At 52.2% G+C, this 70,348-nt stretch overlaps 2 protein-coding genes across 10 annotated transcripts in view; both read right to left on the bottom strand.

The window, feature by feature from the left end:
* The window catches only part of VPS13D (vacuolar protein sorting 13 homolog D), a 284,007-nt gene extending 275,868 nt beyond the window's left edge, over positions 1–8,139 (bottom strand). For 7 of the 8 annotated variants that reach the window (XM_032758968.2, XM_032758969.2, XM_032758970.2 and 4 more), the window contains exons 1-2: positions 8,041–8,139; positions 3,898–4,070 (exon numbers count right to left, since the gene is read on the bottom strand). In XM_032758968.2, coding sequence (XP_032614859.1) covers positions 3,898–3,994 — 97 coding nt within the window. In that variant the 5' untranslated portion in view covers positions 3,995–4,070; positions 8,041–8,139. The remainder of the gene's footprint in view (positions 1–3,897; positions 4,071–8,040) is intronic. The other variant, XM_032758973.2, reaches the window with a different exon arrangement.
* A 20,476-nt stretch (positions 8,140–28,615) lies between these two features.
* TNFRSF1B (TNF receptor superfamily member 1B) lies at positions 28,616–69,508 on the bottom strand. 2 transcript variants are annotated; one of them, XM_058444379.1, is made up of 10 exons: positions 69,296–69,508; positions 49,149–49,248; positions 46,963–47,091; positions 45,941–46,090; positions 45,358–45,451; positions 44,794–45,029; positions 43,829–43,906; positions 43,247–43,281; positions 35,693–35,900; positions 28,616–31,134 (listed from the first exon to the last, which is right to left on the bottom strand). In XM_058444379.1, the coding sequence occupies exons 1-10, from the start codon at positions 69,371–69,373 to the stop codon at positions 30,851–30,853; spliced, it is 1,392 nt and encodes a 463-aa protein (XP_058300362.1). In that variant the 5' UTR covers positions 69,374–69,508; the 3' UTR covers positions 28,616–30,850. The 2 variants fall into 2 exon arrangements, with proteins under 2 accessions (XP_058300362.1, XP_032614858.1); XM_032758967.2 differs by having other exon boundaries at positions 28,616–31,131.
* Positions 69,509–70,348: the final 840 nt, after the last annotated feature.

Below are 70,348 nucleotides of genomic sequence, written 5' to 3'. Positions count from 1 at the left end.
TGTATGTATGCATTTTGGGAGATTACAAATATATATATATTTTTGGGGGGATTTTTTTGGGATTATTATATATATTTTTTTGGGGGGGAGATATATTTTTTTTCTTTTTTTTTTTTTTTTTTGAGACAGGGTCCCACTGTCGCCCAGGCTGGAGTACAGTGGCGACACTGCAGCTCACTGCAGCCTCCACAGCACACTGCAAGTGATTCTCATGCCTCAGCCTCCCAAGTAGCTGGGACTACAGGCACATGCCACCACCCCCGCTAACTTTTATATTTTTAGTAGAGACGGGGTTTCACCATGTTGCCCAGGCTGGTCTCGAACTCCTGGCTTCAAGTGATCTGCCCACCTTAGCCTCCCAAAGTGCTGGAATTACAGGCATGAGCCACCACGCGCAGCCTCAATAAATGTTTTTGAATGACTGAACAATGACCTTTTTTTTTTTTTGAAACAGGGTCTTGCTCTGTTGCCCAGGCTGGAGTGCAGTGGCAAGAACATAGCTCAATGCAGCCTCGACCTCCTGGGCTCAAGCAATCCTCCCACTTGAGCCTCCCAAGTAGCTGGAACCACAGGCGTGCACCACAACACCCAGTTAATTTTTTTTTTTTTTTAGAGAAGGGATCTCACCATGTTGCCCAGGCTAGTCTTGAACTTCTGGCCTCAGGTGATCCTCTGGCCTTGGCCTCCCGATGTGCTAGGATTACAGGCGTGAGCCACCACACCCGACTTCAAGAAATGTTTTTGAATGACTGAACAAGTGAAAATTTTGGGGGAGAAGGGTCTTGCTCTGTCGCCCAGGCTAGAGTACAGTGGAGGGAACACAACTCAATGCAACCTCAACCTCTCCAGCTCAAGTGATCCTCCCACCTCAGCCTCCCAAGTAGCTGGGACCACAGGTATGCACCACCATACCCAGTTAATTTTTTTTTTTTTTTTTTTTTGTAGAAAAGGGACCTCACCATATTGCCCAGGCTAGTCTTGAACTCCTGGCTTCAGGTAATCCTGCCATGTTACTTTGTATTTTATTTATTTGTCTTTAAGTGCTATCTCCATTCTTAAACGACTCATGTTACTTTGCATTTTGTAACTTTTCATATGTGGATACAATCTATATATATACACATACACACACACATATATATATACACACATATATATATACACATATATATAGACACATATATATACACATATACACACACACACACACACACAATCTCTTTGAAGTCCAATCCATCAGCCAATCCAATCATACACTTATGATCATGAGGATGGATGATGATAACTAAAATTGACTGAGAGCTTACAATATGCCAAGAACAGCTCTAAGCTCTCTGACCCACATTAATTTCTTAGTCCTCAGAACCTTACGAGATAATTAATATTATCTCCAATTTACAAAAAGGGAGAGTGAAGCATGAAGAAATTGAGTAACCTACCCAGGTTACTGGTAAATGGAAGAACTGGGATTCAAACACATAGCTTAGCTAAAAAAATCAATACCCTTGACCACTATTTCAGTCCTCTTTGTATCTCCCAAAGCATCTAGAACAGTAAATATCAGTAGATGGACTGAAATGACATTCTCGGCCGGGTGCAGCGGATCATGCCTGTAATCCCAGCACTTTGGGAGGCCCAGGTGGGAGGATCGCTTGAGCTCAGGAGTTCAAGAGCTGCCTGAGCAACATGGCGAAACCCCATCTCTACCAAAAAAATACAAAAATTAGCCGGGCATGGTGGTGCATGCCTGTGGTCCCAGCTACTTGGGAGGCTGAGGCAGGAGGACTGCTTGAGCCCAGAAGGTCAAGGTGGCAGTGAGGTGAAATCACACCACTGTACTCCAGCCTGGGCGACAGAAAGAAACCTGGCTCAAAAAAAAAGAAAGAACATTCTCATTCCGATCTAGTACGCCCTCTATCCCCAAACACTGCTTAACTGTGTCAGAGATGAACATGCAGCACCAACTTCTTTACGAAGCCATTCCCTCAGTACACTTCCATGCTCCCAAGATTGTTCTGGCCATGCTCTGTGATGTGCTTTGGATCCATAAGCATTGGGTACCATACTAACACCAGTTATGAAAGAAAAAGCATTTTTCTATCCTGCGGAGAAGCATGCTTCAAGTTCCACAGATTCATTAAAAGCCATAAAGAATAATGTTTTTAGAAAGGAAATAAGGGCAGAAAAGCAGTTTAAGGTACCAGATAAACACAGTTGTTACAAGATATATTCTAAAACTGCTGAGAAATGTTAGTACGGCTCTGTAACACATCAGATATCATCCATTTCTATTTACTCATTTCTTTGGCAAATGCTGTTGCCACATCATTCCCAACAGAACCAGCTCTTTGATTAGCAGGGTCGCGGTCTGCGGCTTTCTTTCTAGGCCCTGTTACCTATACCTCATACAATGTAGTTAGCTTCACAGTGGGTCTGAGAACTTCAGTAAGAGACCGGAGAGGTGAACTTGACACTACTATTGCACTCTGAACGCATCCTCTTCCCTGACAGACTGCTCACTCTCACTTTCCACTTAGCTCCCATTTCAGGACAAGAGGAAAACCAGGAGAACAGGAAAGGAAAGGAAGAGAGTGGGGAGGCGTGACCATGACAGCTCTGCCCATGGCCTATTGCTGCCACAATCATTTGGTCAGAAAAGCATGAAAAGCATCACTTTTTTTTTTTTTTTTTGCGATGGAGTTTCACTCTTGCTGTCCAGGCTGGAGTGCAGTGGTGTGATCTTGGCTCACTGCAACCTCCGCCTTCTGGTTTCAAGCGATTCTCCTGCCTCAGCCTCCCGAGTAGTGGGATTACAGGCACCCGCCATCACGCCCAGCTAATTTTTGTATTTTTAGTAGAGACAGGTTTCACCACGTTGGCCAGGCTGGTCTCAAACTCCTGACCTCGTGATCCGCCTGCCTTGGCTTCCCAAAGTACTGGGCTTACAGGCGTGAGCCACCGCGCCTGGCTGGAAAGCAACACATTTAATGGAACATGTGAACCACTGGTACTCTATTCTCAGACTATGCAAACAGCTGTGTCACTGTTCTCTCTAACCAGTTCTGGTCCACTTACCAAAACTCACATCCACAAAGGTGAGGTTTCACTGTATTTGAAGTCTCCTTCCCATTTCCTGTGATTTTACATACTTGCAAACTGACTTTCTTCTCTTCCCTACATATGTTAAAAAGCTCCATTTTGAGTTGAGCAAAGAGAATTTAAATTAAAACAAGGAAAGGGTGAAAATGCAGTTATCGAATTCCCATGCCAAATCAGGGACTGCATTTACCAAGTCTAGGCCTATAGAGGGTAAAATGTCTCAAGCTTCAGGTACTTTACTATTAAGCAAGTCAAAACCTCAGAAATTCTGTTGAACACCTCACAGTAATCAATTTTAAAACTTTTATTGAGTGCCTACTATATGCCAGCAGGCTAGGGGCTTTAAATGTTATTCCAGTTGATCCTTATAGCAACCCTCTGGAGGTATATCATCTCTGTCTAAAGAAACTGAGGCTCGGAATTTCGATATGAGCTATTGTTCACATAAATGACAAAACAAGATTTGAAGCCAAAGTCAATGTCACTGTCAGTACATCGTGGCTGCCTCCATAAAGCTTCATAAAGCTGAAAATTAACTGGGACTAAGCACAGTCACCAGTAGTATAGCTTATTTTGTTTTTGTTTTTTAATATTTAATAGTTCCTTAAAATCTACAACAATACAGCTATAAACTTAAGTTACTCTGGAATAATCACCAGGGTGATATGGGACCTTTTTACACACATTTAGTACAAAGCCATCTGGGCATTAGGTTTTATGATTCTCAGGACAACAAAAAAACATACAAAAATAGAAATGCCACCTATAAAGCTGTATCTCACCCAGAGAAATACTCACCTTTGAGAAGTGCAACTGAGAGCTGGTCAGTGTTCAGGTTATTGACATATTTCCCCAAATAGGTATTGAGAACCCAGGCTACAAGGCCTTCCAACATGACTATATCCTCAGGAAAAGGTGTTTAGAAATCATGCATCATTCTTTATTTCTCTCTTTCATGGTCACAGAGAAATCTATGAAAGGAAAATAATGAAAATTGACATAAAAACGGGATGATTTTCTAAGCCAATTTCCTCCTCTACCTGCCGGAAGGTAGATGAATGCAAAGCACAGATGTGCAAAGCCACTCTCTTCCTTTCCTTTCCTTTTGTTTTTGCTTTTGTTTTCAGACAGTTTCGCTCTTGTCACCCAGGTTGGAGTGCAGTGGCACGACCTTGGCTCACTGCAATCTCTGCCTCCCGGGTTCAAGCGATTCTCCTGCCTCAGCCTCCTGAGCAGCTGGGATGACAACTGCCCACCACCACACCCAGCTGATTTTTTGTATTTTTAGTAGAGATGGGGTTTCACCATGTTGACCAGCCTGTCCCAAACTCCTGACCTCAGGTGATCTACCCGCCTCAGCCTCCCAAAGTGCTGGGATTACAGGCAAAAGCCACTGTGCCCGGCCGCAGATGTTTTAAAAGATGAGGCAAGAAGCTCTGTAAGATGTCCCCATCAGTAACTGGAGGGCCAAACCAAAACATCTACATTCTGGTGCTGCTTCAGGGTATAGTCACTCTTAAATTTACCAAAAATTACCTACAATTCAAAGCTGTCTATCTTTTCAGTGTAACTGTCCACTGCTTGCTTATGGTGATTTACCTTGGGATTAGACCGCCCTGATCAGAAGCTCTCATATGGGCATAATTTAGTAATGTCTGGAGGCATTTTTGATCATGACTTAGGGGCTGCTACTGGCATCTTGTGAATAAAGACCATGGAAGCTGCTAAACCTACAATGCACAAGACAGCTCCCACAGCAATGAATTATCTAACCCAAATGTCAACAGAGCCAACGTTAAGAAACCTTATCCTAGATTAAGACAGAAAATGCCCTAAGAGACTGTCTGAATGAAATTCATGAAAGAGGCCAGGGGTGGTGGCTCACGCCTGGAATCCCAGCACTATGGGTGGCCGAGGCAGGTGGATCACCTGAGGTCAGGAGCCCAAAACCAGCCTGGCCAACATGGTGAAACCCTGTCTCTACCAAAAATACAAAACTTAGCCAGGCATGGTGGCAGGCACCTGTAATCCCAGCTACTTGGGAGGCTGAGGCAGGAGAATCCCTTGAACCTGGGAGGCAGAGGTTGCAGCGAGCCAAGATCACACCACCGCACTCCAGCCTGGGTGACAGAGTGAGACTCCATCTCAAAAAAAAAAAAGAAAAAGAAACTCATGAAAGAAACCTGAATAAAGTCGGGGGTGGGGGAGAATTCACATTCTTTAATGATCCTCATTTAGGCCGCCCAAATTAAATGTGTCACATTTGTTCATGAAGACCACTTATAAAATAATATACATGGGAGAGAGATGGCAGTGCTTTATCACTGCTCTTAAATGTCCTGGAACTGCATTACTGGTACCTGGGCACCAGATGACGCTGATACAATGAACAATCTTAGTTGATTATTACAAACCCCAAACTCCAGAAATCCTCTGGCTCCAGCTACGGTATTTAGATTTTGTAGGTACTACTGCCTGTTATAATAACAGGTGTTTACCAGTATTACCAAAAAAAAAGATTAAGTTTAGTATTATGAAAAGTCAACATGAGGGAAATTGAGACACAAAAGTTTAACTGGGTTCTCAGATTGCTCAACTAGAAGATCCCAGTGGAAACTGTGAGCCTCAAATCTTGCTCTGATCCACCATGTCAGTCATCAGCCACCCTGCCAGGCACTACAGACTTGACATGGCACGCATCCCACTGGAACCAGCCTACTTTCAGGATCCTTTCCAAGCACGCTGCCCCACCTCTAGTGATTCATCTTAGTGCCAGAAGATACACCCATCCCAATTGAGAGGCTGCCATCCAACAACTACCTGAAGCACAAGGCCTCCAGAAGAATGAATTCAATCTCCTGGAAAAACTGGCATTTGTTTGTCAACAATATCTTGTACTTCCAGAGAAGATTAACTTTTATTGGTCAACAGTGACAGTAAAAAGAAAAAAACAGCATTTGGTAAAATATTTGCCCAATTTCTTTCCAAAGATTTTTTTTTCTGCAAATGGAATATAAAGATATTTTTTAAGGGTAGAGTTACATAAAATTAATTATTAGCTACATTTGTTTAAAGAAGATGTTATAAGAACAATTTTTTAAAAAAATAAATGCTCAACAGTCTGAATAGAAGAAACATTTCTCTATTGTAACTTTTTTTTTCCGGAGACAGTGTTGTTCCGTCGCCCAGACTGAAATGCAGTGACGGGATCTCGGCTCACTGTAACCGCCATCTCCTGGGTTCAAGCGATTCTCCTACCTCAGCCTCTTGAGTAGCTGGGATTACAGGCACCTGCCACCATCCCCGGCTAATTTTTGTATTTTTGGTAGAGACAGGGTTTCATTATGTTGGCCAGGCTGGTCTGAACTCCTGACCTTAAGATCTGCCCACTTTGGTCTCCCAAAGTGCTGGGATTACAGGCGTGAGCCACCGTGCCCGGCCACTATTGTAACTTTAAAGGAGTAAATCTGTGAAAACCAAATGTGAAACTGACTAATCTTACTATGGGGACTCCAAACAAACTCGAGCAAGAAGCCAAGGTCAGAGTACTCTTTATTTTTGTAGTTATTGCCACTAATTTCGGCCCTAAATGCCAACTCTCTCTGAGTGCCAACTACCAATTATCTCCAAATCAAGGGAAACAACTGTCAGTTTGTAAACAAGTTCAGGCCCTACCCTACTTGCCCTAAATGGAAAAGAATGCAAAGCACAGATTTTAAAAGCATGAGTGATTAGCATTGTAAGGCACCCTGGTCAGTAAAATTGAGGCCCAAACCAGAAAGCACCCATTATTTGCTCTGCTAAGCATCTAGACCGTGCTTGAGGCCACTTCAAGGATTCCCTTAAGGAATTCAGTGTCAGCAAGGGCCGCCAGACTGGCCAGAGTCCCAAAGTGTTTACACTCCGGTCCATCGGGACTTCTAGGCAGCTGCCTGGCACTAACCCCCACCTGGGCTCCGCTACCCAGTGGGGCGGGTGACAGTAGGGATCAGTGCTGAGCCCAGGGGCGGGCAGACAGCCGGGCATGACCTTGAGCCAGGCCCCTCCCCTGAGGAGCGGCCAGACCGGGAATAGGAAGGACTGGCAACCGGACCTGGGCGTCCCTCCCCGAGGCGGCCAGGGCTGAACGCTGCCGGTGCCAGGGAGCTCCAAAACTGGGGCGGGGACGGCTGTGCGACCGGTGGCCCCACAGGAACGGCACTACCCGGAAGGAGACGCTCCCACAACCCTCCCGCCCCCAGCTCTCGGAACCCTCAGCCCCCTCCAGGGGACAGAGACGCCACCACCCAGGTAAAACCTAGAGGGAACGGCGCCGGGATCCCACACCTAGGAGGAGTGGCTGGGCCAGGGCGTGACCCTGGAGGGCAAAAGGTAAAGAGAGGTTTTAGGCCTGATGTCTCCACCCGAGAGTGTGACCTCGGGTGGCTGATTAAGGGAGGTGGCTAAGGCATTCTAGAGAACTGACACCCCACTCTTGGGAGTAATGAGGGGGGCTCGCACACTGGAGTCTTGCATTGAGACCAAGGCTCAGGCGGACAGGCGCGGACTGACACCCCCCAATTCCAGGGCGCCAGGCTGCTGGGACCCCGGAAAGTGTGCCAGGGTCCAGCGGGGGCTCGGGCTCCCCGGGACACGGACGTCGGGGTTCCCAGAGGTTCAGCCAGCCCGAGCCTGTGCTTGGGGTGCTCGCGGGGACTCGGACGCAGGGGTCCCCGGAGGTGGCGGGCTTGGGGCCCTCAGGGGAGCAGACGCCCACGGTTACCCCGAGGGGCTCAGACCGAGGCCGGACGACGGGGCCCCCAGGCTCCCAGCATCGCTCTCCCCACGGTGGGCCCGGGCCCCCCAGGTCTAGGCGGAGCCCTAGCGGCGGCTCGCAGGTCCGCGCCACCCCTGCAGTTCCCGGCCCTGGCCCCGCCCGGCGCGGCGCCGCTCGGCCCCTACCTGTCGGTGTCCGGGCCGCCAGCCCTAGCCCGGCGCTGCGCGGCGCTTCCTCCCCGCGGCTCCTCAATGGCGCAGGCCCGCGGCGCTCAGGCCGGCCCCGACCCGACCAATCGAGCAGCCGACGCGCCGATGCCTGGCCAGCCGAGCGCCGAGTTATCGAGGAGGCGCCCCCTGGCGTCGGCGGCCGCTCCTGCAGGGCTGCGGGCCCCTCCAGGGTTCGCAGACACTGGGGCCTATTTTATAGGTGGGGAAACTGAGTCCCAGGGGAGGGCAGGGCCACAAATGACTCTGGTTCAGACAGCATGGGAACCCAGGATTCTTCCCACCTACAACTACCCTGCCTTCCATCCAAGCGAAAGGTGCAATTGGCCGTCTGTCTGGCCCACTCACCCACAGTCCATTCCCCACTTCGCAGCCACAGGGGCCTGTTAATTCAGACCCTGCCCTTCCCTGCTTAAAACGGCGTCCCCACCGTACTTCAGTTAAAACCCACCTCCTTACAGAGCTGCCACCAAGGTCCCACTGGATCAGGTCCCTTCCCATTTCAGCCACTTTTTCCCCGGCCGACTCTGCCTCAGCATCCTTCAGTTTCTGCCCCAGGAACTGTATATTTGCCGTTCTCTCTACCTAGGACCCTTCTCCCCAGACCAATAGAAATACAATGCCAGCCACATAGGCAATTCACATTTACTAGTTGGTACATTTTTTTAAAACGAAAAAGAAGAAAATGAACTTCATTTTAATATATTTAATCCAATATGTTCAAAATATGATCATCTCAACAATGTAGTCAAAAGAAAAAATTACGAATACAATATATTAACTTTTTTATAGTAAGTTTTTGAAATTCGGGTATATTTTACATTTACTGCACATCTCAGTACAAACTAGCCACAATTCCAGTGCTCAATAGCCTCTTGTGTCCAATCCAGAGCTACAGAATAGCTCTGGATATTCATATAGCTGACTCCCTCTGGCTTCAAATGTTCCACTCAGAGAGGACTTGTGCCTATCTATGGTTCCATTATGAGCTGGGCACGGTGGCTCATGCCTGTAATCCCAGCACTTCAAGAGGCTGAGGCGGGCAGATCACTGAAGTCAGGAGTTTGAGACCAGCCTGGCCAACATAGTGAAACCCCATCTCTACTAAAACTACAAAAATTAGCCAGGCGTGGTAGTGCACACCTGTAGTCCCAGCTACTGGGGAAGCTGAGGCAGGAGAATCACTTGAACCCAGGGGGCGGAGGTTGCAGTGAGCCGAGATTGGCCCTCTGCACTCCAGACAGAATGAGACTCCCTCTCAAAAATAAAAATAAAGTTCCATTATCCATTACCCTGTTGTATTTTTTTCATGGAACCTAATACTCCCTGAGATTATCTTATTTGTTTATACATAGGTTGTTCTTTCCCCAGTACCTTGAAAACAGAGATTTTGTCCCTTTCACAGTGTTTCTTCAACACCTAGACATTGCCTAGCACAGAAAAGACTCAATAAGTGTGTATGAATGAACAACTGAATACTTCCTCCTTGCATTATCACAAGAAGTGCAAGAGGGAGACCTCAGGCTCATATAAAGTCAGAAGATGCAGGAAGCAGAACAGCAAGGTTACAATCATGTATTTACCATAATTACCAACTCTCATGATGCTAAGCTAATGAGGGTGCATGTGGGCTGACTCACTCCTGAGCAAGACCGGGGTTCCTGTATGGTGGGATCAACCTCTCAGGATCTGGATGCTGGGTCTCCTCTGAGGCTGAGGTTTGGGAGTAAAACCTGGAACTCCACAGACAGAAGGAGGAAGGAAGGCAGTCCTTCAGAGGTGAAGGACCTCGAAGTCCAGATCACCTAGCACAGACACCTGGCTGTACCTGGGAAGCTTGTTAGAAATGCACATGGCCCAGGCCAGGCGCAGTGGCTCATGCCTGTAATCTCAGCACTTTGGGAGGCAGATGTGGGGGATCACCTGAGGTCAGGAGTTCAAGAGCAGCCTGACCAACTTGGCAAAACCCCATCTCTACTAAAAATACAAAAATTAGCCGGGCATGGTCTCAGGTGCCTGTAATCCCAGCTACTCAGGAGGCTAAGGCAGGAGAATTGCTTGAACCCAGGAGGCAGAGGTTGCAGTGAGCCAAGATCTCACCATTGCACTCCAGCCTGGGCAACAGAGCAAGACTCCATCTCAAAAAAAATCCAAAAAAAAAGAAAACTGCACATGGCCCGGCACCATGGCTCACACCTGTAATCCTAACACTTTGGGAGGCCGAAGCAGTGGGGGGATTTTTTGAGGCCAGGAATTCAAGACCAGCCTGTGCAACATAAGGAGACCCCAATCTCTACAAAAAATTAAAAATGAAAAAATTAGCTGGGCATGGTGGCGCATGTCTGTACTCCCAACTACTGGGAGCAGAAGGCAGGAGGATTGCTTGAGCCCATGAGTTTAAGGTTACAGTGAGCAATGATCATGCCTGTGCACGCCAGCCTGGGCAACAGAGACCCTGTCTCAAAAAACACAAGTTTCTGGGCACCATTCATTCAACCAGTATTACTGAAAGTCTTCGTGCCCTCAGTTTCCTATAAATGTTTAAATATACATTTACCATACAGCAATCCCACTGCTAGATATTAGCCAAGAGAAATTAAAACATATGCCCACACCAAGACTTATACATGAATGCTCATAGCAGCTTTATTCATAAAAGCCAGAAACAAAAAAAAAATCAAAATGTCCATCAACAGGAGAGTAGATAAACAATTGCAATATACTCATGCAATGGAGCACTACTCACCGACAAAAAGGTGAGTAGTTCTGACGCAGGCACGATCTGGAGGAACCTCAAAAGTATTAGCTATGTGGAAAAAGCCCACAAAGACCACATACCATAATGATTTCATTTCTATGAAATTCCAGAAAAGACAAAACTGTCAGAGGGACTACAGGCTACAGGTGCACTACCATACCCAGCTGATTTTTGGCTGTTTTTTTGTTTGTTTGAGACAATCTTACTCTGTTGCCCAGGCTGGAGTGCAGTGGCACGATCTCGGCTCACTGCAGCCTCTGTCTCCCAGGTTCAAGCAATTCTCATGCCTCAGCCTCCCAAGTAGCTGGGATTCCTGATGTGCACCACCACGCCCGGCTAATTTTTGTATTTTTAGTAGAGACGGGGTTTTGCCATGTTGTCCAGGCTGGTCTTGAGCCCCTGAGCTCAAGCATTCCTCCCACCTTGGCCTCCCGAAGTGCTGGGATTACAGGCAGGAGACACTGCTCACAGCTTTTTTAAAAAATTTAATTGACAAATAATTGTATATATTTATGGGCTACAGTGCACTGTTTTGATATCTATTTACAATGTGGAATGATTAATTCACACTAATGAACAAATCCATCAGCTAACATATTTTTTTGGATGAAAACACTTTTTTTTTTTTTTTTTGAGACAGAGTCTTGCTCTGTCTCCCAGGCCGGACTGCAGTGGCACTATCTTGGCTCGCTGCAAGCTCCGCCTCCCAGGTTCACGCCATTCTCCTGCCTCAGCCTCCCGAGTAGCTGGGACTACAGGCACCCGCTACCACTCCCGGCTAATTTTTTTTGTATTTTTAGTAGAGACGAGGTTTCACCGTGTTAGCCAGGATGGTCTCAATCTCCTGACCTCGTGATCCGCCCGCCTCGGCCTCCCAAAGTGCTGGGATTACAGGTGTGAGCCACCACGCCCGGCCGAATGAAAACATTTAAAACCTACTCTTTTAGCAATTCTGAAATATGCAATGTATTATTTTTTATAGTCACCATTCTGAGCAGTAGATCACTATAGCTTCTTTCTCTTAACTGAAACTTTATAATCTTTGTTTTGTTTCTTTTTTTTTTTTTTTTTTAAAAGGAGTCTCTCACTGTCACCCAGTTGCCCAGGCTGGAGTGCAGCAGCGCAATCTCAGCTCACTGCAACCTCTGCCTCCCAGGTTCAAGCGATTATCCTGCCTCAGCCTCCCAAGTAGTTGAGATTACAGATATGTACCACCAAGCCTGGCTAATTTTTGTATTTTTAGTAGAGACGGTGTTTCATCATGTTGGCCAGGCTGGTCTCAAACTCCTAGCCTCATGTAATCCACCCACCTCGGCCTCCCAAAGTGCTGGGATGACAGGCGTGAGCCACCGTACCTGGCCCAAACTTTATACTCTTTGGTCAACATTCCCAAGTTCCCAACCCAAGAGTTCCTGGGACCCCCAGTATCTCCAGAGAGATAAGAGTGTCTTTTCATAGGTTCCTGAGATGACTGGTGGCTGAAAGCCCCTAGATAGCTTCAGAATGGGGCTGGTTGCCAGAGGGAGCAACCATGTTATTAGAGAGAGGGTGGGCCTATCTCACACAAAAACACACACACTCTTCGACCGCCTCCGACCTGCGGGGAGGATTGGAGATTGAGTTCTATCACCAATGGCCAAAGATTCAGTCAATCATGCCCACGTAAAAACCCTAAAGGTGGTCGGGTGGGCGCGGTGGCTCACGCCTGTAATCCCAGCACTTTGGGAGGCCGAGGTGGGTGGATCACAAGGTCAGGAGATCAAGACCATCCTGGCCAACATGGTGAAACCCTGTCTCTACTAAAAATACAAAAAAAATTAGCCGAGCATGGTGGCGGGCGCCTGTAGTCCCAGCTACTTGGGAGGCTGAGGCAGGAGAATGGTGTGAACCTGGGAGGCGGAGCTTGCAGTGAGCCGAGATCAGGCCACTGTACTCCGGCCTGGGCAACAGAGAGACTCCATCTCAGAAAAAAAAAGAAAAAATCCCTAAAGGTTCAGAGTGTTTCCAAGCCCCACCCCGTCTCTAATACCTTGGCCTATGCATTTTTCCACTAGTTGCATCCTTTATAATAAACTGTAGATGAAAGTAAAGTGGCCGGAGTGGTGGCTCATGCCTGTAATCCCAGCACTTTGGGAGGCCAAAGTGAGTGGATCTCGAAGTCAGGAGTTCGAGACCAGCCTGACCAACATGGTGAAACCCCATCTCTACTAAAAATACAAAAATTAGCCAGGCATGGTGGCAGGTACCTGTAATCCCAGCTACTCAGGATGTTGAGGCAGGAGAATTGCTTGAACCCAGGACGCAGAGGTTGCAGTGAGCTGAGGTCACGCCATTGCACTCCAGCCTGCAACAGAGCAAGACTCCGCCTAAAAAAGAAAAAAGAAAAAGAAAGAAAGTAAAGTGTTTCCCTAAGTTCTGTGTGCCATTATTGAAAATAATCAAACCTAAGGGAGGGGTCATGGGAAACCCCAATTTATAGCTGATCAGTCAGAAGTACAGAAGGCCTGGACTAGTGATTGGCATCTGAAGTGGGGCAGTCTTGTGGGGCTGAGCCCTTTACTTGTGGGATCTTCTGCTAATTCCAGGTAGGTAGTGTCAGAATTGAATTGAATCTCAGGACACACAATTGGTGTTCAGAGAATTAGAGAATTGCTTGGGGTGTGGAAAACCCACAATTTGGAGTCAGAAGTGTTGTAAGAAAAGCAGTTTAGGCTGCACACAGTGGCTCATGCCTGTAATCCTAGCACTTTGGGAGGCCAAGGCGGGAGGATCTCTTGAGCCCAGGAGTTCAAGACCAGCCTGGGCAACAAAATAAGACCCTGATATGGTTTGGCTGTGTCCTCACCCAAAACTCATCTTGAAATGTAGCTCCCATAATCCCCACGTGTTGTGGGAGGGACCTGATGGGAGATAATTGAATCATGGGGGCGGGTTTTTCCCATGCTCTTTTGCTGATAGTGAATAAATCTCATGAGATCTGATGGTTTTATAAAGGGGAGTTTCCCTGCACATGTTCTCTTGCCTGCCACCATGTAAGATGTACCTTTGCTCTTCTTTTGCCTTCTGCCATGATTGTGAGGCCTCCCCAGCCATGTGGAACTGTGAGTCCATTCAACCTCTTTTTCTTTTTCTTTTTCTTTTTCTTTTTTTTGAGATGGAGTCTCGCTGTGTTGCCAGGCTGGAGTTCAGTGGCACAATCTCGGCTCACTGAAACCTCCAACTCCCTGGTTCAAGCGATTCTCCTGCTTCAGCCTCCCAGGTAGCTGGAACTACAGGCATGTGCCACGCCCAGCTAATTTTTGTATTTTTAGTAGAGATGGGGTTTCACCATGTTGGCTAGGAGGGTCTTGATCTCCTGACCTTGTGATCCACCTGCCTTATCCTCCCAAAGTGCTGGGATTACAGACATGAGCGACTGTGCCCAGCCTAAACCTCTTTTTCTTTATAAGTTACCCAGTCTTGGGTATTTCTTTATAGCAGTATGAAAATGGACTAATACAGTAAATTGGCACCAGTAGAGTGGGGTACTGCTATCAAGATACCAGAAAATGTGGAAGAGACTTTGGAACTGGGTAACAGGCAGAGCTTGGAACAGTTTGGAGGCTCAGAAGAAGACAGGAAGATGTGGGAGAGTTCAGAGCTTCCTAGAGACTTGTTGAATGGTTTTGACCAAAATGCTTATAGTGATATGGACAATGAAGTCCAGGCTGAGGTGGTCTCAGATGGAGACAAAGAATTTATTGGAAATTGAAGCAAAGGTGATTCTTGCTATGCTGTAGCAAAGACACTCACAGCATTTCACCCCTGGCCTAGAAATCTGTGGAACTTTGAACATGAGAGAGATGATTTAGGGTATCTGAGGGAAGAAATGTCTAAGTAGCAAAGCATTCAAGAGATGACTTGAGCACCCTTAAAAGCATTCAGTTGGCCGGATGCAGTGGCTCACGCCTGTAATCCCAGCACTTTGGGAGGCTGAGGTGGGTGGATCACAAAGGTCAGGAGATCAAGACCATCCTGGCTAACACGGTGAAACCCCATCTCTACTAAAAATACAAAAAAAAATTAGCCAGGCGTGGTGGCAGGTGCCTATAGTCCCAGCTACTTGGGAGGCTGAGGCAGGAGAATGGCATGAACCCAGGAGGCGGAGCTTGCAGTGAGCCAAGATCACGCCACTGCACTCCAGCCTGGGTGACAGACCAAGACTCTGTCTCAAAAAAAAAAAAAAAAAAAAAAAAGCATAAAAGTTTGGAAAATTTGCAGACTGACAATGTGATAGAAAAAAAAACATTTTATGGGGAGAAATTAAACCCAGCTGCAGAAATTTGCAGAAGTAATAAGGAGCCAAGCATTAATCACCATGACAATGGGGAAAATGTCTAGAGGGCATGTCAGAGGTCTTCATGGCAGTCCCTCCCATCACAGACCTGGAGGCCTAGGAGGAAAAAATGGTTTTGTGGGCCAGGCCCAGGGCCTTGCTGCTTTGTGCAGTCTTGGGACTTGGTCCCTGTGTCCCAGCCATGGCTAAAAGGGGCCAACATACACCTCAGGCCATTGCTTCAGAGGGTGCAAGCCCTAAGCCTTGGCAGCTTACACATAGTGTTAGGTCTGCAGGTACACAGAATTCAGGAATTGAGGTTTGGGAACCTCTCTGCCTAGATTTCAGAGGATATATGGAAACACTAGGTAGAGGTGTGCTGCAAGGTGGAGCCCTCACAGAGAATTTCTGCTAGGGCAGTACAGAAAGGAAATGTAGGATGGGAGCCCCCACACAGAGTCCCCACTGGGGCACTGGCTAGTGGAGCTGTGAGAAGAGGGCCACCATCCTCCAGACCCTAGAATGGTAAGACAGCTTGCACTGTGCACCTAGAAAAGCTGCAGACACTCAATGCCAGCCAATGAAAGTGGCCAGGACGGGGACTGTACCCTGCAAAGACACAGGATGGAAAGCTGCCGAAGACCATGGGAACCCACCTCTTGACCTGGATGTGAGACATGGAATCAAAGGAGATCATTTTGGAGCTTTAAGATTTGCCCCACTGGATTTCAGACTTGCATGGGGCCTACTGCCCATTTGTTTTGGCCAATTTCTCCCATTTGGAACAAGTGTATTTACCCAATGCCCCATTGTATCTAAGAAGTAACTAACTTGCTTTTGATTTTACAAACTCATAGGCGGAAGTGACTTGCCTTAGTCTCAGATGAGACTTTGGACTGTAGACTTTTGAGTTAATGCCAAAAGGAGTTAAGACTTTGGAGGACTGTTGAAAAGGCATGATTGGTTTTGAAATGTGAGGACATGAGATTTTGGAGGGGCCAAGGACAAAATGATATGGTTTGGCTGTGGCCCCACCCAAATCTCATCTTGAATTATAGCTCCCATAATCCCCACATGTTGTGGAAGGGACCTAGTGGGAGGTAATTAAATCATGGAGGTGGGTTTTTTCCCATACTGTTCTCATGATAGTGAATAAGTCTCATGAGATCTGGTGGTTTTATAAAGCGCAGTTCCCCTGCATACACTCTCTAGCCTGCTACCATGTAAGATATGCCTTTGCTCCTCCTTCGCCTTTTGCCAAGAATGTGAGGCCTGCCTGGCCATGTGGAACTGTGAGTCCATTAAACCTCTTTTTCCTTATAAATTACCCAGTCTCGGGTATTTCTTCATAGCAGTATGAAAATGGACTAATACAGACCCTCTTTTTTTTTTTTTTTTAAAAAAAAAAGCACCTTGCCTTTTTTTAGTTGTAGACATACCAGAGGAAGGGCTGCAGGAGATGGGGGTCATTCCTTAATTACCACCCACTTAGATGCATGTTGGCCCAGAAGGGGTAAGTTTTCTGGGACAGGCAGATTTGCAGAGCCCAGCTCCACATTCTCCCCACATCAGGTTCCTCCCCACCTGTCCTCCTATATCAGTTTATGGAATCATCTGGACCACAGGGGATGCAGACAGGTAGCCAAAACTCCTGCAGAAATGTTTGTTTCTGTTGGCACACACAATGCTTTAAGGTCATTTGAATTACTGAAAACATAGAAAAATCTGGAGATTACACATGAAAATCTGTATTTAGGACATCTCTAGAAAAATTAAAGATTTGGCCACTCTGGAAACTGCTGAGGGCCCCATGTGTAATGGCTGCAAACAGCTTCCCTTGTTGTGTAGACAGCCTGATTTTTGCTCTAAAGGATATGGAGACAGCCCTTTCCAATGTCTTTGACCTTGGCATCGTCCCCAGCGTAGGCTTCAGACAGGCATGCAAGGTGCCTTTGGAAAGCCCCAGGGCACCGTGGCCAGGGTTCACATTGGCCAAGTCATCATGTTCATCCACACCAAGCTGCAGAACAAGGAGCATGTGATTGGGGCCCTACGTAGGGCCACGTTCAAGTTCCCTGGCCACCAGACGATCCACATCTCAAAGAAGTGGGGCTTTACCAAGTTCAATGTGGATGAATTTGAAGATGTGGTGGCTGAGAAACAGCTCATCCCAGATGGCTGTGGGGTCAAATCCATCCCCAGTCATGGCCCCCTGGAGAAGTGTCAAGCCTTGTACTCATGAGGGCTTTCACTGTGCTGCCCCCAATAAATTATGCCCACCAATAAATATCCTACTTCCTGTCCACCCCAAAAAACAAAACAAAACAAAAACTGAATGCTTCTTTTCCCAGATTCATCCAATCATTCACTGTCAACTGAGCACCTACTACGTGCCTGGCACTGTTCTTTTGCAGTGAGAGGGCTGGACCGGTTCTCACTCCGTTGCCCAGACTGGAGTGCAGTGGCACAATCATGGCTCACTGCAGCCTCGATCTTCTGAGCTCAAGTGATCCTCCCACCTCAGCCTCCCAAGTAGCTAAGACCGCAGGTGTGCACACTCAACTAATTTTTTTTTTTTTTTTTTTTTGAGACTCACTCTGTCACCCAGGCTGGAGTGCAATGGCACAATCTTGGCTCACTGCAACCTCTGCCTCCAGGTTCAAGTGATTCTCCTGCCTCAGCCTACCAAGTAGCTGGGACTACAGGCATGCACCACCATGCCTGGCTAATTTTTGTATTTTTAGTAGAGACGGGGTTTTGCCATGTTGGCCAGGCTGGTTGTGAACTCCTGGCTTCAAGTGATCCGCCCACCTCAGACTCCCAAAATGCTGGTATTATAGGTGTGAGCCACCGCGCCCGGCCCTGGCTAATTTTTTGATTTTTTGTAGACATGGGTGGGGGGGCTCTCACTATGTTCTGTAGGCTGGTCTCGAACTCCTGGGCTCCAACAATCCACCCGTCTCAGCCTCCCAAAGTGCTGGAATTATAGGAGTGAGCCACTGGCCACCGAGCCTGGCTGCCTGGGACTGTTCTAATCCTATGACTGAGTAAAATAAAGCTCTGCCATCTTAGAGTTTCTATTCTAGCAGGAGGTGTAGACAATAAGAAATAAATATAACAGATATGTAAATTATATAGTAGTTGAGAAGGTGATAAGTACCATAAGAGCCCTGTGGGGGGTAGGGAGATTGCAGAGGTGAGGGAGTCGCAATTTTAATTATGAATTAATTTAATTAGATCTTGAAGGCTTTTAACTTTGTAAGGCAGTGCTGTCCAGTAGAAATAGAATGCAAGCCATATGCATAAATTTAAAATTTTCTAGTAGCCAAATCACAGAGTGAAAAGAAACAGGTAAAATGAAGTTAATATTGTATTTAACCTAGTATATCCAAAATAAGACCATTTCAACATGTAAATCAATGTAAAATTACTAACAAGATATTGTATATAGTTTTTCATAGTAAGTCTTCTATATTTGGTATTTTGTATTGAGATGTATGTTACACATCTCAGCCTGAACTAGTCATGTTTCAAGTACTCAGAAGCACCTGTTCCTGGTAGCTACTCTATTTGGAAGCATAGGTCCAGAATCTATTGTGAAACTGCAAGCAGCCCAGGGAGAGATGGTACCATCACCCCGTGGGGAAAAAAAGAGAAAAGGTGGCTGGGCGCGGTGGCTCACGCTTGTAATCCCAGCACTTTGGGAGACTGAGGTGGATGGATCACGAGATCAGGAGATGGAGACCATCCTGGCCAACATGTTGAAACCCCGTCTCTACTAAAAATACAAAAAATTAGCCAGGCATGGTGGCTGGTGCCTGTAGTCCCAGCTACTCAGGAGGCTGAGGCAGGAGAATCACTTGAACCCGGGAGGTGGAGGTTGCAGTGAGCTGAGACTGCACTACTGCACTCCAGCATGGGTGACAGAGTGAGACTCCGTCTCAAAAAAAAAAAAAAAAAAGAGAGAGAGAGAGAACAGGCAAAGACTAGACCACAGCTCAGAGGCCAGCCCCCTCATCTTACAGATGGCGATTCTGAGCTCCAGAGAGGGACAGAGGCTGCTCAAAGTTCACATGGCAAAATAGTGGTGGAACCAAGGCATGGTCACTTAGGATTCCCAGCCTTTAGATTTACCCAAAGCAGCTGCTCAGCCCAACCTCCCAGCTTTCAGGGTGCTGCTAGTTAGTTTCCCCAGAAAGACATCTACTCCTTTAAATCCAGGCTTCCTTGACTTTCTTGTGAAATTCTAAGGAGTTGCTTATCAGGAACTTCCTACAGTAAACAGCCTGTCCAACACAATCCTAAGATAAGTGTCAAACCCAGCCCAGCCAGCCCTATGTCCTCCTCTGCAAAGCAGGGATAATGAGTACCTTGCCTATCTCACAGGGCAGTTACCGAGTTGAAATGGTGCAACCTCGCTTTCCCAACTGTGGTATTTTGGGGTTTTGGGGGGACAGGGTCTCACTCTATCACCCAGGCTGGAGTGCAGTGGCACCATCACAGCTCAAGCAATCTAGCTAATTTTTTGGTAGAGACGAGGTCCCCCTACATTGCCCAGGGTGGTATTAAGCTCCTGGCCTCAAGCCATCCTCCCACTTTGGGCCTCCCAAAGTGCTGGGATTACAGGTGTGAGCCACCATACCCAGTCTGCTTTCTCAGCATTAGACCAGACAATGCTATGGAACTTCCCACACTCCCCAGCTCGGGCCCCTCCCGTCACACTGAAGATAAAACCTAACGGCCCCGGCATGGTGGCTCCCACCTGTAATCCCAGCACTTTAGGAGGCTGAGGCAGGCGGATCACCTGAAGTCAGGAGTTCAAGACTAGCCTGGCCAACATGGCAAAACCCTGTCTCTACTAAAAATACAAAAATTAGCCGGGTATGATGGCAGACACCTGTAATCCCAGCTGCTTGGGAGCCTGAGGCAGGAGAATCACTTGAACCCAGGTTGCAGTGAGCCAAGATCACACCACTGCACTCCAGCCTAGGCAACAGAGCAAGACTCTGTCTAAAAAAAAAAAAGCCAACGTCCTTTCCATGGCTTCACGCCACTCTCCCAACCCCATATCCCATCCCACCCCCCATAGTCCCATGGCTGTCCTGCCCTCCCCTCACCAAGGTGTCTGCTTAAACTCCACGACCTCAGAGAAGCCTTCCTCAACCCACCTCGCAAACTGGCAGCAACCCTATCTGTCCCCTTACTTTGCTTTATTTTTCTTAGCGCTTACCACTACAGGCATAGCCTACATGTCTGTCTTTACGTAGTCCCTGCTAGCGTGTCAGCTCCAGGTGGACAGGGACCTTGCCTGTGCTGTTATCTGCAGCATTCTCAGCACCTATACATAAAAAAAAAAGCAATTAACATGTATGGAGCCCTGACAATGTGCCAGGCACAGTTCTAAGCATTTCAGACAGTAACTCATGTAATCCCACAATCTGAGGGAGGTACTATTTTAATCCCATTTTACAGATAAGGCAAGTAAGGCACAGAGACATCAGAGACATTCATTCACTTGACTGAGGTCACAGCAACAGGAAGTGTCGCATCCAGGATTCACACCTGGGCAGGTAGGCTTCAAGGACCTACAAATTTTTTTTTTTTTTTTTTTAAGACAGGGTCTCACTCTGCCACCCAGGCTGGAGTACAGTGACTCAATCACGGTTCACTGCAGCCTCGACTTCCTGGGCTCAAGCAATTCTCCCACCTCAGTCTCCCACAGTGCTGGGATTACAGGCTTGAGCCACCACGCCAGGATGGACCCACAATTTTGGGTTCTGTGCTTGTTCATCTATAATGATAATTAATGAATGAGAACAAATAAAGAGAACTCAAAAAGACATTCCTTCTCTACCCAGGCTGGTCCTAGCTCAGCCAAACCACATGTTCTGTCCTGATTAAAGTAAAGAAATGGGCAAGAGGAGCTGCAAGCCTGGCCCATGCTGACTGGTTACCATATCAGGCAGGTGGCTGCCCTTGGTTGCTCCAAATGGACCCCCTCAAACAGAATCATCTGGTGCCTCCTCTGTCTCCAGATAGGCGGTGAGCTCTGGGAAACAGCAGTGCTGGATCTGGTCCCTCGGGCTCAGCACCAGCCAATGTCCAATGCCTATGAGAGGAAGGAGCCAAAGCTGCCCCCCTCTCCCAGCACCGAGTCAATTGCCTGCTCTCGAAGTGGGTTTATTCCAGTTTCCATGATCCACACGCCGGCTCAGCTCATGTTTCATACATTAACATCCCAACCAGATTGGTGCTGTTACTATCCGCATTGTATATATAGATGGGGACTCAAGCTCAATGCAGCCCCAGCCTCTGCTAAGGGGATGTTCAGTAAACGTGAACATCCCCAGCAATGGCGCCATGAGTGAATACCAGAGCTGCTGGGGCTGCAATGGCCTCTGTGCAGGAAACACAGGGCACAGGCAAGTTGAAGGAAGACACATTTGCCAAGGAGAGGCAAGCATTAGAAGAACCCACAAGGAGAGGCACTAGCGGGAAGCTATGGGGCCACAATGGTGGTGTCAGGGAGAATCTACCAGAAGGCGAAGGGGAGGAGGGAATACACACCTGGCCTCACTTTCCTCCCATCCTCCAGTCTCCTGATGAGATGGGCTCGTTCCCTTGGCCCCCTTCATAGGCAGGAACTGGAGTAGCTCATTTCACTCAGCCCGCCGCTGGCCACTCCTCATGGGAGGAAGCATGTAAGCAAGTGAGTGCGAGGACCGGAGGGAATGAATGCCGGAACTGGCCAGTCGCTCCTTTCTGGTAGGAGCAGGCTCTGTGCAGGCCCCACAGCAGCATCCAAGTCCCTGCCTTCTCAGCACGCAGATTCTTATCTGGCGTCCAGGAAGAATCAGGTCACACGGATGGATTGAAAGATGATGAATGCAGAAGACTTTATTGAGCAGTGAAAGGGGCTCCCAGTGGAAGGGGAGCTGAAAAGGGGATGATGCAGGAAGAAGGTGATCTTTCCCTGAAGCCACGCCATCTGAAGTCAATCACGTCTATCCATGGTCTCTGATGCTCAGTTGCTTCTCTGCTCAGGTGCTTGTTATCTCCGCCAGTCAGCCGTTTGTGTCACTCTGCCAGCTGAAGTCTTTTTATGGGCACAGGACAGGGGCATGGCAGGCCAAAAACGCAACATTTGGGCAGAAAAATAGGGTCAGCTGTTTTCACTTAGGGCCGCAGTTCCAGGCTTCAGGGTGGGGCTTAGCCGGGAGCCTGGCCATTCTGTATCACTGCTAGTGCTCTCCCATGGCCAAACCCTGCTGGGAGCCTCAGGGAAAGGGGTCCAGGAATGTGTGTGTAGGAGGCAGCCTCCCAGGGCACAAAGCAGGGCAGAGGGGGGAACCGGAGGGGTGGATGGAGACTAGCCAGCACATTGCTGGTCTCTCTGCTTCTAATCCATCTCTCTCCAGCCATCCCCCCATGTAGCCAAGGCAAGGGAGCTTCAGAAGGAGCCCCCCGCCTCCTGGTAAGCAGTCCCCACAACTGCACTTTCCAACCTCCTCTCTCCCCAGCACCTGGTGACATCATTCCAAAAGACAAATCTGGCCATATCCCCCCACCAGTGAAACCTCTTCAGCGAGTCCTTTGTCCCGTTGTCTGCCTTAGCAGGACAGTGGCCATCCTTTGGACCTGGCCACTCCTCAGCCTCATTTCCTGCCACGGCCCCAGGCCAAGGGCAGGCTTGGCTGATCCCTGGCTCCCTCAGGCCTCTGCTCCCAGGTTACCTCTCCCGGTCCCCTCCCTGATCCAAAAGGGCACTTCCATCCCTTGGTCCCCTGTGTCCAGCTTCATTTTCTTCATCCCTGTCTGATATTATGTTTCTTTTCTTCCTACCCACTACGTAAGCTTCATTTTAGCAGCCACTGCATCCCCGCAACTAGAGCACAATACATACTTGTTCCTTCAAGCATCAGGAGGTATCAGGATATATTTAAGGTATTTAAAGCTGGATGGGATCCGCAACGAGGGAGTTGGAGAGGGAGAAGAGGTGCAAGGACTGAGCCCTGGGCCCCCTCATCAGTCAGACGTTGATGAGATGAGGAGGAACCAGGCAGGAAGGCAGAAGGGGTCCCTGAGATGGCAAGAGAGTCAAGGGGTGTGGGCTCCTGACAGCCAGGCAAGGAAAGACTTCCGAGGAGCGGAGATTGATCACTCGGGTCAAATACCGCCTGCCTGTAGGAGAAGTGAGATGGGGACTGAAGCTGATCATTGAATTTAGCCGTATGGAGTTTCATAGAGACCTGGTCAAAAGACAGGTTGAGTAGAGTAGGGGGCACAAGTGGTGGGCACATGAGAAAATGGGAGAAGACAAATTGGAGACCTGAATATGCTGTTCTCCGGGTGTTTTTGCTGTAAGAGTAGCTGAGAAATCTGACAGCTCCTAGAGGAAGAATTGTGAGCAAGGTTTCTGTTGTTAATTGTGGTTAAATACACATAACAATTTTTTTTTTTTTTTTTTTGAGGTGGAGTTTCACTCTTCTCTCCCAGGCTAGAGTGCAATGGTGCGATCTCGGCTCACTGAAACCTCTGCCTCCCAGGTTCAAACAATTCTCCTGCCTCAGTCTACCGAGTAGCTGGGATTACAGGCGCCTGCCACCACACCTGGCTAATTTTTGTATTTTTAGTAGAGATGGGGTTTTGCCAAGTTGGTCAGGCTGCTCTTGAACTCCTGACCCCAGGTGATCACCCACCTCCGCCTCCCACAAAATTTTATCATCTTTTTGTAGTTGTTGCTCTTTTCTGGCTTTTGTTTAAAAGTTCTCATCTTAACCATTATTAAGTATAATTCAGTGGCGTTAAGTAATTTCATATCATTGTGCAACCATCACCACCATCCATCTGCAGAACTCTTTTTTTTTTTTTGGACAGGGTCTTGCTCTGTCACCCTGGCTGGAGTGCAGTAGCACAGGTCACTGCAGCCTCAACTTCCTGGGCTCACGCGATCTTCCCGCCTCAGCCTCCTGAGTAGCTGGGACCACAGGCGCATGCCACCATGTCCAGCTCATTTTCAGAGACGGAGTCTCCCTATGTTGCTCAGGATGGTCTTGAACTCCTGAACTCAAGCGATCCACCCACCTCGGCTTCCCAAAGTTCTGGGATTACAGGCATGAGCCATCATGCCTGGCCTAGAACTCTTCATTTCAAAAAACTGAAACTCTGCACCCATTAAACACTGACTCCCCATTCTCTCTTCTCCCGGCTTCTGGCAACCAACATCTATTTTCCATCTCTGTGAATTCTACTACTCCAGGTACCTCATGTACGGGAAACATACAGAATTTGTCCTTTTGTGACTGGCTTATTTCACTTAGTTTAAGGGACAAGGGATCCTTGTCCTCAAGGAACATCCATGTTGTAGTGCATGTCAGAATTTCCTTCCTTTTTAAGGTTGAATATACCACTTTTTTTTTTTTTTTTTTAGATGAAGTCTCGCTCTGTCACCCAGGCTGGAGTGCAGTGGCACGACCTCAGCTCACTGCAACCTCCACCTCCTGGGTTCAAGCAATTCTCCTGTCTCAGCCTCCTGAGTAGCTGGGACTACAGTCATGTGTCACCACGCCAGGCTCATTTTTGTATTTTTAGTAGAAATGGGGTTTCACCATGTTGGCCAGGCTGGTCTCGAACTCCTGACCTCAGGTGATCCACCCGCCTCGGCCCCACAAAGTGCTGGGATTAAAGGTGTGAGCCACCGCACCCAGCCTGTAGATCACATTTTGTTTTTCCATTCCACCTTTTGGACACCTAGGTTGTTTCCACCTTTTGGCTATTATTAACAGGGAGCACTGCTGTACAAATATCTGTTTGAGACTCTGTTTTCAATTCTTTGGGGTAGCACCCAGAAGTGGAGTTGCTGGATCAGATGGTAATTCTATGTTCCATGTTTTGAGTCGCTGTCACGCTGTATCCCATAGCAGTTGGACCACTGTGCACTCTCCTCAGCGACACACAAGGTTTCCATCTCTCCACACTTTCACCACTTACTAATTTCTGGGGTTTTGATAGTAGTTGTCCTAATGGGTGTGAGGTTGTTTCAGAAATGGGAGGAACCTCAATGTGTCTATATGCAAACAGGAAAGATCCCGGAGCCAGAGAAATTGATGCTTAAGGAAAGAGACAGGAGACTCGCGGAAGCAACGTCCTTGAGCCAGGAGAGATGCTAAGATCCCGTGCAGAGGAGGAGCCATCCTCAGACCCAGTCACGGCAAAGGCCAGGGTTGTGAGCACAGACGCAGGGTGAGAGGGTAGATGTGGTGGGGCAAGCATGAAGCATTCTCTTGTGTTTATTTTCTCAGTGAAATAGACAGCAAGGTAACCAACTGAAGGTAAGGGTGGGGTGAGGACAGAGGCTTGGGGATAAAGGAGAACACATGAAATAGTCCATCTAGAAGAGTGGGGTGAGGGGTGGTGGCTCATCCCTATAATCCCAGCACTTTGGGAAGCCAAGGTGGGAGGATCACTTGAGCCCAGGAGTTTCAGGCTGCACTGAGCTGTGATTGCGCTACTGCCCTCCAGCCTGGGTCACAGAGTGGTACTCAGTCTCAAACAAAAACCTCAATTAATCCTTTTATTTAAAAGATAAAATAGGCTGGGCGAAGTGGCTCACACCTGTAATCCCAGCACTTTGGGAGGCCGAGGTGGGTGCATCACCTGTCAGGAGTTCAAGACCAGCCTGGCCAACATGGTGAAACCCCTTCTCTACTAAAAATACAAAAATTAGCTGGGCATGGTGGCATGCGCCTATAATCCCAGCTATTCGGGAGGCTGGGGCAGGAGTATCACTTGAACCCGGGAGGTGGAACTTGCAGTGAGCCGAGATCACACCACTGCACTCCAGCCTGGGCGACAGAGCTAGACTCCATCTCAAAAAAAAAAAAATTAATAAAATTAAAAGATAAACAGAAAGAGTGGGAGACTGAGTGAAGAGGAGCTGGTAGGCTGCATAACCAAGGGTTGTCTTTGCCTCTGCAAAGATATTGATGTCTGAACTCCTGAAACCTGGCCAAGATGCTAAGACAAGGAGAGTGTCCTGGATTTTCTGGGTGGTCCATTGTAATTACAGGTGTCCCTATAATTGGGAGGCAAAGGGAGATCTGACTTCTGAAGAGACTCCGTTGCTATCTCTGAAGATGGACAAAGGGGCCGTAAGTCAAGGAATGCAGGTGCCGCTGGAAGCTGAAGGCAAGGAACCAGATTCTCCCCTAAAGCCTCCAAAAACAAATTCCCCATTTGAGCCTAGCAGGCCTGGCGACACCTTGCTTTTATACTTCTGACTCCCAGAGCTGTAGGAGAATGAAATTGTATTGTTTTAAGCCACTGAGTTTGTGTGGTTTGTGTATAGCAGCAACAGGAACTAATATATCGGGGAGGGGACCTGTTGTCACTGCTGGGCAGCAAGAAGGACCCCCATAGAATTTATTCTTTTTTTTCCATCCCCCAGGCTGGAGTGCAGTGGCAAGATCTCAGCTCACAGCAACCTCTGTCTCCTGGGCTCAAGCAATCCTCCCACTTCAACCTCATGGGTAGCTGGGATTCCAGGTTCATGCCACCACACCCAGCTAGTTTCTGTATTTTTTTGTGGAGATGAGGTTTCACCATATTGCCCAGGCTGGTCTTGAATTCCTGAGCTCAAGCAATCTGCCCACCTCAGCCTCCCAAAGTGCTGGGATTACAGGCGTAAGCCACCGCGCCCGGCCAAGTCTAATGATCATGAAATGAAAATGCGACCAGCCAGCATGGTGGAATGCCATCATCCTGCCCCATCCAGGTGCAGACGTGCAGGTGTGGCACAAACAGAGAGCTGGGTTCAACCAGAGAGAGAATAACAAACCAGGAGAAAGTGTCGTGGGTGCACACAAAGGAGAAAACATAACCAACAGGTGCAGGTGCCAGTGAGGGAGCAAGACGGGAGAAAGTAGGGGTGGGGGAAAGTGGGATGCTTGAAATTGAGATTAGCGTGCAGTTATCAGTAATGCCAGGGTCTAAGGCGTTGGCCTGTGTACATCCCGAAGGCCACATCCGCCTCCTGCCCATTCTTTTACGTCCTGTGCACAGCTGTTTTCACACTACAACAGCACAGTTGAGTGGTTGTTGCAGAAACTGTAAGGCTTGCCAAGTGTAAAATATTTATTCCGATCAGGCGCAATGGCTCATGTCTGTCATCCCAGCACTTTAGGAGGCCAAGGCCGGTGGATCACTTGAGCCCAGGAGTTCGAGACCAGCCTGGGCAACACAGGGAAACCCCCCAAAAAAATAAAAATTAAAAAAATTTAAAATTTGGCTGGGCATAGTGGTCCATACCTGTAGTCCCAGCTACTCAAGAGGCTGAGACTGGAGGTCCGGGCTGCAGTGAGCCACGATCACATTTCAGCTTGGGTAACAGAGTGAGACCTTGTCTCAAAAAATTAAAATAAATTTGCTCCCTGGCTCTTTATGGAATAAGTGTGGGGAGCCTTGGTCAAGGGTTGAGTGACTGAGACAGGCTGGAGGACAGGACCACAGAGGAGAGGAGGGCGAGAAGCCAGGAGGCGGGGCCTTCCATCAATCACAGATCCTACAATCACCAAGAATGAAAATGGTCCCACTGAGGGAGTCACAGGAGCTGGAGTGACGATGGTGACCCAGGGGGTCAGCGGAATCAATACACAGGCCAAGGTTTCTCTCCCCTCCGAGGCTTTCTTTTAATTAATTTTATTTATTTATTTATTTGGAGACAGATTCTCACTCTGTCACCCAGGCTGGAGTGCAGTGGCCCGATCTCAGCTCACTGCAACCTCTGTCTCCTCGATTCAAGCGATTCTCGTGCCTCGGCCCCCTGACTAGCTGGGATTATAGGTGCATACCATCATGCCCTGCTAATTTGTTGTATTTTTAGTAGAGATGGGGTTTCACTATGCTGGCCAGGCTAAGGCCTTTAAACTCAGAACTCTTTTTGCCTGACAGTTCCCTGCAATCCTTTGTTCTGGAAAACTGCTGCTCATGCCTCAGGAGGAGGTCAGAGGTCATCTCCAGAACCCTGTTCTAACCTCCTACCTGGGCCCAGGGATGTCCTCTGGGCCCCCAAAGCCCTGTACTGGTCTGAGCATCCCAGGGGCACCCACTCTCCCTGAGTGGGGTCCCCAGGAGGGCAGAGCCTGGCTGCCTAGGCTGCTGGGGATCTGCAGAGACCCCATCCCGGTCCTGAGAGCAGGCCCAGGAGACCTGGGGGATGAGGGCATGAGACCAGGGCACACTTGGAACCCAGCCAGCTGTGTGGTCCTGAGCAGGAAGTTCTCTTATTGTTCACAGGCTTGAGAGGGCGGCTGTAACAGGGGTCCCTCTGTGGTCCAGTCACAACAGGGGCCAGCCAGACCCCAGGGACCATGACGCCATCTCCCCTTACACAGGGGTGGCAGACAAGCAGGACCGTGGACAAACCCAAGCCCAGACCCCAGGCAGAGCCAGGGGTCCACGTGTAAAACAAACAGGTTTATTGATAAGCAGGAATGCTGTCCAGCATACAGTGCAAACTTTCATTGTCTCGGGATCAACACACGCCAGGGAACCAAGGCTCCACAGAGTCTCCAAATTCATCGCTTCCCGGCTCTGCCCGGTGATGCCAAGGAAGCCTGAGGTTCTCCCAGGACTGTCCACCAGGGGACAGGTGCACTCCATCACGTCCTCGTGTGGGTCCAATGTGGGCAGAAACATGGCCAGCCCCGGCAGTCTGACTTTTTTTTTTTCTTTAAGAGACAGGGTCTCACTCTGTTGCTCAGGCTGGAGTGTAGTGGCGCGATCATAGATCGCTGCAGCCTCAAACTCCTGGGCTCCAGTGATTCTCCTCTCAGCCTCCTGAGTAGCTGGGATTACAGGTGCATGTCACTGCAGCCAGCCAGTCTTACATCTTGATTCCAGGGTGGAAAACCCTTCTTGTCTCCATGGTAATGGCTGGGCTCTCCCACCCTCCAATAGTTCAGCTGCCAAGCTCAAGTCCAGTGGAATTTATCAACAATTTATCACCCTGCCCCTGCTCTTCTAGATAATTTCATGCCTTCTCCTTTATCCCCATGCACCTGAGACTGAGCCAGCCTTTCCAGGAGCCCCTCAACCTGCTTCCTCCCAGAATCCGGGCAAGGCTACACTGGTTTCCCCTCTGCAGGGCCCTGGGCATGTTTGGGGGAGGGGAGGGGGAAGGCTGACTCTAATGGGGAGGAATCTCAGCTTCAGCGGCTTCAAGGCAGGCCATTCAACTTACTGACTTTGGCTACACACACCCACAACATGCAACACAGACGCAGACACAAGACTGGCATTTGGGATCACACTGGCCATGTACCAAAGTGGCGGGGCAGCCCGCTTGGGGCCCGGGAATTGAAGGTGGGGAATGGGGAAGAGGAACCCATCTCTCTGGAGGGAGGAGGAGGGTCTAGGCTGAGGTAGGAGGAGAGAGATGGCTACGAGGACTCAGTCATCTCTAGTTCCTGAAATTCCCTGAAAGGAGACGACGGTGTGGCCTAGGACATCACACCAGACAGCAAGGAAGGAGGAGCGGGGCTGCAGGCACACCGGAGTGAAGGCGGAGGGTGCAAATGGCAGGTGGGGGGTTGGATGTGGCTGGCAGAGTTTGGCTTTGTCATTGGCTTGTTGGTCTGAGTGGTACTTACTTTTTTTAAAAAATTGGCAGATTTCCAGTTAGAAGTGCGTTATCTTGCCCAGGCCACAGCACTGAATATGTTGGCCTGCCTGGGCCCTCCAGGCATCTGACTTTCACACCATGGTACAAAAGGACAAGTTAGCATTTGGAGGCGGTGCTTTTTTTTTTTTTTCTTTTGAGACAGACTCTCGCTCTGTCGCCCAGGCTGGAGTGCAGTGGCGTGATCTCGGCTCCCTGCAACCTCCGCCTCCAGGGTTCAAACGATTTTCCAGCCTCAGGCTTCTGAGTAGCTGGGACTCTAGGTGCCCGCTGCCATGCCCGGCTAATTTCTGTATTTTTAGTAGAGATGGGGTTTTACCACGTTGGCCAGGCTGGTCTCGAACTCCTAACCTCAGGTGATCCACCCGCCTCAGCCTCCCAAACTGCTGGGATCATAGGCATAAGCCACTGCACCCAGCCTGAGGTGATGCTTCCAAGCCTCCTGAGCTAACCTGAAGGACCCCGTTCCCTACAGGGCTGCCACCTCCTCCCTGCACAGAGCCCCGGGACCGTCCCGCAGTCTCAGCCTCAGGCTGAAGCACTGTCCTCTCTTCATGGGTGACTCAGGCAGCATTCCCTCCTCTCCAGAAAGCCCCTCTGCAGAAAAGGATGCTGGGGTTTTCTGGAAGCCAGAGCTGGGTCAGAGCCCAGGGGGAGAAACAAACAAACAAACAAACAAACAAAAAACCCAAGGGCTCCAGAAGCCAGGCTCAAAGGTCCAGCTGGGTGGGACAGGTCACAGAGAGTCAGGGACTTGCCCCAGTATGCCCCAAACGTCCATGCCCAGCCAGTCCACTGAGAGGGACACACAGTGGCAGCAGAGGCTTTCCACAACTCGCTGCCTCTGCTCTTGGCCTGCAGAGGGAGGCTGCGGCTGTGGAGGGCACTAAAGGAACTTGGCCCAGAAAGAGCCTCAGAGTCCTAGTAGTGGGGGCCTGGAAGGACCAGGGCCCCTTCGCAGGGTCATCCTGCCAGGGCTCAGCCCGCCTTGGCTACAACACAGCCCACACCAGCCTGGTTAACTGGGCTTCATCCCAGCATCGGGCACTCCAAGGGGCAGGGGCTTCTCTTCAGTGCTCCCCAGCAGGGTCTCTGGCGTCTCCAGCTGTGACCGAAAGGCACATTCCTCCTTGGAGAAGGGGACCTGCTCGTCCTTCGGGGACTCCGAGGGGCTGGAATCTGTGTCCCCCATTGTGGAGCTGGCCTGGGAGGAGCACTGTGAGCTGTGGTCTGAGCTGCTACAGACGTTCACGATGCAGGTGACATTGACCTGGGTCCCATGGCCACCAGGGGAAGAATCTGCTAAGCACAAGATGGGGTGGGGGTCAGTTCAGGGGTCCAGGAGTGGGGCCCTGGGACCCCTGCCCAAGATGCAGATTCAGACACATGGGAAAGAGCACTGGGCCAGGAGCCAAGACCGAGATTCTAGCCCAGCTCTGCTGTGTGACCTTGAGCAAGTCACTTAACCTGCATGTGCCTCATTTTCCCCTCTGCTGAATAAGAATAGCATCACTACCTACCCAGCCCCAATCATCCCAGAGATGGGAGGAGCCAATTATATAAAACAGATGTCTACCTGGGAGGCCAAGTTTGTAGGATCGCTTGAGCCCAGGAGTTCAAGACCAGACTGGGCAACATAGTGAGACCCTGTCTCTTCTTTTTTTTTTTTTTTTTTTTTTTTGAGACAGGGTCTCCAAAGAGTGCTGTGTCACTCTCTCGACTCACTTCGACCTCTGCCTCCCGGCCTCAAGTGATCCTCCCACCACAGCCTCCTGAATAGTTGGGACTACAGGCCACCGCACCCTGCTAATTTTTTGTAGAGACGGGGTTTCACCAGGTTGCCTGGGTTGGTCTCGAACATGTGACCTCAAGGGATCTGCCTACCTCAGCCTCGCAAAGTGCTGAGATTACAGGTGTGAGCTACCATGCTCAGCCTCAAACTTAACTCTTGATTCTACTCCTATCTCCCATCCAACCCTCTCCTCCTCATCACAGTTCTCATTGCTGCCACCCACCCAGCTGCTTGGGCCCAGAGCCTTGGACCCATCTTTCTCTCTCATATCACACACCCATCTGTCATTTCTGCCTTGTCTCCCTTCAAAAGATGACTTCTGGGCCAGGCACAGTGGCTCACGCCTGTAAACCCAGCACTTTGGGAGGCCAAGACAGGTGGATCACCTGAGGTCAGGAGTTCGAGACCAGCCTGGCCAACATGATGAAACTCCGTCTCTACTCAAAATACAAAAAAAAAAATTAGCCAGGTATGGTGGCAGGTGCCTATAATCCCAGCTACTCGGGAGGCTGAGGCAGGAGAATCGCTTGAACCCGGGGTGCGGAGGTTGCAGTGAGCTGAAATCACGCCACTTCACTCCAGCCTGGGTGAAAGAGCAAAACTCCATCTCAAAAACAAACAGAAAAACAAAAGATGACTTCTGCAAGGGTCACCCTGCCCTGCTGCTGCATGGTGCAGTGGGCTATGGAAGCCTCCCCACCACTTGCATCTGGATGGGTGTGAACAGCCTCCATCTGTCCTGGCTTCAATCCCACCCCTCTGAAATCTGTTTCCCATCAGCAGCCAGAGCTGGCCCTTGAACCTGGCAGATCACTTCCTTGGGGGCTCAAAAACCCACAGTCCTCTCACAGCCTACCAGGCCCTGTCTGATCTGGAGCCTGCCTTCTCCCGCCCCCTCTCCTGCTGCTCCAAGACCTTGATGGGGTTCCTTCCAGCCACACTCCCCACCCCCTGCTACAGCCCCTTGAGCCCTTCAGGTCCCCTGGGCCTTTGCACAGGCTGCTCCCTCAGCCTAGAGAGCTCTTCTCTAGTGCTCAGGCCTTAGCTCAAAGGCCACATCCTCCACGAAGCGCCCCCCCACCCCCTGGCCTCCCTCTCTAGAGACATTTACTTCCCATCCTATCTACCACTCTCTGGGTCCCTCCCCATTTCTGTGATCTCCTGATCTCCAGGGCCCCCAGCTCCTGGGGTCCCCAGCCAGACTCTGAACCCGGGAGGATAGGGACTTTTTTTTTTTTTTTTTAATAGAGACGGGGGTCTTGCTATGTTGCCCAGGATAGTCTCGAACTCCTGGGCTCAAGTGATCCTCCTGCCTTGGCCTCCTGAAGTGCTGAGATTACAGGCATGAGCCACCTTGCCTGGCCAGACCAGGGACTTTTTGATCGTTCCCTGCTGTGTTCCTAGTGCCTGTAACAGGGACAAGTCTATGGGCTTTTTTTTATTGTTGTTGGTGGTGATGTTTTTAAGTGAATTGATTACCAACATTTAAAATTCAGGTGTTTACATTTAAAAATCTGGATTTATGGCTTCCCTTGGGAGCCAGATGCAGGAGATCCGGCCAAGGAGAGCCCAAGGTTTGCCTCACCTTCCTGCCCAGCCCCTGTGGGCAACTGAGTTTTCTAACTGGTTGGGGAGGCACTGCATGGTGGGTTTGCTGAGATGAATGTGAGGGGACTGGCATACATTAGCCCCCTCAGAAAATGAGAGTTGCTGCTGCTGTTGCTGCAGGGGCCTGCTGAGTGCCCTCACCCCAGCCTGGTTCCCCCTAACTCCAACTACTCGGGTAGCCGGGAGGCGGATGGAGCTGGCAACCTGCTGTGCTCAAAACAGCCCCAAGCAGGTGGTGGGGGAGGAGGGTTGAAATCACAGGGCCGGAAGGAAATTTCCACCCTGAGCCTCCACAGCACCCAAATGTCACCCAAAGTCACCATGGCCTTTGCATATTAAGCATGAGACATTGCGGGGGTGGATGGGGGACCACGAAGGGGCACAACCCTGGGGTTTACAGGTTCCCACAGTGGAGGGAGGTGTTAGGGGTGGGAGGGAGAGAAGGAGAGGACAGAGGCCAGGGAAACGGGCTGGGGGACTCGGGAGAAGGAGCACAGAGCAGAAGGGGCAGAGGGGAGAGGGGAAGGCAGACATGGTCAGGGCTCCACCCTGGCCCAAGGAGCGAGCCACACCAGGTGTAGCTAAGAAATCAGAAAGATGAGCCGCACATGTTGGCTCACGCCTGTAATCCCAGCCCTTTGGGAGGCCGAGGCAGATGGATCACCTGAGGTCAGGATTTCAAGACCAGTCTAGCCAACATGGTGAAACCCTATCTCTACTAAAAGTACAAAAATTAGCCAGGTGTGATGGCACATGCCTGTAATCCCATCTACTCGGGAGGCTGAGGTGGGAGGATCACTTGAACCTGGGAGGCGGAGGCTGCAGTGAGCAGAGAAGTAAGCGAAGACTGCGCCACTGCACTCCAGCCTGGGTGACGAGCGAGACCCCATTAAAAAAAAAAAAATCAGAAGAATCCAAGAACTGGGCAAAGACTAAGAGTTTATAATTGGAGCACACTCATTCATTCATTCATTCATTCAACAATGTGTAGGGCCCCTGCTCTCTTCCAGGCACTGGCCCAGGCCCTCCCACAGGGAGTTCTCAGGCTGGAGTGAGGGGCACTGATGAGACCTCCCACCGAGGAGGCTGGGGGCTGTGATGGGGCAAACAGAAATGGGCACGTCAGCTCCTGTGGGCAGTTGGGCACAGGTAGGAATGGGTGTGGCAGGCAGGGGTGGCATGAGTGCAGGCAAGAGGCAGGGGCTCAGTGAGCTGGCGAGCAGCTGGGGGTGAGTGAGCTGGAAGAGGGCTGCGTGGTGGGGGCTGTAGCCATCAGTCCCCACCTGGAGGCGGCCCAGAGGGAGCCTGGCCCTGGTCTGGTGCCCAGCTGGGCACGTCACCCATCTCTCACCAGTCCTGGCAAGGACGCGCCATACCTCACCTCTAGGTGAAAAAAACAAGGCTTGGCAGGGTTAAGCATCCCACCCAAATTCTTATGGCACCAGAGTGGCCGGGCAAGTATCTGAGACTGACCCAAGTTCATGGTCATTCCCTGAATTCTCACTGGCTGGCACTGCCAGGTAAGAGGGAGAGAGGCACAGGCCAGCAGACCCTGTACAGGGGCCCCTCCAGTGTGGGCCCTAGAGTCGCCAACAGAGTGACATCTGTCATAGACCAGGTCCAGGGCACAATGCAGCCTGCATAAATGGGACATGATCCCCCACAGTCCCAGTGCCTCAGACCCAAAGAGACCCAGCAACAAACTGCAGTGAGTGGAGCCCTGGAGCCACCATTTCTTCATTCATATTCCAACCCCAGGGCTCTGGAGCCCGACAGCCTAGGGGTGAGTCTGGCTCTTCTGTTTACTAGCCATGTGCCCTTGAAGAGCTGTTTAACCTCTCTGGGGCTCAGTTTCCTCACCTGTAAAATGGGATAACAACAATAACTATCTCTTAGCGTTGACATGCAGGTCAATTTTATGCATGTAAAGTGCCCAGTATAGTGCCTGCTGTACCGTAGCCTTCCATAAGTAGAAGCGATTGTTATGATTAATTATTAGTAGCTGGGCCATGTTGGGCCTGCAGATACAGGGATGAATGAGATGATCCAGGCTCACCAGGTGTCCCACAGCCTGGCGTGGGAGCCAGGAGGAGAAAACAGTGTCTGTACATGCAGTCTGACAGTCCTGTCAAAGGGAGGCCAGGGCATGGTGAACCCGGAGGAGCAGCCAGGCCAGCTGGGGGTGGTAGCAGGGAGGAGGTTTCAGGAAACCTCCTCCCCCAGATACCGGGGACTTGGACAAGCTGGGGTTGTCCCACAGAAGGAAGGATTTTGAGGTGATAGGCCCAGCATGGGCAAAGGCGGGAGGGAACTTAGGTTCAGCGAACGGAAGGAAGTTCCCTGTGGCTCAGGCCTCGTCCCACCCCGCGGGGAGGCTCAGGAGGAGATGGCTAAGACAGAAACCAGGTGAGAAAGACCAAGGAGGCTTGGGATGAAGCCAGGTGTGCTCCCACTTCTTACCTGAGCTCCCGGTGCTGGCCCGGGCCTCCCCGGCCCCACTAGCCTTCTCCACGCCTGGTGCCTGTGGCTGATTCCGAGTGGGCACCCTTCTGTCCAACGCGCTGGCCGAGCTCTCCAGGGAGCTGCTGCTGGAGCTCGGCGCTGTGATCAGCAGGTGCTGCTGCTCGGGGCCTTGTGTACCCCGGGCCTTATCGGCAGGCAAGTGAGGCTGGATAGGCAGGGGGTGGTAAGGGAGAGCAGTCAGCCCACCAGCCAGCTCCTTCTTCCCCTCGTCCTTCCCACTGCCATCCACACCTCTTGCCATCAGCACTTCTCAGTTTACGTGACGTTTCTGCCCACCCTTGCATGTTCTTTCCACACAAGGCGCTTTTTGGGAGGTGTGATTCTCCGTGGTTTCTGTGTTTCTGTTACTAGCACCCAGCTGCTCTACTAGAGTGAGTGTCCTATGAGGGCAGAGACTACCTGGCCCTGTTCACCAAATAGTCTTAGAGGTGGGGCAGGATTTTCATCCTTATTTTGCATAAGAGAGTAGAAGGAAAGCAGCTTTCCCTCACCCCATCTGCACAGGGAGACATGGCCCAGCCTAGCAACCAAGAGTGTGGACTCTAAACCCAGACCCAAGTGCAAATCATGACTCTACCACTCACTTGCTGTGTGACCTTGGACAAGTTACTTAACCTCTCTGTGCCTTTTTTTTTTAATCTATAAAGGGAGAATAATAACCTACCTCATAGGGTTGTTGTGAAGATTAGATGGCTGAATATTTGTAAAGTGCTTAAAACAATGCCTATTACATAGTAAACTCCATACAAGAGTTTGTTAAATCAGAAGTAGGCAAATGATTGCCCAGGGGCCCAGTACAGCCTGCCACTAAGAATGGTTTTCACTTTTTTTTTTTTTTTTTTTTGAGACAGGGTCTCACCCTGTTGCTCAGGCAGGAGTGCAGTGGCCCAATCATAGCTGACTATAGTCCTCGATTTTCCAGGCTCAAGTGATCCTCCTGCCTCAACCTCCTGAGTAGCTGAGACCACAGGCACGCGTCACTGCTCCTGGCTAATTTTTTTGTTGTCGATTGTTTGTAGAGACAGGGTTGTGCTATGTTGCCCAGGCTGGTCTTGTACTCCTGGGCTCAAGCCATCCTCCTACCCTGGCCTCCCAAAGTGCTGGGATAACAGGCGTGCACCACCACACCCCACTGGTTTTCATGTTTTAAATGGTTGAAAAAAAATGTTTAAGAATAATTTGTGACCAGGCATGGTGGTTCGTGCCTGTAATCCCAGCACTTTGGGAGGCTGAGGCAAGCGGATCACCCGAGGTTGGGGGTTGGGGACCAGCCTGACCAACATGGCGAAACCCCATCTCTACTAAAAATACAAAATTAGCTGGTGTGGTGGCTCATGCCTGTAATCCCAGCTACTCAGGAGCTGAGGCAGGAGAATCGCTTGAACCTGGGAGGCAGAGGTTGTGGTGAGGCGAGATCGAGCCACTGCACTCCAGGCTGGGCAACAAGAGTGAAACTCCATCTCAAAAAAAAAAAAAAAAAAAGAATAATCTGCGACACATGGAATGATGTGAAGTTCAAGTTTGGGTGTCCAGTAGCACAATTAGATTGGAACACACCACTCTCAGTTGGGTGTGTGCTATCTATGCATGTAGCTGCTTTCTTGCTACAGAGGCGGGTTTGAGTAGCTGTCGCTAAGACCATACAGTCCACAAAGCCTGAAATTCCTACCATCTGGCCCTTTACAGAGAAAGCGTGCAGACCTTTGTGCTCAGTCAATCATTCTGGGGCAGAGAGCGCTCGCATCTGAGACCCTCTGCTGCACTGCCTCAGCCTCTTGTTCCAGAGTCCGCCCACAGGCTGCTCTGCAACTTCCCCTGATGTCTTCTTCCCATAGAATAATAAGAATATTATTAGCTGATATTTGAGTGCCACCCAATGCCATGCACTGTACCTACATCCCTCCAGACACTATCTATGTTGATTCTTCCAACAGCCCAGTGTTATCCTTGCTTTGTGGAAATTGAGGCACAGAGAGGTTGAGTTACTTGCCCAAGGTCACAGTTAGGACATACTATGGCTGGGCTAAATACCAAAGTGCCTTTCCTGGGTGTCTGGGGTTTCAGCTCTGGAGGCTCAAGGCAAGGTCCCCATTTCCAGACACCCACACTGGAGAGAGGCTGGAAATTCCTCTCCCAGGCTGTTGTCTGTTCCCACTGGCTGGCCAGGCGCTCACACCCTTGCCTTGGAATTCTAAGTGATTGTTTGCTGATCCCAGCAAAAAAGGAGATGGCACGGGCCACGTTCCCAACAGCTGCCCTGGCCCCTGGCCTGCCCAGGATGAAAACAAGGGTCCCAGGCAGAAAGAAGGCGGGTAGAGATGAGTTGAAGGGCTGATGGGGCTCGCCAGCACTGCAGCGGGAGGTGAAAGCAGGGGTGGAGTGAACAGCACAGGTGCCACTGCCCCCCAGGAAAGGCTGAGACCTCCTGCCTCCCTCCAGAGGGAGCTACAATTCCAGATGTGGTCTGAGAACAGATGCGAGTACCAGGGTCCTCTCTGTCCAATCACTGCAGCCCCCGGCTCCCATGGCTTCTCGGACACCTGAGCGCCACCTGCACCCTCAATTCCCCGAGGCCACAGCCTCTCACTCAGGACTGGAGGGATCCCGTGCAAGCCGTCCCCATGAGGCCACGGAGGCCCAGAGAAAGTGCGTCCTGTGCTCAGCATCACACAGCTGGTCCGTGGCAGGAGCAGGAGAAGCCCAGACCAGCTTCCCCAGGAACCCCCGCACCCTCCCTGGGCTGGGTCTCCCCGTTTTGGAGAGATGGAGGGCATTGCAAGTTCATGCTGAACCTCCGCCCAGGTGGTCTGACCCTGGTCGCTGCCCACGACCGCCCCCCAGTCCTGCTCCGAGCCTGGAAGGGGAGGAGAAGCAGCCAATTGTCACTCCTCACAACCCCACAAAAGGGGTTTTTCTGGCCTGTGCCCCATCTCCTCTGCTGGTGGCTACAGCCAGGCAGAACAAAAACCCCCAAAGGTCACGGCCACCTCCCTCCTCCCAAGCCACAAGTCGCAAAGTTCAAGCAGCCCCAGGTGGCGCAGAAGCAGGCTGAGTCCTGTTCCTTGGGCTGGGACCCCAGTAGGGCCGAGTACTGAGGAGCCACATTCAAAACACAGGATCCCAGGGCCGGGCACGGTGGCTCATGCCTGTAATCCCAGCACTGTGGGAAGCTGAAGTGGGCGAATCATGAGGTCAGGAGATCAAGACCATCCTGGCTAACACGGTGAGACCCCGTCTCTACTAAAAATACAAAAAATTAGCTGGGCAAGGTGGTGGACGCCTGTAGTCCCAGCTACTCAGGAGGCTGAGGCAGGAGAATGGCGTGAACCAAGCTTGCAGTGACCAAGATTGCGCCACTGCACTCCAGCCTGGGCGACAGAGTGAGACTCTGTCAAAAAAAAAAAACAAAAAAACAAAAAAACACAGGATCCCAGCCAGCCAGCCAGCCAGCCAGCCAGCACCCTCAGCTCCCAGCCCCTCCTGGCCCAGTCCCACTGGGCAGAAGCAGAGACCCAGCAGAGCCATGGGCCAGGTCCTCCAGGTTCCTGCTGGGTCCGTCTGTTTGTGTGTTCACAAGGCTCACACACCTGTGTCTACAGGCATGAGGGTGTGAAACGTGCACACGTGTGTCTATGTTGGGGGTATGTGTGCATATCTGTGAGTGACGTAGTGAGTGTGTGTGCTGGGGTGGCGAGGAGAGACACTCCTAGGTTTGTGTTCCAGGCCACTCTCATTAGCTGTGCCACACTGGGAAAGTTACTAACTTCTCTGGGTCCGCGATTCCTGGGCCATATAATGCGGGGCAAGAATCATACTGCCTGTGTGTGTGAGCATGGCTGGGCACAGTGCCTGGCATCCATTCAACACCCGATAAATGTTCGCGCCTGTTATCAGACATGGGTCCATGCACGAGTGTGTCCGTGGGGCTGATTGTGGGTAAGCTCACATATTGGTGTTTTCTTTTTTGTTTTTGTTTTTTTTTTTTTGAGACGGAGTCTCGCTCTGTCACCCAGGTTGGAGTGCAGTGGCGCAATCTCAGCTCACTGCAACCTCCGCCTCCTGGGTTCACACCATTCTCCTGCTTCAGCCTCCCGAGGAGCTACAGGCGCCCGCCACCATGCCCAGCTAACTTTTTGTATTTTTAGTAGAGATAGGGTTTCACCATATTAGCCAGGAGGGTCTCGATCTCCTGACCTCATGGTCCGCCCGCCTCGGCCTCCCAAAGTGCTGGGATTACAGGCGTGAGCCACCGCGCCCGGCCACATGTTGGTGTTTTCTAAACAAAGGGACGCCACTGTCTCCCATGCCCTGGACTTCTTTCTGTGGCAGGAGGAGCAGGTGGGTGCTGAGTCCACACTCTAAGCCCAGCAGCCCAGCTCGAGGACTCTCCCACTGGCCTCTTAGCAGGAATAGCTGCTGGTTGAGGAGTAGCGTGGGACACGGGCATAAACCTGATTCAAACCTGGGCTATGCCACTCACCTAATGATCTAACCCTGCAGGAAAAATGGAACCTCCCTGAGTCTCAGTTTCCTCCTCTGTAAAATGGGGGTGATGATGCTCCCTGCCCCACAGGGATGCGTGGGGACTCAGTCACAAATGGCCTGGCAGGGCTCAGCCAGGGCTGTGCTGGGACAAGCTCAGGCCTGTGCAGATTTCGTCCCAACTCCATATTCGGGAAGGTCTTGGGAGTTGGAAATTGGCTACAGTGGGAGTGTTTAGACCACAGAAATTAGCAAACACCACAAATCCAGGTTTGGGGTTTTTTTTCCGCGCTAGACACACCACTGGGGCACTCAACAAATACTTGAGGCACTCAACAAATACTTGAGTCACTCACATTCAGTGAACACTGAGAGCAACCGTGAAAGGAAAGGGGCCGGGCGTGGGCTCACGCCTATCATCCCAGCACTTTGGGAGACCGAGGCGGGCGGATCACTTGAGGTCAGGGGTTTGAGACCGGCCTGGCCAAAGCAAAACCCCGTCTCTACTAAAAATATAAAAATTAGCCAGGCATGGTGGCACACGCCCATAGTCCCATCTACTTGGGAGGCTGAGGTGGGATGACCACTCGAACCCGGGAGGCAGAGGCTGCAGTGAGCCAAGAGGGCGCCACTGCACTGCAGCCTGGGTGACATAGCTGTCTCAAAAAAAAAAAAAGAAAAAGAAAGAAAAAAAAAAAGGAAAAGGGAAGCAGAGGCTGCTGGGCCACACCCAGGACATCTTCAGTGCACAGAGGATTGGGAAACGCTTGGTGGGGAAAGGGAAGGCGACAGCTGGGCTGCTGCGGAAGAGCTTGGGGGAGACACCTGCTCTACGCACGCCACCAGGCGGCAACTGTCAGTGTCACTGAATTGAAGCTGGAGAAAGGGAGCAGTGAAACTCACTCGCCGGGGAATGAGGAAGTTTCCTCCCCACTGAAATATTGTAGGGCGGGGCAAAGAGCACTGAGATGGGAGTCCAGAGACACATTGTGGTATGACCTTGAGCAACTCAGGTTTCCTCCCTGCATCTCTTCTTGTCACCAAAATCAGGGGATGAAATCAATCTATCTGATTCCAAACACCTGGTGTAAGCTTCAGGCATTGGGCTGCCCAGGGCTGAGCTGTTCCCTCGAGCAGTGGTTCTCCACTAGGGGTGATTTTGCCTCCAGGGGACACTTGGCGATGTCTGGAGAATTTTTGATTGTCACCACTGGAATGGGAATGTGGCTGGCATGTAAGTAAATAAAGACCAAAGATGCTGCTGAATAGCACGGGACAGCCCTCGCAACTAAGTAAGATATTTTATTTATTTTATTTTATTTTTTCTTTTGAGATGGAGTCTTGCTCTATTGCCCAGGCTGGAGAGCAGTGGCATGATCTCAGCTCATTGCAACCTCCACCGCCCGGGTTCAAGCGACTCTCCTGCCTCAGCCTTCCAAGTAGCTGAGACTACAAGCACGCGCCACCATGCCTGGCTAATTTTTGTGTTTTTAGTAGAGATGGGGTTTTACCATGATAGCCAGACTGGTCTTGAACTCCTGACCTCAAGTGATCCATCTACCTCGGCCTTCGAAAGTGCTAGGATTACAGGTGTGAGCCACCGTGCCCAACCAAGATCTTTTTAAAAAATATTTATTTTATTTAATTTTGTTTAGGGATAAGGTCTCACTGTGTTTCCCAGGCTGGTCTTGAACTCCTAGACTCAAGCAATCCTCCCACCTTGGCCTCCCTTAAGTAAGATGTTGTCTCAAATATCCATGAGGTTGAGAAATTCTTTCTCTACCTGCCCCTGAAGTCGAGAAAACTCATCAGACTCTGTTTTCTCATCTGTCAAATTGGGTAAAAAACCTGCCCTGCCTACCAGGTGCAAGGCTGTGACAGACCCGTGTTCTGGCTCACCCCATACCCACTTCCAACCCCCCTCCCTTGTCCTCCTCCTCCATAGAGGCTGGAAAAGCAAAGCACCCTCTTTCTCAGCTTCCCTTGCAGCTAGGGGTGGTCATGTGACACAGTCTGGTCAGTGAGATGAAATAAGTCTACCCAGGGCTTCTGAGAAGGCGTCTGATTTACTGATAAGGGCACCATGGCTGACCTGGCCACCTGCCCCTTCTTCCCACCTCAGACTTAGAGGTGACATATGAAGTGATGATCACCATCTTATGACATGAGGCTACAAACAAGAGAACAAAAGTCAACACACTAAAGATGACAGAGCCTGGGGTCCTGCTGGCACCATGCAAGGGGACAGTGGAGGCCATTCCAGCAGACACCAACCCCTTGACTTCTTACAATGCAAGAAAAATAAAGCCCTTTTTTCTAAAGTCACCTGTAGGTTTGGGGTTACTTGCAGCCAAATGCCTTCCTGATGGAGAATGAATGAAATACTAGATATGACACTGTCAGTCTGTCTCTAACAAAAAGCCTTCACAGGCCCTACTTTATAAAACAGATCAAAGGTGAGTTGCTTTGGGAGGACCCAGGGCCCAGCCCCACAGCCTCTACCTCAAACCTGAGAGATGACCACTTCCCCCACGCCCAAAGGCCCTCTGTGGGACACTGGGCTACCCCGGAATTCAGTTTGAAAACCACTGCTGTCTGAGAAAGTGCTCTGTAAACACAATGGAGGCAAGGAGAAACATCATTGTCAGCTGACCGAATGGCACCACCCTGCAGGCTGGATGGAGCAGACATAGCACCCATCTCGTGGTAAGGAAGTAGCCATAGAGCAATTTCACATCTGCCCAAGGTTGCGCTGTGGGTCCACGACCACGTGCCTGCCACGAATGCCACGAAGGCGTCTGCTCTCTGCCGGAGTATTTCACACTCACAGCCTCTCTTAGTCCATAGAGGGCTGCCTGACTCCCTGGCCTTTCCTCCACCTCCCAGGGCTCTGCACACCTCCTGACACTGGACAGACCAACGACAGAATTCACTGCTTCCTCTGTGACAGCCCAGCCTGCAGGGAAGGAGACCGGGGGAAGAGGGGGAAAGGGCAGTGGAGACACTCACCACCTTGGCTTCTCTCTGCAGGCACGAGGGCTTCTCTATAAAGAGGAGAGGGGACAAGTAAGAGATTGACTTCCTCAGGCACATCTGTCCTAAGTAGGAGGGCAGTGTGGGGCCCAATAGAACCAGCAGAGAGGCCCAGCCCTGCGGGGAGCAATCACCTACCAGACAAGGTCCACAGAAGCCCCCACCAACTCTACCTGCCACCATCCCAACCATTCTCCAGTCCCCCATCTGTGCCATCCACACCTCCACTGAGGATGCACGTCCTTCCCTGCACAGACTCCACCCGTCGAGATCTTACCCAGCTCACAGACCACCTGCTGCAGGAAGTCCGAATCCCCCAGGCTTCCTGGATAGGAATCCTGAACTCCTACCCTTTGGAAAACCCTGAACACCTCTTGCCTTTTAGTAATTAAGTTAGCAGAGATGCCTTCACCCCAGGCCCTAAGCTCCCACAGAACAAGGACCCCCATATCCAGCTCTGTCTGACCCCTAAGGCTGTACCCAGTGCTGGACTCACAGGAGGCACCCCACAAAAGCTTCCGGAACAAGTGGATGAAGGAAGGAAGGATGGACTCTTACTTTTCACCTGGGTCATGATGACACAGTTCACCACTCCTATTATTAGTAGACCCAAGGCTGTCACACCCACAATCAGTCCTAGAAACAAAAGAGAAGCTCAGACAGCTACAGAAAACAAACTCAAATGTACCAGGGGCCAGCCAGGCAAGCCAGGGACCCAGGGTGCTTCAGGTCATTGCAAGTGAGGGGCGAGTCTAGGCCGGAGGTTCTCACATCCAATTACAAAGCAATCATGTCTGTGTGCCTCATTCAGCCTAAGGGCTACCAGTTTGAGACCTCTGGCTTGATGCAGTTCTAGCCGCAGAATGGAAGGCCCCGGAGATGACCTGGCCCAGCCCACTGTCTTCTTAGCCTAATGGGCTCATCAGAAACAGCAGCAAGGAGACCATCTGCATATTCAGGCGAATTGCTGACCCCATCTCTCCCCTATCCAGAGATTTTGTTTTGTTTTGTTTTGTTTTGTTTTGTTTTGTTTTGTTTTGTTTTGTTTTTGAGATAGGGCCTCACTCATCGCCCAGGCTGGAGTGCAGTGGCATGATCATAGCTCAATGCAGTCTCAAATTCCTGGGCTCATATGATCCTCCTACCTCAGCCTCTTGAGTAGCTGGGACAATAGGTACCATCCCACCCAAATAATTTTTTAATTTTTTTATAGAGATGGAGTCTCGTTATGTTACCCAGGCTGATCTCAAACTCTTAGCCTCAAGCAATCCTCCAGCCTCCTTGGCCTCCCAAAGCACTGGGATTACAGGCTTGAGCCACTGCATCTGGCCCACCCACTTAGGGATTTTGAATGATAGCACCAGGTGTGGGGAGAAAGCAGTCTCACTGCCACCTGTATCCCAAGACAGGGCACAGGGTCCAGCCCCCCATGGGTTCTCCGTAAAACTATGGGAGAGGAAGAAAGAGAGACAGAAAGACAGGCAGACAGAAGTAGTGAATGAACGAGCCTTCTTGTGACTTACCAACTGGAAGAGCGAAGTCACCAGTGCTCCCTTCAGCTGGGGGGCTGGGGCCCATCGGAAGCAGGAAGGAGGTGCTTGGAGCAGTGCTGGGACCTGGAGTTGGCTGCATGTGTTGGGATCGTGTGGACACTGGCTGGGGTAAGTGTACTGCCCCTGGGGCCATGCTCCGAGTGGGGGACGTGGACGTGCAGACTGCATCCATGCTTGCATTCCCAGGGATGGCCACCACATTACAGCTGGAGGAGGAGGAGGCTTGGTCAGGAGGCAGCAGAGGACAGAGTGGCTGGGCTCATTCACTAGTCCCAGCAGGCAGGATAGGAGAGTGACGATGTGTGCCCTCTCTGAGGACCGCCCCCTCCTGACCCTCCCCCACCTCCCACGCACCCACCCAGTCCTGCCTTCCAAGGCAAGGTCCTGCCCACCATGCTATTTATCCTGGGAGCCACCCTCAGATAAAGCAGTCTGGACAATGGTGGCTGGTGAGCTGCTCTGTGTCCTGGACCCACAGTCACCCAGGGACAGCCCCTCCCTGCTCCTCCAGAACCAAAGGACTCAGCTACTCACATCTGGTGGGGCCTGCAAATATCCGTGGATGAAGTCGTGTTGGAGAACGTCCCCGGGGTGCAGGGCTTGCACACCACGTCTGATGTTTCAGTTCCTTCAGGGAACAATCCAAACTTGTCAACCACTCAGACACTCTGCGGGACAGCTGGGCCTTGGCACTAGAGCCCTAGGAGAGGTCCGAGGGGCCCAAGGACCTCTGTCTGCACCTCCACCCCTTACACACACACACACACACACACACACACACACACACAGATGCCTGTACACACACGCACGCGATTGGGCTGTAGAGTTATGTGAGTTCATCTTCTTGCAGCATCACATAACTTTCCTAGCTTAGGGCTTGGTCTGATCCATCTCTGGGTCCCCTGGTTCCAGCACATAAGAGGTGCCTAATCAAGAGTGGCTGGCAGGAAGAATAAACGGTGGACAGGTGGACAGACGGATGGGCAGCAAGCACCCAGCCACCACTAACAGTGTTCCCTGCTGGACTAATTAATGGGTTGATGCCCGTGACACTGCAAGGATGTCTACAAAGGAGAGGCCCAAGGGCGTCCCCGAGGACCTGAGCCCCACCCCATACCTGATTTGGCCACGCCGAAGCCCGGGCGGCACTTGCGCAGCGGCGTGCACAGCCGGCACCCCTCCTGCTTGCTCAGCGCGCAGTACCAGCCGGGCCTGCAGGTGCAGACGCGGTTCTGTTCCCGAGTGCAGGCTTGAGTTTCCACCTGGTCTAGAGCAGCGAGAGGGCGGCAACACGGTCACGCCTGCCTCCGCCACACCCACGCTGCCCTCCCAGCCAGCCCAGCCCTCTCAGACAGCTCTGATCTCCAGGAGGCTGGTGGACCGCCTCAGCATGGGGCACACACAACACTGGCCAGAGTCCAGGAGCAGGACCGGTAGTCCTGCTACTCCCCGCAGTCCCGCTCCTCCCCACAGTCCTGCTCCTCCCCGAAGTCCCACTCTTCCCAGCAGTTTCGCTCCTCCCCCGCCGTCCCGCTCCTCCCCCGCAGTCCCGCTCCTCCCCCGCAGTCCCGCTCCTCCCTGCAGTCCCGCTCCTCCCCGCAGTCCCGCTCCTCCCCACAGTCCCGCTCCTCCCCGAAGCGCCGTTCCTCCCCACAGTCCCGCTCCTCCCTGCAGTCCCGCTCCTCCCCACAGTCCCGCTCCTCCCTGTAGTCCCGCTCCTCACCGCAGTCCCGCTCCTCCCCACAGTCCCGCTCCTCCCCGAAGCGCCGTTCCTCCCCGCAGTTTCGCTCCTCCCAGAAGTCCCACTCCTCCCCGCAGTCCCGCTCTTCCCAGCAGTTTCGCTCCTCCCCGCAGTCCTGCTCCTCGCAGCACGAGCATGCGCACCACTCTCCCACGCACCACCTCCTCAACCCTCACGTGGGCACAGTTCTCCCACCGCCTGCCCCGTGGGGCTGTGAAGGGGCTTTGGTGAGACAGAGGAGGAAAATGCCAGTGGTAGGGGTAAACAGCTGCACCTGTGCCACTTCCAACAACCAGCCTGGGGTAACTCCAGACAGCTGGAAGCCGAAGAGACTGGAGTTGCCCGGGGATGTTGGAGGCAGGGGTGTGAGGGCCCCGCTTTTCTCTGAACCTACTCACCAGAGCTACAGCGGGAGCCACAGCTCAAGCACTCGGGAACCCAGTTCCAGAGCTGGGTGTATGTGCTGTCCTCACAGGAGTCACACACGGTGTCCGAGGTCTTGGTACAGAAGACTTTTGCATGTTGGCCTGAGGAAACAAGGGCCAAAGGTCTCAGCTGGGCGGGGCTTCTGCCAGGACCCTGGGCTCATCCACTGTCCCCACAAAGTCCAGAGTTCTAAAGCCCAGTCGGGAAGGCTATTCTGTGGAGTTCCAGTTCCTCAGAATCATCTCTCATCTAGTATTGTACCAGCTATTACATCATTTCTGAACCCCTTCTGCTCAAAAATAGATTCCTCTCTGCTCTTTCCAGATGCTTGAACCTCCAGCACTGGAGACCTATTGTCAGTCAATCACACTTTAGTAAGAACTAGCTTGCCAGTTTCTTCCTTCTTGATAGATGGCTAACATTCTCCAGCTAGGGGCATGAATGACAGGGGCAACAGATAGTAAGAATGTAGTCCCTGGTATCCTATCAAGGACAAGAGCATGGGCCTGGAAAGCAGGCATGCCAGGGGCAGAGAACACCAACGGAAACCTTAAAAAAAAGTTGACCCAGTAACTGCTTTTTTTTTTTTTTTTTTTGAGACAGAATCTCGCTCTGTGGTCCAGGCTAGAGTGCAGTGGCACAATCTCGGTTCACTGCAACATCTGCCTCTCAGGTTCAAGCAATTCTCCTGCCTCAGCCTCCCAAGTAGCTGGGATTACAGGCACCTGCCATTATGCCCAGCTATTTTTTGTATTTTTAGTAGAGACGGGGTTTCAGCATGTTGGCCAGGCTGGTCTCAAACTCCTGGCCTCGGGTGATCTGCCCACCTCGGCCTCTCTAGTAACTTCTTAAAGAGACCTTTCCAGTTAATAAAAGAAAGAAGAGAGTCACTTTCCCTAGGGTGTCTTAAAATGGCTAGGGATGGTGACAGGTACTCATATGCCCACCTACGTCTCAAGGTAACGGCTGAAAGCCCTCCATTGGCTCCCAGACAGAATAAAATCTAAACTCCTTCCCATGATCCCTGCTCACTCCTTCCTCCTCCTCCCCCACCATACTTGCTTTCACTCATCCTAGGCCACACATGCTGGCCCTGCTGTTCCTCCAGCTCACCAAACAGGCTCCGACTTCAAGGCCTTCGCACATGCTGTTGCTTCCTCCTGGCACACTGTTCCCTGTATACGTGCATGACCTGCTCCCTCACCTCCTGCAGGGCTCTGCCCAAATGTCACCTCCTCAGAGAGACCTTCCCAGACCACCCTGTGTAAAACAGGATGTCCCGCTCTGTCTCCCCCGCTTTACCTGACCTTGTCATTCTACAGCACTTACAGACAGACAGGACCACACATGTCCTAATTTATCTGTCTGCGTCCACCATTAAAATGCAGACTCCAGGAGGGCAAGGGTTTTGTCTGCCCTGCTCTCTGTGTATTCCCAGCACTTAGAACACACAGCAGATACCTTATAAACATGACATGAATGAATACAGACACAAATGAATAGATGGAGGGCACTGGGAGTCAGGCTACCTGGCTCCACCAACTGTGGCTGGGCCTCAGGTCTACCATCTGTGAAATGGGTAAGCATTCACAGAGTCAGTCAAATAGGCACCGAGCGCGTACATGGCATTGAGCCACATGCTGGGGATTCGGCAGAAAACAAGCCACAATCTCTGCCCTGGAGGAGCACACAGTGGAGGCAACAGGAAGCGGGACCGGGCTGTAATCACACAGCGAGGAAAGAGCTGCCATAGGAACATCAGGGGCCAGTGAGAGCTCAAAGGAGGCAGCACTTGTCTTTCAAGCCGAGTGCTGCCTCCTCCGGGCAGCCCTCCCCGACTCCCCCAGGAGCTAATTTAGGCTCTTCCTCCCCCTCCTCCTCCAGCTGGGCAGTATGGGGCAGGCAGGCTTCCTGGAAGAGGGGACGTCTTCAGCTGAGGTCTAAAGGGCAAGTCAGAGTTAACCAGGGAAAGGGAGTTGGGAAGTGTGCCAGGAAGAGGGAACAGCATGTTCACAGGCCCAGAAGCAACAGGGAGCATGGGCCAGTGCATAGAACTAGGAGTTCAGTAAGAATCAAGGGCCATGTCCTTGCGCCCCAGCCCCTGTACACACATGCTCCTCCAAGGCATGGGCCCCGAGTCCCCCGTGGCTGCCCTCACCTGGTGGGCACTTGCTGCAGCACATCTGAGCTGTCTGGTCATAGTATTCTCTGAATCGGCATGTGCTCCCAGGCTCTGGGGCGTAGGGTGTAAATGCCACCTGGAAGGAAGAAGGGAAGACTGCCTTCAACAGGGCTGCCCCTGGGTTCTGCCATGCCTGATGCCCAGGTCCCTGCCCTGCAAATGTTTGGCCCTCCCCCTGCCAGGCTGCACTGATGATGGATGGGACCGTTTCTCCCCGAGGAGCAGGATACAGGAAGGAGAGCTCGTACCTTCTTTTACCTCCCCTGCCTCCCCACCTCAGTGTATCCTACTCATGTCTGCAGGCAGAAGCACTGAGTCTGCTGGCCTTCTCCAGTGCTGGGTGGCCCCTAACACTATATGGGACAGACATCCAGGAGACAGTGGCCTTGGTCACAGAGAATGGGGGTTCTCAGCACAAAGCTGCCCCCCGCCAAGGATACCTCTCCTTCCCTCCTGCACCTGAAACGTCCCTTTGTCTTTCAAGATGAGTGCTGCCTCCTCTGGGAAGCCCTCCCTGACTTCCGGAGGCTAATTCAAGCTCCTCCTCCTACTACTCTGGACTGTCTCTAAACATGGGTTATGACCCCTCTAATAGTCATCTCGTTGTTCTGGAATGGTTACTTGTTTGTCCTTCCACACCCTGTGGGTATGTATGTGCACACATGTGTACACATACACACTCATGTGATGCAGACAGCAGAGGTGGCAGCCTTGTCATCTCTAGACCCTCAATCTCTCACATGGGACCCACCGCAGAGCCGGTACTCAGCAGCTGAATGTTGGTTATGACCACGACAATTGTTGACATTTTTGAAGCACCGCCTAGGTACCAGGCACTGTTCTAAGCGTTTCCACTGCTCGAGTTGGTGGGTGCTATTGCACCCCACTCAGACCGCTGCTGCCAGCAGGGCACCTCTCCCCCAGCTGCTGCGGGTGTTGGCTGATAATGAATGCTCCACAGCCTCAAGGTGGGACCCACCCTGGTACAATTCATGGTCCAGAGCCACCCCCCTGGTGTCGGGCTGAAGCTGATGAACACGTCCCTGCTAGGCCCCCTCCCCTGCCCTGTCCTGCCTGCTTCTCCTGGGAGCCCTCCCTAGTAAATCACTTTCACAAAGATCCCTGCCTCAGGCTTTGCTTCTAGAAGACCCTACCTGAGACAAGTGTGTGGTCTCAGCAAGACTTCCCAACCACCCAATGAAGACGGAGACGGTTTCCCTACTGCTGCCATTTTATAGAACAGGAAACCGAGGCCTGAGAGGGCAAGTCACCTGCCCAAGGTCCCAGACCTGGTAAGTGACAGAGAAGGGTTTGGACCTTGGTCCTGTCTGACTTCACAGCTCACAGTCTCAAAGACTGTGCTGGATGCCTCCGGGAAGAGATGAACAATGTGATGAATGAAAAGAGAGAGAGGGCGGGGCGCGGTGGCTCACACCCGTAATCCCAGCACTTTGGGAGGCCGAAGCAGGTGGATCACTTGAGGTCAGGAGTTCGAGACCAGCCTGGCCAACATGGCAAAACCCTGTCTCTACTAAAAATACAAAATTATCCCAGCGTGGTGGCGTGTGCCTGTAATCCCAGCTACTGGAGGCTGAGGCAGGAGAATCCCTTGAACCTGAGAGGAGGAGGTTGCAGTGAGCTGAGATTGTGCCACTGCACTCCAGCCTAGTTGACAGAGCGAAACTCCATCTCAAAAAAAAAAAAAAAAGAGAGGAGAAAAGAGAAAAGCAAAGCCACCCAGAGAAGCTGTCGCCCTGGACAGAGGGGGCAGACGCAGAGCCCTCCTCCCTCGGGTCTCTGAGTGACCCTCCAGGAGTGCAGAACTGCAGCACTGTCACCACTGTGCCTTCCCAGGACCCCTGGGAGCAAGCCCCTGAGTGCTGCCCTCTCTCCTGAAAGACTGAGGTTGGCAGTCCGGGCTTTCAGGGACAAACATTAATTATCCACCTCTACCAGGCTGAGAGCAAGCTCAGAATGGAGACACTCACATGTAGGAAACATGGGTGTGAACACATCTGTACAAACAAAGAGGGTGTACACACATACCCCAAGTCCTTCAGGGGCCCCCACAGATGCATCACCTGGAAATGACCAAAGGGCAGTTCTAGGAGGCCAGAGCTAGGGCTGGCGCACTCCCCACTGTACTGCCAGCTGCAGTCATGTGGCCAGTACAAGATCGAGATCCATAATCTTTAGTGAATGAGTGATGGGGCCTCTCCATAGATAAGGATACAGGGAGTCAGAAAGAACTGGTTTCAAATCCTCACTCCACCACTTAGCGGCTGTGTGGCCTTAGGCAAGTGCCTTAACCTCTCTGGACTCCAGTACCTAACATAGAGGAGCAGGGCAGATACTGAAAATATTTAACAAACCAGCACAGCGTGGCCATGGACCTATCCTGGACTTCAGCTGTCAGCAAGCCAGTCAGAGCAGACACCAGTCACGACATCCAGCACCACTGGGCCAGTGCAGACCTGGCCAAATTTCCACCAGCCAAGGTGGCAGGGGGGGTTCAGTGTGCCTCCTCCTCCCCTTCCTCACAGCACTGCCTGGGAGCCAGGACTGCCCACAGTCTGGGGCTGCTGAGCCTTTGGCTGCACCTATAGCAAGTGACAAGCAGGGCTGGAAACCCAGCTGTTTCCAACCTCAGCCTGGCAGACAGCACCACCCTGCCCTGGCTGCACCCCTCGGTGCCAACAGCTGGAACCCCTCAGCGGGAACAGCCCAGAGGAGCTGGGGCTTCCTACCATGGAGCAATCTGCCACTCTTCTGACCCCCAGGCCTTTGCGCCCCAGCTGACTTCTATGCCTGGAATGGCCTGGTGCTTCCTGTAACAAATTCCATGTGTCCCTTAAGAGCCCTGCTCAGGCAGTAGCCTCCCTCCTGAAGGCTCCCTGCCTGCACCGCACCCTGAATGAGCCACTCAGGCCCAGAGTCCCCACCTTCCTCCCTCATGGCTCTCCTCATGGCCTCCCTGGGCCCCTCGCTAGATGGGAAGCCCCCCTGAGGCTGCAGGCTGGGGGTTACACTTTGCTGTTGCCCCACAGCCTAGCAGGGTGTAGGTGCTCAGCAGCTGCTAGTCTCAACCATGGGCTGGGTTACAATGTCCTTTCCTGTAGGGATCTAACTCCAGCACCAGGGCCACAAAGCTCAAACACAGATGCACTTTCCACCCTGCCTGCCCCGGAGGCCCACACCAAGCCCATCAGCTCTGGTGAATTCTGGGCACGGGCAGTGGAAACCATGCTGCATAACAGGGTCTGAAGAAGTTACCCCCATCTGGAGCCTCAGTTTGCCTGGGCATGGTGCTGCCACACACACACGGTGCTGCCACACACACTCGGTCCCAGTACTCCTCTCCTCCCTGGTTTGCTGCTGGAGCAGACTCCCAGGCACCCTAGACAAAAGGAGAAGCCTTCTCAGGGGTTCCCACAGTATGGGGGGAGCTCACTGCCTGTGTCCAAAGCACCCAGGGGTGCCTGCCATGAAGCCAACCCCCACTCCCCAAACAAGTGCAGAATCTCAGGGGTGGGCCCAGGAAGCTGTATCATTAAAAAAAAGAAAAAGAAAAAGGAAATCTCCCCGGTGATTCTCACGCTCCTTTGCAGAACACACTCTGATTATCTGGCCTCCTGGATTGAGCAAGGTGACCTGGGGGAGGGGTGGTGGAGGGGACTCATGGCCCAGACCAGGCATCCAAAGGCTGTGGGAGCCCCTAATCCAGAGAAATGGCAGCTTCTGCAGCTCCCTCTGCACAAGCCATTCCATCGAATACTAACTGTGGGAGAGGGTCTGCCTGGCCCCCAGCAAACCCCCAAACTGCCTTCCCTGAAGGCTGCTGCTGGGCGCTTCCCCAAGGGCAGGGGCTGTGCCTACCCGCCCTCTGACTGAACCACTTCCCAGACTCAGCTGCCTCTTCCCTCAGATCGCATGCCCCAGGCAGGGAGGGGCTGCACCTCTTCCCTGGCAGCCCCCCACCCCCCACAGTGGCCAGCACAGGTCTCATGGGAATCCTGCATCCCACGGGCTTCATCCCCACGAGTGCCCTTGGGGTAACCAGGGAGCCCCTCACTCTTCCAGGGCCTGAGAACCACAGGGCCAGGGCGGCTCCAGGCAGCAGCAAGAAATCCCACACTGGCTGGGGAAGGGTTTCCTGTTGGGGCTCAAAGGGCCCGATGGGAAAGAGCCCTGCCGTGGCCAAGTTTGGGCTCTCAAGAGCCGCCATGTACAAGGGCTCCTGGCCACTAACGGCAGGCAGCTGGACTCCCATGGCCCCCAGGCCGGCTGAGTGGTGGCCTCCCACCTCCTCCCCTCCAGGTTCCTCTCTTGTCTGAGGCTTTGCTGTGAGTGACCATCCCTGGACTTCCTCCCTGGCTCTGTGAGGCTCCAGCCCCCGGTAGCTGGCAGAGGGGGTCGGCTCCCTTGAGCAATCTCAGGCCTGTTTATCCTCTTGGACAGAAAAAAAAAAAAAAAAAACCCACAGCTTTGTCATGGCTAAACAATGAGGAACAGAAAGCCCCTTGGCAAAGCAGAACAAAAGGTCACTCCCTCCACAGCAGCGGTCCCCAGGAGGAGGGGGCTGGGCCCAAACCACAGCCCCGGGAGCCGGCCTCTGGTCAGCACAGGGGCCCCCCAGGAGGTCCCCAAAACATGGCAAGCATTCTCTAGGAAATGCAGGGCTACGGAAGCTTCCAGTTCCTGTGCTTTGGATTGGGGAGGCTCCAATTCACACCCCACTCACCCCACAGGGGATCTCTGACATGTTAAAATGAGGAAATAAGTTGGATAGTATTTGATTCAGTCAGCGTGTTCAGCAAACTACAATCTTCCAAAATATGGGGGCCTCAAGTGAAAACCTGAAAATCACTGACAAGGGTTAACTGACCATTTGTTTAACAGGCAGGGAATCTGAGACCCAGTGGTGAAGGAATCGGAGAGGATGGATAGATAGGTAGGTAGGTAGGTAGATAGATGATAGATAGATAGATAGATAGATAGATAGATAGATAGATAGATAGATAGATAAAATAGATAGATAAAATAGCTAGATAGATAAAATAGACAGATAGATAGAATAGAATAGAAAGCTAGCTAGATAGATGATAGATTAGATAAATAGATAGATGATAGAGATAATAGAAAGTAGATACAAGATAAATAGATGGATGATAGAAACTATCAATAGATAGCTATATATAAAGAGAGAGACAGAGAGAGAGAGAGAATAGATAAAAGGAAAAAAGAAAACTGCACCTAAATCTATATTCCGATTGATGAGGCAGGTCTGATTGTGCCCATTTCACAGATGAGATAACAGAGATGGAAAAAGGCAAAGCCACCTGCCCTGGTCTCCCAGCGACTTTGGGCCATGCCAGGGCCAGGATGGCAGCAAGCGGATAGAGGACTATGGATAAGAAGCTCGTCAGGGACCACCCACAGGCTCTGAGCCACCTCCCATCTGGGTCCACAGCTCCCATTTCCCCTCCTCCAGATTGGGCTCCCTCCTCTAAAACAGGTAGCACCTGCAGTTAGCAGTAGCTCATCGGTACCGAGCACCTGCTACCTCCCGGGGGCAACTGTGCGTGTTAGACCCACTGTCTGGTCTTCTCACTGACATTCACAGGTGTTCAGGGAGACAAAGCAGCATGTCTGAGGCTATCCCAGAAGAGCTGCAATCCTTGCCACCCCCAGTCCTGCCTCCCTTCTCTTGGGGCCCAGAGAGCTTCCCTTCCCCCTCAACACAGACCCAGGACTCCAAGGGCCCCGAAGCTGAACAGCCCAACCTCAGCAGCTCCTCCCACCATGCAGCCTCCATCCCAGATGAGAGCTGTCTCTGTCACCCAGGGGTTAGACCCCCACCCTGTTGCTCCTCCAGGTCCTGGCTTTGGCCCTCTGGGGAGGAAGGAAAACAATGGGATATTTGTTAAGTGCCTACTATGTGCCAGGCCAGATGGCAGGCACTGTATAAAATCCCAGTTCCACCCTAAAAAGCAGGTGTGCATGGCCCCATTTCACAGCTCAGGGAGATCAAGTCACTTGTCCATGGTCCATGGAGAAAGTCAGGGGCAAAGGGGAAAGCAGTGATTCATTCATTCATTCATTCATTCATTCAACAGATGTGCTGAGCACCCAGTGTTGTAGGTGCTGGGTAAACAGTAGCATTGAACAAATCAAATCCCTGCCCCCGGGAAGCTACGGTCTTAGTTAGGGAGACACATGCACATTCAATAGAGAATTCAAGGTGGTGATAAGAGCTAAGGAAAAGGGTGACACGAGGTGCCGGGCCGGGGCGACGGGGAGTTGCCCTTGGCACACTCAATGCATGGCCGGGAGGTCAGGGCAGTGGGCCCAGAGTGGGTGGATGAGGGTGAGGATGAAAGCAGCAGTACAGCATCTACTAGAAGCCTGCTTCATGCCAGTCATCGCGAAGAGATGTCCCGGCATCAGAGCCTCTCTGAATCCTCCCCTGGTCCCCCTGAGGCCAGTCCTATTGTTATTCCCAAGTTACAGATGAAGAAACTGAGCCTCAAAGAGGCCTCCTCACCTCCAGTCCTGCGTTTCCTCCCTGGCCAGGAAGACTGGGTCTCAACCCTCAGGCCCGCCCCTGCCCCAAAGATCCTCTGTGTCCTCACTCAGGTGTCCCCTCTGCTGTGGGCAGTAACCAGGTTATCTGTGCCTCAGTTTCTCTGCCTGTAAAATGACAGTGTGGGCCTGTGTCAGCTCTTGGGGAATTGAGCAACCCTGGGCCAACTGACTTGCTGCTTGTCCTGTTCCCAGGCCAAGGCCCTGCAAGTACCCGAGGCGGGGGCCCTCAATCCCTTCTCTTATTTATAAATAGACAGCAAGAGAGGAAGGAAAGAAGGGAGGCCTGGGGGAGAAGGAAAAAGCTGAAAGCACCACATCTGTGGTGCCCTCTGCTCTTCCGGCCGCCATTAGCACAGCCTTCTTTGGGGATCTTCATGGCTTTATTATTATTTTTTAATTTATAGAAAGAGACCGGGTCTTGCTATGTTGTCCAGACTGGTCTTGAACTCCTGGCCTTAAGCGATCCTCCTCCCTCAGCCTCCCAAAGTGCTGGGATTACAGGCGTGAGCCACTGTGCCCGGCCTTCATGGCTTTTCAATGTTCCGGAGATCCCTTTTAGATGCCAGTACCCTTGGCAAGAGGTCATGCTCCCAGCCTTCCCCAGGGAGTCCCCCCTGGGCAGGGATGCACCCGCTGAGAATGGAAGACGATGCGGTGGGGAGGTGGCCACAGGGAGAAGCTTCAGGCTTTAGGGGTCAAGACCAAGCCTTTACACAAAGCTGGAAGAACAGAGACTGTTCAGATCCAGGAAACGTACCTACTGTGTGCAGGCACAGTACTGGGCCCGTTCATATACCTTCTCTTCGTTTTATCCTAGCACTAATGCAATGAGGTCAGGATGACCCCATTTTACAGACGCAGAAATTGAGGCTTGGGAGATTTCGTGCAAATTGTCCAAGGTCATGCAGGCAGTGAGCGGCATCCCAGGAGCTGATGGCAGCCACATCAGCCTCTGTGCCCTCTGACAGTTTTGTACCCTGTGATCTTGTCCCGCTCCCTCATTTTACAGACAATGAGCCCACAGAGGGGAGTGACTCTTCTGTGAACGCACTGTGGGCAGGGGCGGGTGGTTCAGTGACTCTCCCAGGCAAAAGCGTCTCCAGGGTCTTAGGACAGGTGCCAAAGCTGTGGGGAGGGGCAGAGGTATCTGTCCAAGGACCCAGGGACCCCCACACAGCGGAAACCCTCTTCAAGCAATGCGGAAACCACATCATTTGCATGGCGGGTCGCGGGGCCCCTAGGGCGTGGTGGGAGGCAGCAGAGGCATTTGGGTCTCGACCTTGGGGGTTCACAGGAGCCCCATGGACTGCAGGGTGCAGCTACATCAGGCCAGGTCATCACAGCGACGCCAGGGCCAGTGACAGCGGAGGCCCGTCTGCCGTCACGGAGAGGAATAGCATCCGTGTTAGGAAGGACCGACCACATCACAGGAAGGCAGCCCAGGGGTGACACATCCCACTCCTGACTCGCTGCCTGTGATGTTGCTTTAGAAATGAGCTGGGGGCAGACAGGAAGACTGGGCTGGTATCCGGTTCTTGGAGCCAGGCTTTGTGCTAAATGCCAGGGTACAAAGACGCTGGGCATGGTCCTTGCCTGCAAGGAACCCTGAGTCTAGTGAGAGACGCCCCAGCCTCTCCCACTGTCACGCTCCAAGGGGCCTGCTGATGTCGCCTGCTCCATCTCCCACAACCCCTCCTCCTCACTGCCCTCAGCATCTCCTGCCAGCTGCAGGCTCCTTGGTCTTGGTTCCCAGCCTTCTGTCCCTTTCAGATGGACCTAAGCCCCCTTCCTACAATCAAGCCTGACTCTCCTTAAAAGCTTCCAGCGGCTGCCACCACCTGCACAACCTCCTTAGCCCCTGGCAGCATCTCCCACCTGTATTCATCACTCACCTGTTGCCGTTACAACACAAAGCAGCACCTGGCTCCCCCGCCCACTTCTCCATGCCTGTACTGCTGCTGCCTCTGCCCAAACGTCCTGACCCACCACCCCCAACCTGGCAGGGCTGACTTCTCAGCTTCTTTCAAGAGTTCCCTCTGCCATCATTTCAGGGGGGTCAGAGTCCCTCCTAGGGGCTCCTGCGACAACCCGGGTGCATCTCTATACTGCCCACACTCGACCAGTTTTGGGTTAATTATTGGTTCCCTCGTGCCTCCCCCCAAATTTGACACCCTTGTATGGGCGCTGAGCCAGACACGTGGGCTTTGATCCCAGTTCTGCCATTCCCCCACCTCCACTTTGTCATCTATAAAATGGCGACAGAAACAGTGACCCCTTCACAGGGCTTTATGATTCATGAAGTCAGTATGCGTGGCATGCTTGGCACCGTGCCCGGCAGTGGAAAGAGGTCAGTGTCACCCGTGTTTCTGCTACTCATCGCCCTACACACAGCCAGCACACAGCCCAAAGCTGGCATCTCATAGATGCCCAATTGCTCAACACAAGCAAAGTTTTAATTTTCAATTAGCTGAAATGAGCTGGAGCTAGCATGAGAACTGGGCAGGAAATGGACTTACAAAGAGAGGGGGCGGCGTCCTCAGAGCAGCAGACTGAGTGCACCACTGTTCAGGTGACAGCAGCTCACGGTCTCCTCCACCACCACCTCATTTGAGGGTGAGGTAGGCACAGCGCTAGGAGCCTGGCCACCTGGGGTGGAGCCTTGGCTCTGCCTCTAGTGAGCTGCAGGTACGTAACCCTAGGTACGTCGCTTAATCTCTGTGCCTCAAAGGCCTCTTCTGTAAAATGGGGATAATGTTCCCCTGCCCCCAGGCAGCTGTGACAAGGAAGGGCACTCTGTGCATTTAATGCATTGGTCTCTTGCGCCCCGCACCCAAGAAGCACCCGCTAAATGTCAGCTCTTTTTTTTTTTTTTTTTTTTTTGAGACAGAGTCTCACCGTGTCACCCAGGCTGGAGTGCAATGGTGCGATCTCGGTTCACTGCAACCTCCGCCTCCCAGGTTCAAGCGATTCTCCTGCTTCAGTCTCCTGAGTAGCTGGGATTACAGGGACATGCCACCACACCCGGCTAATTTTTGTTATCTTTAGTAGAGACAGGGTTTCACCATGTTGGCCAGGCTGGTCTCGAGCTCCTGACCTTGTGATCCGCCCGCCTCAGCCTCTCAAAGTGCTGGGATTACAGGCGTGAGCCATCACGCCAGGCTAAATGTCAGCTCTTAGCCCTCGGCTCTCTGTGCCCTCCCAGCATCTGCCCGCCCCTAGGGGAAGTGACAGAGAGCAGCCCTTTTGCTTCCACCTCACAGTCAAGGAAGCCAAAGGTCTGGGAGGAGCACGAGGGGTCTGGAGGCACAGGGGCAGCAGCGCCAGGCAGGCCCTGGAATCCTGCCCCCCCACACCAGTGGGGGTGCGGCCAATTTCACACCTGAGATGAGCAACCAGCCCTTTCCAGACTCTTGCCCAACCCAGCAGGGGTAACCAGCCATCGGTGACCAAGACTGGGCTGGCCCTGTGACCGACTGCAAAAGCTCCAGGGACAAAAGGGGCTGACACTGACCAGAATCAGTCCACTGGGGCTGGGCACGGTGGCTCACGCCTGTAATCCCAGCACTTTGGGAGGCCGAGGCAGGTGGATCACCTGAGGTCAGGAGTTCAAGACCAGCCAGGCCAACATGGCGAAACACCATCTCTACTAAAAAAAATACAAAAAATTAGCCAGGTGTGGTGGCGCACGCCTGTAGTCCCAGCTACTTGGGAGGCTGAGGTGGGAGAATCGCTTGAACTCAGAAGGCGGAGGTTGCAGTGAGCCGAGATCACACCACTGCACTCCAGCCTAGGCAACAAGAGCAAGACTCCATCTCAAAAAAAAAACCAGAATCGGTCCATTGGGCTCAGGGCTCAGGCCAGGCAGAGCTAAGGCCAGAGAGGCTGCATGTTGCAAAAAGCGGGTGGAGAGAGCATGCTCCTCACCTCCTATGTCCCCACCCTATATCCATGGCCCAGCCCAAAGGCTTCCTTCTCCTCCCTCAAGCCTCTCGCCCCTTCCTTCCCGTTCTCTGCTTCTTCACCAACCCAGAGCTGTCACCTGAACCATGTTGACAGCCTCCTCATGGGCCTCCCTGCCTCCAGTCTCTCCATCTCATCTGTGCTTCACACTGAGGCCACAGTGATCTTTGCCCTGTCACTCTCTTGCTCAAAAACTATAATGGCTCCCCACTGCCTCAACTCCTGATAGGAGGAGTGTGTGTGGTGGCTGAGAGCATGGACACTGGAATAAGGATGCTGGCTTGAATCCACACTCCTCCCCTCTTAGCAGGCAGCCTTGAGGGTGTTTTGTTTTGTTTTTATATAAAGGAGTTCATAGACCTCAGTCTTTTATCTGTAGAATGGGACTGATAAATGCACATACCTCCTGGGGCTGATGGGAAGATTCAATAACACATGTAAAGTGTTTAGAAAATTCCTCCCAAATTATAGTTGCTACAGTTTTCTCAATGTAATTGGTATTACTACCTCCATAAACTGGCCCTAAACTTACAGCCTCGTGTGCTGCTGTCACTGTCCCCAACAAACCTTTGGCTCCAGCTAGGACAGCTGGGACAGTCTAACATTGTCCTCTAATATTCGGTTTTTGTTTTGTTTTGTTTTGTTTTTTTGAGACAGGGTCTCATTCTGTCACCCAGACTGGAGTGCAATGGTGCAATCTCAGCTCATTGCAACCTCCGCCTCTGGGGTTCAAGTGATTCTCATACCTCAGCCTCCCAAGTAGCTGGGACTACAGTTGCGCACCACCACACCTGGCTAATTTTGTTGTTGTTGTTGTTGTTGTTGTTTAGTAGAGACACGGTTTCACCATGTTGGCCAGGGTGGTCTCGAACTCCTGACCTCAAGTGATCCGCCCGCCTTGGCCTCCCAAAGTGCTGGGATTACAGGGGTGAGCCACCGCGTCCGGCCTGTCCGCTAATATTCTTCCCTCCATACCTCCCTCCCCACACCATTCTCCTCCCTGTAGCCACTCATCCTAAACCCACCTACCTTTCAGGGCTCAGCGGTTAGGAGGTTCCCTGTGTGGGCCTGGAGAAGGGCAGAATCAGGAAGGGGACAAGAAAAGACCAGGGAAATGACCAAAGGACCAAGCCACGACAGGAAGGAAATTGAGCCAAGGGGTGGGAGGGGTAATGTCTAGGGAGAATGGGATGCAGGAGCGGGGCATGAGGGAGCTGGGGAGCAGGACAGGAAGGAGCAGGATTAGGGGCTTGCAAGGCTCAGGAAATGACAGCAGGATCTGCTGGTGATGGGGCCACAGGAGCCCGGGCCTCTGTGAGTTGCAGCCAGAAACTCGGGCTGGGGTCAGCGGGAGGAGGGGCCGGCAGGGGCACCCAGGGCACTGGTGGGGGTCCCGCTAACTAAAGCAAAGGGCCAGAGCCCATTCCCCAGGAGTTCACAATCAAGTCCACAGCTGGGCCACACCTGGGCCTTCTGAGCTGGGTGACGTGGTAGTGCAATCTGCACTCAACCCCCTGCCCAAAGCCACTTACTCCTGCTGGGACCAGGGAGGTCCTTGCTAATCTCAAGTGACAGCTGGGGCCACCGAGGTTCAGAAAGGAGAAGGGAACTGGCCAAGTTCTCCCGGAAGCAGAGGCTGGGCCAAGATAAGGCCTCGGACCCCTGACTCCCAGCCCCAGGCCCCGCTCACTCCCACGGCCTCTGGCCTTGCTCCTGAAAGACCTTCAAGAAGGCCTCCCACTGGCAGCTGGGAAGATGTCCTCCCTCCTCCCTGTCCACAGCTTGCCTGCCTCCAAATCCCCTCCCGCTCTGCTCTCCCACACAGGCGCACTCATTCTCTGAACCTGTGGCCACATCAGTCTCACTAGTGAAGGGCCACGCTCAGACTGAAGCAGACGGTGGGCCACTGTCTGGACAGCAAAGGAAAACAAACAAATGCTCCTGGGGATTTCTGCACTGTCTCCGGTCAGAGTGGCTGGGTCAAACCTGAGCCGCAGCTCCGAAAGGGACCCACAGAGTAGAGATCTGCTAGGCCTCTCAAGGAGCCAGTACGTCTGAAAGAGATTCAGCCTGCAGCCCTCGAAGTCAGGTTACACTGTCTGTTTTCCCAGCAGAACATGCCCACTCGTGTCCAAAAGAGGGGGTAGGGAGGGCAGCTGGCCCTCCTGGGGCCTGAGAAGGGGCTCTGCAGCCCCCCTCCAAACACCCAAAACTTGCTGTGAACTAGCCAGCTAACAGGTCTCCTGAATCCAGCAACAGAATCAATAATCTAGCAATCATGAACCTCCAGGGTGACAATTCCAACCCCTCCTACTCTGCAAAGAAGAAATGGAGGCTGGGCGCAGTGGCTTATGCCTGTAATTCCAGCACTTTGGGAGGCCAAGGCGGGCAGATCACTTGAGCTCAGGAGTTTGAGACCAGCCTGGCCAACATGGTGAAACCCCATCTCTACTAAAAATACAAAAACTAGCTAGGTGTGGTGGCGCATGCCTGTAATCCCAGCTTCTTGGAAGGTTGAGGCAGGAGAATAGTTTGAACCTGGGAGGCAGAGGTTGCAGTGAGCCGAGATCACGCCACTACACTCCAGCCTGGGCAACAGAGCCAGACTCCATCTAAAAGAAGAAGAAGAAGAAGAAGAAATGGAGTCTTAGAGATGCAGGGTGGCTTGTCACAGCCCACAGGAAAGACAGGCTAGATGTAAGGGCAGAGCCAGAGCCCTGGGATGCACCGCCAACAGCCCTCCCCCTGCACTCCCCCCTGCACACTTGGGGCTCACGCTTGGGGCAGAAGTCAATGATCTCTTCCAACCCCCCATCAGCGAACAGACATTTCCTCCTTCAGGGCTCACAGCCAAGTACCTCAAACCACAGTGACATCACTGCCACCTGTGACATCACTACACGCCACAGTGGAAAAAGACTGTGGGTCCCAGAGAGGTGGGTCCTGAGCGTCAGAGCCCCAGCCCCGCGGTCAGCTGCTCAGCAGAGGTGATCAAGGCCCAAAGCCCTAGGCCGGGAAGGGGGCAGGACTCAGAACCGGGTCAGAGCAGCCTGCACCCATTACCGGCGACAAAGGGCATCTTCAAGGAGAACGCCCTTCCTGCTCAAGGCTTCCTTGAACCTGTGGGTTTCCAGACAGCAGGCTCTGCAGCGCCTGCCTACAGTGAAGACTTTCCTACAGTGTGGGGAAGGGGAAAGGATCTAGCTCCTGAACTTGAAAAGGTGCCACCTAGGTACCAAGGGGCAGAGAGGCAGGACATCCACAAACCCCAGTTCTGCCTAAGGAGATCCACCATGTCCTTCATGAAGCCTGAAAGGCAGCCATGAATTCTTGATGGCCCTGGAGCCTGAGTCAGGAAATCATTCCACCCAAAGCAAGTGAGATTGAGGTCAGCAAGAAGAAGAGAAGCTGGGGAACCAAGATATTGACAGTGGGGAGTCCTGGGCTCTCCTTCCTGGGGACTTTTAGATACCCCACCCCCAATCTGTGGCCTTTGTCAAGTATACTCCAAGCTGACACTTCCCCAATATTCTGGGAAAGCATTGGAACCAGGGTTGTTAGGTTTCATAGATAGGGATGCTTAGGCCCAGAGAGGTTAAGTAACCCAAGCAAGGTAGCACAGCAAGCCAGTGACAGTGCTCAGATGGGAACTGTGATCTCCCAACACCCAAGTCAGTGCTCCTTCCTCAGAGCCATGCTGTCTTAGAAGTCACTTGGAGGCAGGAAAACGGACAGCATGATCTCAGAAGAGGCCCCACAGGGCATCCCCTTCTCAGGGTCACAAGTAAACAGAACCTTCAGCAGCACAGAGGGTGGAGATGGAAGAGGTTTTGGAGACGGCCTGGAATCTTGCCGTGCCCATCTTGCAAGCTGAAGCCTTGTGCACTCTCTCTGTGCTTCACCAAATGTACCCCTCACTCATCCCTCAAACACACAGCACCTGTTACTCACTAAAAGGGGTGGCAAAGGGAGGGGAGGCGATATCCTGACCCCACAGCCTTTGCCACAGTACGGTGTCCTAAGACCAGGCTGTCAAGCAGTGGGTATGAGAGGCCAGCTAGGGGGCACTGGGGCAGAAGCACAGACAGGAAAAGGCAGGGAGGAAAGAAGTTGCTCTCTGAGATGATGGGCAGCAAGCCACTTAGACAGGAACTCTGGGCAACTGCAGGGCTGCCACCCAAGCTTCCGGGCCCTGGGGCTCAGAGCAGAGAGTCTGACTCCACAGGGGTCCCCGCCTAGGCCCGAGCACCACCCCATGGCCCAGAGAATCGGGTCAGACCTGCAAAGCCACCAATGGCTCAAATAGCTGCCAATGCCAGGATTAGAAAGCACTTTTAATCCTGCCAGCCAGCCCGTGAGGCTAGGATTACTCCCATTTTACAGATAAGAACACAGGGGCTCCGAGGGATAGAAAGACTTGCCAAGGTCACACAGCCAGTAAAACAGCAGAGCAACAACTTGAGGTTTATCTGATTCAGAGGCCTGGGCCTTTCCCCAGAGTCATCAGTGCTGCTTCCCTGTGCCCAGACGAGGGTCCAGAACTGGGAGCCACAGCGCCTCTCCTTTGTTCCTGTTCACCCCATGGCACCCCAAACCCCAACTTCCCTCCTTGCCCGCTTCTGGGTAAATCACATGCATTCTGGGGCCCTGAGTCACCGTCAGTGAGTGGCCCCATCCCTCACTACACGAGGGATGTCGAGGGGGTGAGCAACTTGGGGAGAGGATCCCTAACCTCAGCAGACACCATTCAATGGGAAGAGGAGCCCAGAAAAATATCCTAAGAGATGGAAGAAACAGAACCCCACCCTGCCACCACTGACTTTTCAAACCCCCGTCTCCTCATCTGTAAAACAGGGCCATTATCAAGGTCAAGGTCAGATGAATATTTTTTGAACACTTACTATGTGCCAGGCACTGTCCTGAGCCAGTGGTTCTCAATCGGGGGCAATCCCCCAACCCCAAAGGACACTTAGCAATATCTGGAGACATTTTTGTCACAAGGGAGGGTGGTGCTACTGCCATCCAATAAGTAGAGGCCAGGGATGCTGCTAAACATCCTACAGCTCACGGGACAGCCCCACAACAAAGAATTAAAGTCAAGGGCACTGACTGAAAAATCCTATTCTAGGCCTACAGTGGTGAATGAGTCCCTGTCCTCACGGTACTTACAATCTTGTAGGAAGGCATAATAAAAGTGAAAGAAATAGAATAAGTCAAGAGTATTATACAGGAATACAAAGCAGGTCAGGGAGTGCAAGTGCCTGGCAGGGAGCATCTACAGGCAGGATTGTCTACTTCAGCAGAAGGAAGCTAGGGAAGGAGATCAAGAGACGTCAGCAGGAGGAGTATTGGAGGCGAGGGGGGAAAGCAAGTGCAAAGGCCCTGGGGCAGGTGTGTGTGCAGCACATCTGAGGACAGAAAAGCGTGGCTTAAAAGTAAGAATGGGGCCAGGTGGGGTGGCTCACGCCTGTAATCCCAGCACTTCAAGAGGCCGAGGCAGGTGGATCACTTGAGTTCAGGAGTTCGAGACCAGCCTGGCCAACATGGCAAAACCCGGTCTCTACTAAAAAAAAAAAAAAAAAAAAGAAGAAATTAGCCAGGCATGGTGGCACACACCTGTAATCCCAGCTACTTGGGAGGCTAAGGTAGGAAAATTGCTTGAACCCAGGAGGTGGAGGTTGCAGTGAGCAGAGATTGGGCCACTGCACTCCAGCCTGGGCGACAGAATAAGACTCTATCTCAATAAAAAAAATTAAATAAAAAAAAAAAGACGAAGAAGTGAGAACGGGCCAGACAGAGTGGCACATGCTTGTAATCCCAGCACTTTGGGAGGCTGAGGCAGGAGGATCACTTGAGGTCAGGGGTCCAAGACCATCCTGGGCAATATGGTGAAACTCCGACTCCACTAAAAATAAAAAAAAAATAAAATAAATTAGTTGGGCATGGTGGTGCATGCCTGTAGTCCCAGCTACTCTGGAGGCTGAGGCAGGAGAATTGTTTGAACCCAAGAGGCAGATGGAGGCTGCAGTGAGCCGAGATGTCGCCATTGCACTCCAGCCTGAGCAACAGAGCAAGACTCCATCTCAAAAAAAGAGTAAGAAGTGAGTTGGTGCAGAGTCAGGTGTAAAATACATGCCATGGCTCCAGCAAAACTCTTCCCCTTCCCACGCACAACCGTCGCTGCTACTCCTCCAGGAAACATTGCATAGTAAGGACCATAAAGCGTCACCCAGCCCTGGGGAGGGACAGTGCTACAGGAAGCCACTGTGCCAGGTGCCAGGATGACGGGGTCACCTCAGACGCAAGAATGCCCGGCAGGTTCTCAGACTTTCACACCCATGGCTCTGTGACAAAGGCCAGGCAGGGAATACTTTCCACATCAACAGATGAGAACACAGGCTTACTAGCTCAGCTAAGCTCATAAGGGCAGTTGGGACAGAGCCCAGGTCTGTGAGGTCTGTGACCTATTGGTAGTATAGCTCCTAGAGGGTTGGAGCTGGAGTCATCTTGAGGTCCCCAGAGCCAGGCACTAGGCTGGGCTTGGAGTAGGTGTGTCCATGAACTTTAGGGAATGAATGAATGAATGGCCCTGCCTCAGGGTGCCTGGCCACCTATGCATTGCCCTCTGAAGAGGTGCCTGACCAACAGACCACACCCTCAGTCAACACACAGGCTCCCCACTGGGATTTCAGACAGAGGGCAAAGAGACAGAGACGTGGTGGAAGGAGGGAAGAGCCCCCAGGGCCAGCAGGTACCCCAGATCACCCAACTCCTCTTTGATGTCCAGCCTGGGAGCCCCCAACCTCTCCCCTAACCTAAACTGGCCCCAGGCCCTAGGTGATGAGGAGGCAAACAGTAGCACCTCAGCACCAAGACTTCCAGGGGTAGATGGGCCAGGCCCATCAGGCAGAGACCCCTCATCCTCTTCCCCAGACAGCCCAGACCCTGCTCATCCCCACCAGAGGGCACCAAGCACTCACCTACTGCCAGCTTTACTGGCATTTATTTGACAAATGAATAAATGGCTAAATGAATGAATGATGTTTTCCATACCAGCTGGCAAATAAGACTTTTAAACGGGGCAAAAGCTCTGCTGGCAGTGAGTCGGCTGTGTCCATTGCTAGCTCAGGTCTCCTAGGGGCTCCTTCTGCAGCTCAGTTGACTTCCATCCTGAGAACCCACTGTGTGTGAGGGCCTGGCTGGGAGCACGAGTGCAGATACGGGCACCGGGAGGGTGCAGTGGAAGGAGCTTGGGAATCAGGCAGACCTGCATTCAAATCCCACCCCCAGCTCCCCAGCGCCCAGCTCTGTGATCCTGGGAAACACCTCGTTTCCACATCTCTAAAGACAAATGGCACCACCCACCTCTTGGGAGTTGCTGTAAGGGAGGTTTCAGTGAAATTTTGTGACAAAGTACCTAGCCCAGTGCCTGGTGCTTAGTGGATGTTCAGAAATCAGGAGCTATAGCGATGCTACTGATGAGAAGGAGGAGGAACCCACGGTTCTGGCCCTCAAGACACCTTCCATTCACTGAGGGGGATAAAACACAACTAGATTAAAAAGCAGAATGCAATCTGTCCTCAAAGGGAACGAAAAGGCCTGGGAGTTCGAAGAGAAGATCAAATCCAACTGAGAATGAGGAAAGGCTTTCCTGGAGAGAATGGCATTTGCAGAAGGCCTTGAAGGATAGGGGTAAGGAGTGTCCGTTGGATACGGGACGGCACGGACAATGCTTTTTGCACAATGACACACACAATGACCATCATCAGTTCTACAGAGGCGGGGGAGCACATGTGCAGGGAGGCACGGGGAAGAGCTCAGTTACCTTACTCTGGCCTGGGATCTCCAGGGGAGTTTCTGCCTCGACCATTGGGAGCCACAGGAGGCTCCCCAGGCAAACAGAGAGGTGCCTCATGCTTGAGAAGGGTCTCTCTGCCAAGGATCAGTGGGAGAGGGGCCAGGGCCCGGAGACCAGCTACAAGGCTGTGGCAATAGTCCAGGTGGGGCGGCGGGAAGCAGGGATGAGGGAGGAGGGAATCTGAGCTGCCACAGGAGCTGGTCAGGAGGGGAAGGAAGTGGGAGGGAACCTCCTCCGGCTACTCCAGGACTGCAGCCTGGTGTCCTGCTGAGCCCTGTGCCTGCCACCCCTCTCCCATCCAGGGGCTCACACGACCCCAGAGTTCACCCAGGCAGGCCCAGGCTCAGCAGCAGGAAGAGCCCCTCTGAGGCCAGAGTTTATGGCATGACCCCAAAGTCTAGCTGGGGACCACGGTCGTCCCCATTCACACTCGGCTCTAGAGTGGGGACTCTCCTGACCCAAAGGCCACCCAGGACTTACTCTGGGGCAGTTCTCCATGACCCACTCCTGACGCCCACTGTGGGTGAGTCAATTCTAGTCTGACAGCCCCCATCTTCCAGCCACAAGAACTGGACTCTCTGGCATCAGATCAACAAGTCACCTTATGTCACCCCAGAAGCCAGTGCCACCTCCCACCTTCCTCCTCGGTCAAGATGTCAGATGGGGGCAGATGGGCCACGTGTCCATCGGGGCAGCTCTGAGGAAGGATGAACGCCCACCTTCCCCGCAGCCTCAGGGCACAGGGGCCAAAGGCAGGAGAGGCCCCCTTTGGAGGAAGAGTTCCCCCCAGGCCCTTCCATGAAATACAAGTTCTCTGAGCCTCAGTTTTCCTTCTCTGAAAAATGGGTTATCTTATCTTACCAAACCATGGAGACAGTAAAAAAAAAAAAAAAATGGGGTTATCCTATGTTACCAGACCAGGAGACAGTCAAAAAAAGGCAAAGGGTGCACAGTCCCTTGTACGCCCGTTGCTTTTGTGGGAGTGATGTTCATATTGAACAGGAGCCCTAGGGTTTCTGCTGTCTCCATTTTCCTGCAGCCCCTGGAGACTTCATTTGCTTTGCTCGATTACCAGCCCAGACCTCCCTCGCTTCCCCTGCCCCCAGAGGCCGTAGCCCCCGGACGCATTGGGAGGAAGCAGACAGGCAGCTCGCCCTCCAGCTGTGCCCTCAGTGGACCTGACACACACCTGGTCCTGCTCTTCAGACACAGGACCCTGGTATTTCTAAGAAATCGGAAAACCGTCGCCCAGAGGATGAGGAAGTCTTTTGAAGAGGGTGCCTGGCGTGGGCAATGGGGCAGCGCCCAGGCGCAGCCCCTTCTCCACCGCGTGGGAGGGAAGGGCTGCCGCGGCAGTCGCCGGGGTGAGGGAAGAGGGGTCCCCGGTCTAGCGGGGGTCTGCCCAGGGCCCGCTGCTCAGCCCCAAACTCCCCGGTCTGCGCTCGCGAAGGAACCAGGGTGCGCCCCTGTCACGACGCGGGTAAGAGGGGCTTCGGGGGCCAGAGCTGTGCCCCGAGCGCACGTGTGCCGGGCCCGGGGTCCCCGGCAGGTCCCCAGAAGCGCGCGTGTCTGATACGGATGGGGGGCGGCGACTGGGACTCCCAGCCTCCCAACCGGTGACAGCGCCCCGGGAGAGCCCGGCCCGGGCACCCGAAGGCTGCGCACCAGCCGGGTGGGCATGTGGGGCGGCTGTCCCCCGTGGGCCGCGCGAGTCACCCACCTGGGCGGGCAAGGCGTGCCCCGCGGCCCAGAGCTCCAGTCCGACGGCCAGCGCGGCCCAGACGGCGACGGGCGCCATGGGTGCGGGCGGGGTCCGGCTGCCCCCTGCCCTCGCGCCCTCGCAGCCCAGCGCCTTCTCTCCAGGCTCCGCCGCGCTCGCGAGCCCGCGACTGAAAGCGAAAGCCCGCGCCCCAGCGGGCCAGAGGCCAGGCGGCGGGGCGGGGCGGGGCGGGGCCAGCCGGCCTTGGACTCGCCTCCTCCACGCCCCTCCCCAGCCGCTGCTGGGCCTCCGACCCGACCCAGCATCGCTGGGCCGATACCTCCAGCGTCACTCCCCCTCAACCTCCTCCTATCGTCCCCTCCTCTTCGAATCACCATCTCCACCTGCCCGGCCTCCACCTGCCCTCCCAGCTCCCACAGGCTTCCCTGTCCCGTGAGGGTGAGGCACTAATTTGGAAAAACATCCCCCAAAGCTGACATCTGCTTTAGGGGAACCAAGAGAATTCTAGATCATTCACTCATTTAGACTCTATTTTAAATATATTTAATTCTTATTTTTTAATTTTTTTAGAGACAAGGCCTCACTCTTTCACCCATAGCTCACTGCAGCCTCCAACTCCTGGGCTCAAGCGATCCTCCCACCTCAGCCTCCCGAGTAGCTGGGACTACAGGCTCGGGCCACCATGCTGGGCTGATTTCTTTGTAGAGACGGGGTTTCGCCATGTTGCCCAGGCTGGTCTCGAACTCCTGAGCTCAAGTGCTCTTCCCACCCTCAAGTGATCTTCCCGCCTCTGGCCTCCCGAGGTGCTGGGATTATAGGTGTGAGCCACTGCACCTGGCCTGTTTAGACTCTGAGCCAGATCACCTGGGTCTGGATCTCTGAACTGACCTCATAGGACTATTCTAAAAATTTAAAGATATGTAATATACACAATGCAGTCTGTACCTTATATATACTTAAGTAAGTATCTACATACATAACAATAGGCGTTTATAAACCTTGGCTGTTGTTACTACTCTTCATGTGTTCACTTATCCTTAAACATGCATCCAG

The sequence above is a fragment of the Hylobates moloch genome, unplaced genomic scaffold (assembly GCF_009828535.3).
Source record: "Hylobates moloch isolate HMO894 unplaced genomic scaffold, HMol_V3 SCAFFOLD_9, whole genome shotgun sequence".
In the NCBI taxonomy this organism is placed as follows: Eukaryota; Metazoa; Chordata; class Mammalia; order Primates; family Hylobatidae; genus Hylobates; species Hylobates moloch.
The sequence above is the reverse complement of the archived record's forward strand: the minus strand, read 5'-3'. Positions and strand labels throughout refer to the sequence as shown.

What these genes read in the sequence shown, in the direction of transcription:
- TNFRSF1B (XM_058444379.1), bottom strand. Translation starts at nt 69,373, where the DNA reads ATGGCGCCCGTCGCCGTCTGGGCCGCGCTGGCCGTCGGACTGGAGCTC. An exon ending in TGCAGAGAGAAGCCAAGGTG is followed by an intron (nt 35,901 to 43,246) that starts GTGAGTGTCTCC and finishes CTGCCTATCCAG; the next exon opens with CCTCACTTGCCTGCCGATAA. An exon ending in GGCCAGCACCGGGAGCTCAG is followed by an intron (nt 31,135 to 35,692) that starts GTAAGAAGTGGG and finishes TCTTGTGCTTAG; the next exon opens with CAGATTCTTCCCCTGGTGGC.